General features: G+C 39.6%; 2 protein-coding genes across 6 annotated transcripts; both read right to left on the minus strand.

The window, feature by feature from the left end:
- Positions 1 to 7,409: 7,409 nt before the first annotated feature.
- Positions 7,410 to 12,573, minus strand: ISCA1 (iron-sulfur cluster assembly 1). 2 transcript variants are annotated; one of them, XM_027670787.1, is made up of 4 exons: positions 12,394 to 12,573; positions 10,248 to 10,301; positions 8,415 to 8,520; positions 7,410 to 7,952 (listed from the first exon to the last, which is right to left on the minus strand). In XM_027670787.1, exons 1-4 carry the CDS (start codon positions 12,472 to 12,474, stop codon positions 7,804 to 7,806), a joined length of 390 nt encoding a protein of 129 aa, XP_027526588.1. In that variant the 5' UTR covers positions 12,475 to 12,573; the 3' UTR covers positions 7,410 to 7,803. The 2 variants fall into 2 exon arrangements, with proteins under 2 accessions (XP_027526588.1, XP_027526587.1); XM_027670786.1 differs by lacking the exon at positions 12,394 to 12,573 and adding an exon at positions 11,171 to 11,287.
- A 3,499-nt stretch (positions 12,574 to 16,072) lies between these two features.
- On the minus strand, positions 16,073 to 54,999 carry TUT7 (terminal uridylyl transferase 7). Of its 4 annotated transcripts, none has more exons than XM_027670759.1 (29): positions 54,900 to 54,999; positions 52,460 to 52,986; positions 48,140 to 48,315; positions 47,497 to 47,613; positions 46,586 to 46,763; positions 45,993 to 46,081; positions 45,005 to 45,056; positions 43,178 to 43,247; positions 42,184 to 42,310; positions 41,318 to 41,437; positions 39,143 to 39,274; positions 38,195 to 38,375; positions 36,695 to 37,833; positions 36,417 to 36,567; positions 35,649 to 35,735; positions 35,222 to 35,322; positions 34,644 to 34,701; positions 33,821 to 33,924; positions 31,762 to 31,851; positions 31,560 to 31,673; positions 31,374 to 31,451; positions 29,991 to 30,168; positions 29,243 to 29,290; positions 29,034 to 29,125; positions 28,445 to 28,560; positions 24,400 to 24,719; positions 18,930 to 19,006; positions 18,716 to 18,779; positions 16,073 to 17,092 (listed from the first exon to the last, which is right to left on the minus strand). In XM_027670759.1, the coding sequence occupies exons 2-29, from the start codon at positions 52,953 to 52,955 to the stop codon at positions 17,025 to 17,027; spliced, it is 4,623 nt and encodes a 1,540-aa protein (XP_027526560.1). In that variant the 5' UTR covers positions 52,956 to 52,986; positions 54,900 to 54,999; the 3' UTR covers positions 16,073 to 17,024. The 4 variants fall into 4 exon arrangements, with proteins under 4 accessions (XP_027526560.1, XP_027526562.1, XP_027526561.1 ...); XM_027670761.1 differs by lacking the exon at positions 54,900 to 54,999 and adding an exon at positions 54,318 to 54,334; XM_027670760.1 differs by lacking the exon at positions 54,900 to 54,999 and adding an exon at positions 54,207 to 54,320.
- Between the last annotated feature and the right edge of the window lie 9,051 nt (positions 55,000 to 64,050).

Below are 64,050 nucleotides of genomic sequence, written 5' to 3' on the forward strand. Positions count from 1 at the left end.
AGGGAAGGGAAGGGAAGGGAAGGGAAGGGAAGGGAAGGGAATGTTGATAGGCAAGGGATCGGGAAGAGGGAGTAAGGAAGGAAAGAAGGAAAGAAATGAGTGAATGGTAATAAAGGAAAGGAAGGAGGAAATAAGAAAGGAAGAATCGATGAATGAAAGAAATATATGGAGAGAGAGAAAATAAAGAACGAAAGAAAGAGAGAGAAATTAAGAGAGTAAGAGAAGGAGAGTGCGAAATTAGGAGAGAATGACAGAAAGAAAGAGACAGAAGGGAAGGAAGAAAGAAAATAGAAGGAGAGAAAGAAAGAAAGAAAGAAAGAAAGAAAGAAAGAAAGAAAGAAAAAGAATGGAGTAGGCCTATTCCTACTTTCACAGAGGTGAATAGAGACATTTTTACTGATTACAAGGTCAAGAGGAAAAATAATTCACATACCATCACTATTTGACACTCATATTGCCAATGTCAGTCACTAAGCCAAAAACAGCTAGATGTCAACACTTAACCACTGCACACTCTCACAAGTGTGGGTTGCTGGAAAAGTAATAGGAAGACAGGCTTGAACTGACATTGCCTATGTTGCACCATTTTAAGTAAAAACCAGATCTTATTTCAGTATGTTTAATTCTGTCCCCATGTTAAAGCCTCCTTTGTCTTCAGGGTGTGGATTTTGTACTGTTGGCCTCTGAGGAACATCTTGGCAGAGACAGTGTGAGAACCAATTGAAACTGTCTGCCTGAATAGTTGTCAGCTTCTTAAGCAGCATAAGGAAGAGTGTGGTGTGGCAGTTTTCAGGTACAGACTCACCTACCCATAAGTATTGTAACACTAGAAAACATTTAGCCTCCACCAAACTGTTCCTGGAAAATTTGATATTATATCCGAGAATCCAGAAGTTAATTTTTCCCAAGTTATGCAGGAAGGCTACTCAGAGCCACAGTGTTTCATTTAGACTTGCATGCACACATGCACACACACACCCACACACACCCAGGATAATACATAAAGAATTGATACCAAGCTGTCCTAGTTAGAACAGCTGGGACCAGCTCATCACTGTGTGGGTGTAACCCAAAACTGTATATTCTATACCCTTCCATGCCATTTCCCAGAAACTGTTATCAGTAGACCATTTACACCATCTGCCCAGAGCACGGCTGACCCCTCAGGCTATAAGCTGGGTGTTAAGAGGCCTGCAAGATAGGAGGATGCTCCTGTCCTCACACCCATTGTGGAACTCCCTGCCCTGAGGGAGGTACTGGGCATTCCTGTCTGAACCTGAGGGTATATAATCTTGGTGTCTTGGGACTTCTGGTACCTCTCGTGAGATCCAGAGAAGGACCAGAACTTGGACTGGACTGCAACGACCACTCTCAACCAGACTGCAATCACCACTCTCGACCAGACTGAAACAGCGCTCCCACCCAGACTGCGATCACCAGCCTCGACCGGACTGCAACCAACACTCTCACCAACAGGTTTTCCCTCTCCTTTTACTTTTTGGACTCAGGGGGATGATGTGGGGCTCAGCACAGGGAGGGGGGACCCAATGAACACCACTCTGTTCATGCCTCAGGGTGCTGGGTTATACATCTGGGTTTTGTGGGTTAAAACCAATTGTTTGTTGGTGTAATTGTATTTATTGTATTATTTTTATTAAGTTATTATTCTGACTTATAATCTCTTTTGAGTTGGGTTCATTTCCCCTGCCGGTTTACCTTTAAACCAGCACATAAGCCCTAAAGTACTTTGAAGTAATGAAGGTGGGAAGAAATATCGAAAGTATTGCTTTGGCACATTCTCCCTTTGTTGTTCAAGTGGGATCAAAGATGTGCTGGTATGGTAGCCTCTCCACACAGAATGGACACAGTGTATCAAGCCATTAGCTGCAGCAGATCCACAAAAAGAGCCTGTTAATACATTTCAGAATAAATCTACTGCTAAAAAGCAATGTGTCATTAAGTTGAGAGCAGAAAATTGTATACATGAATCCAGATCCCACCAAAATCCAAGAGAAATTTCCCACTGAATTCAATGTCAGGAGCAACTAAAAACCTTCTAAGAATTAACTACGTCTGTGCACATGGATCTGAAAGCATTCCCAAACACCTGTCATGATTTTGTATATGTTTTCAATATTTCTTGCAGATTTTGTGGAAAAATTAATCTTTGGTGTAACTAAATGCAGCAGATTATTATTATTTGCCTACTTTTGCTTTGAAAAACATCTTTCTTTATGTCCTAAATATTCACGCTTCTATTATTTACAAATTATTTCAGAGTGTAATGTCTGAATTCTTATATCCAGGAGCTGGCTCTTAGAATTCAGGTTTTTCTTCTTTTATTTTTTGTTTAATTTTTGTTCTGTTGTTCCTGAAAAATCCTATTTGTAGTACTCCAAGACATCTATAAATAATTATCAGTACAGACTGCTTGCCATCAGAATTGTAGAAATCAGGGAAGTCTTGAATGTTCACTGGTGTCTCCTCTTTCCTGAAGTAGTGTATCTTGCATATATCTCTTCCCCTTCCCACTCCCCGAAATATTTGTCTTGGATCAAAAAACCTGGCAAAATCACATAAGGGAGTATAAGTTTTTGCCATGGGTCACACACCAGCATCTTTATGCCCTCCAGCAACAGATATTTTTTACTTTGATTTAGAGAACTGTTTTACATCTTCAGATATGAAGATATGTCTGGGATTCTCATTCCTGTTCTTGGTGATTCAGCATTGTGCATTTCAACATCTATTTGCGAACAACTGCTACTAACACTCATTAGAAAGAGAGCTGTGTTTGTTTGCATGCTGTAGCATCCCAGTTGTTAGATGTTACTGTTAACTGCATAGAATAGAAGAGAGAGATGTGTGCTTGCTCCAGAAAACATGGGTACTTTTGCTGCTCATTTTTCTTGTTTGTGAGAGACTGAAAAGAATATAGGAAAATTTTCACAATAATGGTGCAGTGATAAAAGTCACAGTTTGGTAGCCATTAAACTTCATACAATGCAAAAAAATCATCCTTGGAACAAAAATCTTACAATCTAAACACAGTATAAGAAGTAATCACAGGCCGGGTATGAAGATAAAAGCATTATCACATAAGAGATAATGAACTCTGTTCTCAACTCTCCCACAATAATGACAGAGTACATTCCCTTTGGATTGATATGTAATATTATGCTTATCTTCTATAATGTTTATAACAGACTGTAGAAATCAACTGCTCCACAAAAAAACACAACCGTCTAATTTTCCACATCATGCCTTGATTAATAGAATTGTCCAAAAGTAGTTTAAAAATGTAATTTGTCTGAACACTGTGTTATGACACTTGAATAAAACAGATCACTAGGAGGGAGAAAGTGAACCTAAGGAAGCTGTAACCTCTAACGAACCTAACCTAAAGAAATGTGTATACCTCTGCTGAGTTTATGTCCAGCACCCAACGCCAGCCAAATGCCAGTCAATCTCTTACTAGGAAGTTGTGAAGACAAGGAAGAATGGTGAAAAAACCCCAATTCTTGAAAAGTCAGAGCTCATCAAAAAGCTTCTCTATTTCTTTTTGCATCAGAAGCTTGGAAGTGGTTTGGCATTTTGGATTTCTGCAATCATTTGCCCGCTTTCAAGACCAGATAAAAAGCACAGAACAGAATGCAGGAAGGACAAACAGCAGAGCTGAACAATAGTTTCCACCAGTATAAGCAAAAGTGCTCCGATATTTGGGAAATCCAATAGGAAGCTTAGAACATGGGCATTGGAAAGGCGATTTGCCTTTTGAAAATTGTGGACTGGAAACTTGCTGCCAGCCAGTGTCAGTAGGTATCTGTTCCCATGAATGGTCTGGGACTCCTGGGTTCCCTGTGTGAGGAGCCTGGAGCGCACTGCTGCCAGCTAAGGCACACACAGGATGAGGAACAGCCCACTGAAAGGGATGTAAAAGGTGAGGGTGAAGATGCTGCTAAAACTGAGCAGTTATTCTTCCCTTGCTGTACCTCTCTTTGCGAAAAATGCCAGACATTGCAAACAAAAATTGCCATTCAAATGCTGTTCAAGCCCAAATTCATGTGGAATTCCATTAAGTACTTAAATTTTTGACACCATATGGAAGCAGCATACCTCTTATACGTTAGAAGTGGCAGTAAAATGCATGGCAGCTCATACTGCTCACTGGCAGATCACTCTATAGGTGAAAAGCTGTACTGGTCATGACAAAAAGTAATTTTAAAGTATTGTTTTATTTTAAAATTTGAGTACTCTTTTGAGGGTTCCTTTGGGATGAACAGAGGTGCACGCTCTGCCACATCAGACAACTATGGAATTCTTCTGTAAGAAAAAACTGCAAAATTTTAGCATCATAAAATTTGACTAATAAATGGGCAGGCAGCCAGTGTAAGCACAATAATGGTATGGCTGGAGATTTTTTCCACTACTAAAGGTGGTAATTTAAATAAATGGGAAGAATAGTAATTACAATAAAAAGAGAAAACTAAACCCAAAACCCAACAGTAGCAACCTACAGAATATAGGATTTAACTAAAAAAAAAGTTATGTTTCTTTTACATGAAAAAATCAGTCTCATTTCCTGCATCTTACTTGTTTTATAGTTCCTATTCTTTTTGTCCCATTACCTGTTGTGCAGATGACTTGCATATTGAACTGTTCAATGTTTTCATAAACAAGTCTTCTTGAGCCGTTCAAAAAGAGCTATAAAAACAGGGATACTGACCTCGTCATGCAAGCAAGTTGTTTCTGCAGGTTCTGTAAGAGCTCCAACAGAAAAGTAACTGTTGCCTTTCCAGGCTTCTGACCGGATGAAGGATTTGTCTCTCTCTCTCCAGCATCATGAGTATGCAATTGTATCAATGATCTTTCACATTTTTCCAGAATTTATTACTTCACCTTCTACTGTACAGAATCTTCAAGTAACAGGAAAAGGAAACCCAACTTTAGACATGGAAAGACCACACCTAAGAGAAAACCCCAAGTGTGTCATGAGCATCGTACACTATAGCATATTAGTGCCATGGTACAGCGCTTAAGTGGAATGGCCAGGAATGCCCTTTGACTCTCACACTCAGACTATCTCACCAGTTAAGAAAAAGTTTTATGTCAACAGTTACTTTGGTCAACATCATTATCCTGCATTAAAACATACCACAATGACTTTCAGGTACATAAAAGCCTTCAAAACATATTGATCTTGCCTGCCAGAATTTTTACCCCGAGAACGCTGTGTTGTGAAGTTTAATAGAAGTCTGTGCATTTACTCACCCTTCTGGGTATGTGTAAGTACCTCACATACGTAGTTAACTAATTTTTTCCCCCCATATGTTTCTATGCTTTTTCAATGGTGGAATATAATAGTATCTGGAAATGTTTAATATTTTTGAGAAATATTAACTCAGGTAACAATAGTATTGCATCTACTTTGTAATCCCAGCACACAAACCTGTTCTCTCCCCATGCTTTATTACTTTAAAAATTTGTTCAAGATAGGAATATTTCATGGTTATCAACAGGCAATATTTATTATAATTGTGGACTTTACATATATAGTTGCATAAAATTATAATAGACCAATCGACAAAATTATGTTCATATGCAACTGTAATTAGCACTTTAGCAGAAGTTTAACACATTGTGCATTAGTTGTCTTAGTAAGGTGACAACATAGATAATTATTTCATGGGAATATAAAAGTGCAAACTTTCACTCAGGGCATACACACAAACACATGAAAAGGATTGCTATACATGCCACAGGTTTAAAATAAACCTCAAACCAATCTTCCCCACCCCAAAACAAGTTAAATGAGTAAGTACCAGCACTCTTAGCAACCACCAGTGTTACCACATTTGAAGTCTTATTTCTAGCAAGAAGCAGAGAAATGCAATTTGAAGAAATGCCCTTAGATTGGAGTTTTAGGTGTAATGCAGCTATGTTATGCTTTTGTTTGGCAAGACTGAAAGACTTACAGCACTACAGAAGCACTTAGCCAGTATATTACTAGTAATGTCTGAATTACTACATAAAGTAACTGTGTAGAACACTTGACTATTGAAGGAAACAGTGTTTTATTTCAAAAGGTGACATACAACCAAAATTCAAGTATTTAGTGTTAGACTATAGGTAATTCTGACTTTCTGTTCTGGTGCACTACAGAAAGCAGATGAAGCATTATTTCATTTTTCAATTTTTATTCTTCCCTCTGGCCTGGGGAAAGTATAGAGGGAAGAACCAAACTATAGCTGCAATTCTACATCTACAGCAGTTGGTGCCAGGCATATGGGCACAACTGTCCAGATCAAGATGACCTCCAGATTGTCAACATGCAGCCTTAATAGTCTCAGTTCACTCCCATCTCAACACCTTCTTGTTCTTGACTGCAAGATCTCTGTTGCCTCCTACTTTTTATTTGCACCCGTTTCACCACCTGTTCCAATCAGTTGCCCAGGCAGATGTTATCTTTCATGCACAAGTGAGCAGCTTAGCTGCACAATGTCATCTTTGGATAATCAGGACATAGATGGGCAGAACAGTTCCTCTCTCATAACAGGTTTTGGGAACGTCTGGAGAGATATTTACACTTCGACCTCAGCACCAGCAAAGAAGCGCTGAAAACTGTATAAGCTTGATAAACACTTGTTTAAAAAAAACAAATTCTGATTAAGTACATTTAAATTCCTTTCAAGAAAAATGGCCTCTTGCACTATTTTAATTACTGTCTAGATTAAAACTATTATGAACTACTAATTTTTTAAAAATTATAAACACATTTTCTCCCGTTACCAAGTTAACCTCAAGACAAGAGTTAAACAGAAGTTACCATAAGCTTTGGCGAAAAAATCCTATACCTAGAGAGTTACAAAGAAGAGTTCAGACTGTAATAAAATTAGTAGCAGGCATGACTACAAAAGAAAAAAAAAGTAATGAGAAATCTAAAATTTGTCTGTCAAAAAAAGCATTCATAGCTTTTGGTGCACACACAGAGCACATCTTGTGAACATGGGGAATCAGAATGTGGAAGCTGTTTTACCAACTTTGCAATTTCATTGAGGAACGACAAACAACAGAAGTGTGAAAAACAAGGCCCACGTGTACCGTGGTTTAGTACTCCAGTGCCTAAATTTTTCATGTTTTGAAAATGACCAAGTACAGCAGAGACTGTGCCTTCAAGAAGGAAAGGAAAAGAACTAAATTTAGGCTAGCCCTCTTCAAAGCATTTCTACAAGCAGTGTAACCACTATATTAATACATGAACAACACTTCTATTTCCCTGGATTTAAGGGCAAATAAACCATCAGAAATGCACCCGTAAAAGGATGAAAGCATCAGAAAACTATAAAGCAAGCAAGGACTGCGTGCTTGTATACATAAATTTCTATAAACACACATACACAAATGCTTGGGTTTTTTTGTTCATTTGTTTTCTTCAAATCAAAGCAGAACACAGTGTATTCTCTCAAATGGGTTTTGGATGGGCAAGCATGAGTAGGATGGACAAAGAAAATGACAAAGGAAAAGAACAGTGAGATTTTATTTCCTTGGCAAGTGGAAGTACAGAGATGTTACTTGCAGCACTTACTGTTCTTACCTTTTAGATCCCAACTCATCACAAATTACAGAATAATTACATCAGTGGTGGAATTTACCACACAACTTACATTTTCAAAATTATTTATTTTTCTTAATAGTATCCCCACTTTATACAGGCTACGAACCTGAAGGAAACACATCTGCTTCCGAACATCATAATAGTACGTGTTTTGGGCTGTTCAAAGTCAAAGAAGTAGTCCTGAGATTTCAGATGTTAAAGCTTTCTCCACAGCCACATGTTCCTTTGATGTTTGGATTATTGAAAACAAATTCACTGGACAGCTTATCTTCTACATAGTCCATTTCAGTTCCTAGAAGTGTCAGCTGTGCCTTCTTCTCAATAAACACTCTAACCCCTTGAAGACAACAGAAAAAAAAAGGAATTACATACAGCAAAACCATCATTCACTTTGAAATTCTCTTTTGCCAGGTGATTAAAAAAAAAGGAGGTAAATAAGAAGACTACCAGTATAACTTGGTTTCCCTGGTCTAATTTCATCACTGTTTTCACTCTACCTACAGAAGTTTGGCAACAGTCTAGAACCGTTACTTGTGTGTGGACATGCATGACTGTATTGTGACGGGGGACAAAAAATAATGATACTGAGTAAAATAAGCTGTAGAACCTGTGAATAAATCTCAGTTTCAGTACACAATTCCCATGCATTACAAACAGTAAACCATTTCACACCCTTCTTAAAGTCTGTGAATCCAACAAGATGACCCAAAACTTTGAAAAAACAAATGTTCTTCTCTCAGAATGACTAGTTTTTGCCTCCACCACCACCAAATGTTTTTCTGCTGCACCAGAAACTCACCATCTTGAACTACTTCTTCATCAGAGTCTCCTTTTGATTTTGTATATTCTAACGTGTAAGAAAGTCCATTGCATCCCCTTGTACGAACACCGACTTTCACACCCACCTAAAAAAAAAAGACAACAAAAAGCCACCACCACATGCATGACTTCTCTTTTAAAACCTATTGTGGAACATCAAGTTAAAAAGTATGCAGAACAACAAAATGCTGACATTTATTATTCTTCACTGCCTTAATACAGAAGTGAATTACCTTAACAGATTAAGAGGTAACATGTTTTTCCTTTTACAAATTTGACTGCCAAGGTAAAAGAAAACATCAGACGCTGCTGTGGATCAAGCCTTAAAGGATGTTAAAGTTTTGAAATAACACATTGTTTGCATCCTTGTAGGTAACAGGTCTCACAAAGACAGTCAAATTTCAAAGACAGCATTTTTGTGACTTGAAGTTTACTCACATGCTAAATCAGGTACTATGTAAAGATTATTGATGGTAACATAATTATAAAGCTGTGAGACCAGATAAGGGCAGTTAATAGATTTTCACAGAACTCTTGTAATGACACCATCAGAAAATTTACTTCAAACTGAAGTTCTGAAAAAACTTACTTTGATTTTGTCATTACCTTTATTGCCAGTTTCACCTAAAAAGCAATCCCTTCAAGTATGTATATTTGCTTACTGTTTTAATTGACCTTAAAAGCTAACCTAGTCAATGTTTGTAACACAGCATTCAACAAGTCTGACAAAAAGAGCATATCTGTAAGGCAAGTGCTGAGAAAAGGTTTTAATGAAATCGAAAACTATTTGTGCACAGCAATCTTTCAGAAATATCTGTATCACCTTCCACACACCAATGCTTCATAACTGAAGAGGCAACTTTTATTATCTATCTCTGTAATCAATGTTATGATAAAAATGTATCAAAACATATCACCTGCCATCAAATGGGCTCTCAGACAAACTACATCTGATCCTTTCAGACTAAATACCTTTCTCTACAGGAACTGCTACCAGTAATGGGCTGGAAAATGTGAACACCACTCGTAGCAAGGGAATGACTGACCACGTCACTTGCAGGCCCAAGGCTTCCTTAGGATGGTTAAAAACATTAGAACAAATAGTCTAATGAGTTGCAGATGTGCAGGAAGCCAAACAAACAATGGGTCTTGTAGGAAAGAGAAAAGAGAAATAATTCTTCTTGTAACAGTAATAATTACAGTAAAGAAAATCTAATGCTTTTTTTTACAATGGCTATAAAGGAAGACTCTGTGTGTCTTTTGCCGAAGAAGAAAAGATGACAAGCTCAATTAGTTAGTCAATGAAAAATACATTGTCTGGCAGGTTTCCTAAGAATTAGATGTTTTCTAATGTGTATGAATATAACTTTATTATTGCATACTTCACAGTGAGAATTTCTAAAAGAAATTAAATTACTTCTTAATATCAACAGCTGAAGACCTCTTTCCCCTCTAGAAGTCACCACTATGCCATACTAAAAGGCTTCATTAAAATGTAGCTCAAAAATATCTGAAGCTTAAAACTTCTTCAGTTTTTTTAATCTCAACAGTAACGGTACAGTGAAGTGTCATTACAGTCCGTTATTTCCTGCATTTTATTTCATTCCTGCATTTCATTTTATAACAAAATGAAGCTTGACAGAGAAACATTCTTATGCATTCCCCTCCAAAAAAAAGATGTCAATATCACTACTGAACACCTCAGTGTTTATTTCAAACTTCTAAGTTAGCCAGAAATCGTTTGCAATCATGAGCTGAGCTGTGCTAATACCTTAGCACAATGTATAGACTGACCCAGTCTATCTGTACTTACATGCTCAGGTTTATCTTTCAGAAGCTCTTTTATCTTCTGGACAGCAGATGGGGTCTGAAAGACAGAACCACACACATAAATTTGAAATTTTCCTGTTTGTTTATTTGCCATGTTTGCATGTATTAAAGTGTGCAGTGTACTTAATTTCACTGTAAAAAAAATTTATTCCAACTCCATGTACTCAGATTTTCTTAGTTTACATTTGTCTTCTATCTGCAAAGTCCCCCTTCAGCATCAGCCACCTATCAGTATTGACTATTCTGTGTTCTACTTGAAACTGATGCCTGTTCTGAAGATACACACTCTACTGTAAAACAGATGTCTGTTGAAACTAATCCATATAGAACACAATAACTCTTCACTCGCCTCCTCACCCACCTCAAGAACCGCAGTGCTTAAAAGTAGGGGGTTTGGTTGTCAGAATCATAGAATGGTTTGGGTTGGAAGGGACCTTAAAGATCACCTTGTTCCAACCCACCTGCTGTGTGCAGGGAATCTTCCACTAGACCAGGCCACTCAATGCCCCATTCAATGTGGTCTTGAACATTGCCAGGGATGGAGCATTCACAGCTTCACTAGGCAATCTCTTCCAGTGCCTCAACACCCTCACAGGGAAGAATTTCTTCCATAAATCTAAATTTCCCTCTTTCAGTCTGAACTCACTACTCCTTGTATAGTTCCTAACAAAGAGTCCCTCTCTGGCTTCCCTGCAGGCCCCCTCTGGATACTGGAAGGTTGCCATGAGGTCTGCCTGTAACCTTCTCTTCTCCAGGCAGAACAGCCCCAACTTTCTGTGTTGGTAGGGGAGGTGCTCCGCTCCCGTTATCAACTTCGTGGCCTCCTCTGGACTTGCTCCAACAGTTCCATGTCTGTTTTGTGTTGGGGGCATTAGAGCTGAATGCAGTACTTAGGTGGGGTCTCACCAGAGCAGAGTAGAAGGGCAGAATCATCTCTTTCACCCTGCTGGCCACACTGCTTTTGATGAGCCCAGGATATGACTGACTTTCTGGTCTGCAAGTGCACATTGCTGGGTCATGTCCAGCTTCTCATCCACCAGCACCTGCAAAGCTTTTCAATTAGGCACAGGAGGGCTTATGGCCTACTTCTCTGTTCCCATTATCCTAGAGGGTGACTTTACAGCAGATAAAATTCACTGTTCATGCAGATCTAGTTGTTGCAGAAATTAAAGAATGCAACACAAACATTAAAATTTCCATTACACACCTACAAGTTTTTAAGACACTGAGAAAAGCAAAAGCATTAGTAAGATGAAGTTCTTACACTGAGCTGGCTTAAACATACAAAGCAAACCACAAACAGCCTTGCAGTAGAAAATTTTTTCTAATTACTGCTACCACTCTTCGTTTGTTATAGAACCACTACTGAAAAGGAACTACCTGCTCTGACAAACGACTGAACTGTGTGCACACGATCTGCCCCTGCTCCTGCAGGGAACTGACTATACTTTCCTCTGCACTGACCCCTCTCACGATCAATTAGGCTGGAAAAGACCTCTGAGATCATCGAGTCCAACCTATGACTGAACACCAACTTTTCAAGTGTAGCCTCCCCAGTACGACCGGTAGTACAGAGTGCACTTCCTTTATTATTAACAACAGATATAAAGCCTTCGTGTTAACAACCTCTTCGTCAGCTTTGGTAGGTAATGCATTTCCTTTTTTAAAAAATTTTAAATAAATGCACAAAATACACTTCCTGGGGTGCCTGTGCAACAAGGCCCCGTGCATGAAGGGCCGCTCTGGTGCTGCCCTGGGACTCTGCGGTTCCCCAGCCGGCGCGCGGGACCTTCTCCCAGCGGGATTAGCGAGGAGAAGCAGCCTCTGAACTCGGGAGGAGGAAGGACAGCCCCCTCAGGCCGCTCGCAGCGCTCTCCTCCGAGCATCGCCCGCCGCAGTCGCCCCGCGGGGGCTTCGGCCCCGCCGATCCCGGCCCGGCGCTGCCCGCCCAAGCGGGCACAGCCTGGCGGGGCGGCCCGGCCCCGTCCTCGTCCCGTCCCTGTCCCCACCCGCTGTCGCCAGGGGCGGCCGCCCTCCCCGGGCTGGGGGCAGGAGGCCGTGGCGCAGCTCTAGCACCCGTGAGGAGCCTCGGCTCCGGGTCCTGCCCGCTGCCCACCGGCGGCACTAACCAGGGTGAGGGCGGCGCGGGTCGCCTGGATCCTGCGCTTGCTGACGGCGCGCACCGTGGCGCGCACCACGGACGACGCCATGGCGCACCACTCTCGGCCATGAGCAGCGCCGCCCGCCCGCACTGACGCCACCGCGCACGGCACCGCCCCGCCGGACCCGGCTCTAACGAGCGGCGGCTCCGCCCGCGGCCCCGGGCGGGGCCCCGCAGGCGGCGGGGCTGCACGCAGCGATAAAAGGGCCTGGCGGGTCGGACGCGTTGCTCTTTAGAGTACACCCTTGGAGGGCGCAGCGGAAACAGCTGTTCGGGTGTCACGTGGAAAGGGAAGGTCTTTCTCGAATCCTTTAATGTTTTATTAGTCTGTCAGCGCCCCTGAAGGACTCACGGTAACTGGTTACGGAATAACAATCTTTATTGATATAGAACATTAAGGGGTTGGAATGGATCTTAAAGATAATCCAGCCCCCTGTTATGGGCAAGGACACCATCCACTAGACCAGGTTGCTGAAGGCCTTATCCAGCCTGGCTTTGAACACTGCCAGAGTGGAAACATCTGCAACCTGCCTGGGCAGCCTGTCCCAGTGTTTCACCAACTTCACAGTAAAGAATTTCTTCCTAATATCTAACCTAAATTTCCCCCCTTGTTCTATCGCTACAGTTCCTGACAAAGAGTCCCTCTCTGGCTTCCCTGTAAACTTCCTTTAGATACTGGAAGGTCACTCGGTTCTCCACACAGCCTTCTCTTCTCCAGGCTGAACAGCCCCGACTTTCTCAGCCTATCTTGGAAAGGGAGGTGCTCCAGTACTCTTACTAACTTCATTGCCCTTCTCTGGACTTGCTCCAACAATTCCATGCTCTTCTTAAGCTGGGGACACCAGAACTGTACACAGCACTCCAGGTGAGGTCTCACCAGAGAAGAGCAGAGCGGCAGGATCATCTCCCTCAACCTGCTGGCTATGCTGCTTTTGATGCAGCCCAGGATTCTAACAGGGCAAGTTTCACTGGTTGCTGGGGATATCTGACTGCAAAAACGTATTCAAAGCAATGTAGTAATTCAAAGCAACCTATTAACAAGCTCTAATCCCAAAGAAAAGCTAGCTGAAGATAGTAATTCAGTGTGCATAGAACACTGTTCTTACCTGATAGACAACCCCATGGGAGAGAAAAAAGGTTCAGCCTGTTGTCTGACCCCAGAAGTTACAATGGAGTCTTCCCTAATTTCCCCCTATTCTTAACTCACTTTTGTATTATTTCCTTATGTTTAGGTAGAGCTTGAGTGACTCCAATCATACATCTTACTCAGTGAGCAGTGGTCATACCCTGGCAGTGGATATCTCAGTTAGTACCTGAGATAACCTTGGGATGGGAAATGCATCAGTCCAAGGAAAATGATTTCACCATGGTTGCTGATTCAACAGTGGGATGTCTTCCTTTATCTCCCTTGGTTTCAGCTGCTGTGCAGCTTATAAGCTGGAAAGTACCACCAAATTCCCTCCTGTGCAAGGGAGCATGGCTTACAGTGTCTCCGTTCTGCTCCACACACTGTTTAGTCCTGATACTAGAGTTTTGAGGTGTAACAGGACTAGTACTGTTTGCAAGAGAATGTACCATGGAAAATTACCTATAGCTGAGCCAAGCAATTTAAAGAAACTAGGTAAGCAAAGTAAAGAAACAATAAAAGAATGGAACCAAAACAGCCAGGTGGGCAACACCCGTTGACTCTGTAACCAGAGTATTGTCTTAAAGATGTTCATAAGGCAGTCACTTAGAACTTTGGGGGCTCCAGACAGGAATGATCACCAAACCCCTGGTGAAGCCACTCAGAGATCTTATAAGGATATATATATATATATATACACTAATAAGTGTTGGGAAATGTCATGAATATGTAACAGGAATGCAGAGAACAAAAATTAATAATCACGTAATGCTGACATATCAGCTGTAGTGAAGATACCTCTGTGTGCACTTTGGGTTAGGATAAGGCAGTTTATTTAAAGCAAAAAGCAAAGCGTAAGCTTACGCACGCAAAAGCGAAGCGAAGCAAAAGATAGCAGGGTTTTTTCTCTGCTTCCCATCAGCAGCAATGGTTGGCCACTCTGGAGCAGCAGGGCTTCAGGACGCATGATGGTTCCTCAGCAGGCAGCCATTGGAGACAATGAATGCCTGCCTTCCTGCTCTGTGCCTTAGCTTTTATGTCTGAGCTGACGTCATAGGGTATGGAATATCCCTTTTTGTTAGTTTGGGTCAGCTGGCCTACTTGGGTCCCCTCCCAGGATCTTGCCCTCAATCAAGGAAGGAATGTTACAGTGCTGATGCTGTGCTCAGCAGTAGCCAAAACAATGGTGTGTTATCAATACCCTTCTAGCTACCAATGCAAAGCACAGCACTGTGAGGGCTACTGAGGGGAAATGAACTCCAGCTCAGCCAAACCCAATATAATCATTCACAGTCTACCATGCAGGCATAAAGGGACAGAGTATGCACATGGCTCAAAAGAGGTCTTCTAAAACTATTTGTTTATTAGTATTCATTACTACATTTTATTAGTATGAATTTAGTTGTAAACTATTATTACTGTTACTTTTAATATAATTCCTTTTCTAGAAACTTTTTACTAATGCAGTGTGTCTATGTGCAAAGTTGCTCCCTTGAGAACATACTCTCATAAGGCAAACAGGGTATCTTGTATGTCAATTGTTATGAAGAACTTACAGGTCTCCAATTTTAATTTTCAATCAATCTCCTATACTTTACAACTTAATCCAGCAGATATATATACTATGCCTCCTCAAGTGCGTTTCTTCTATGTCACACACCCTGTAAATTATGACTGTGGTATTTAAAAACTTTTTAAGCAAACAAAGGATTGCTTAATAGTTTAACGTCTGTAATATATATCCCAAGTTTGGGCATTTCACTTCAGGGCTATGAGATTAGTAACTATATAGAATTAGTAGTTGCATAAGGAAACAGCATCTTCAAATGAGAAGACTTGTGGATCTGCGGAATGAGTTTTTATCCAGATGCAAATTTAGAAATTTCACGTTGAAAATGTCACCACTGAACTACACAGTATCACAAAGAGAAAAGGGTGAGTATACATAAATCTGATTATGTTTTTCTTTTGAAAATAACTTCTTTGAGATTAAGCCATAGTCCCCTAGAGGTTTACACAATTCATTCTCATCAGCAAAACTGAAACTCTGAACAGAGGGTTAAATAAAGCACACAGAATTCATGTCAGCCTTTTTTATATATATATGAATGAAAAACTACAATAATTAATTTATTTTTGAGGGAAGAACTGGCTTTATTTCAGATGATGAAATATGCTATAGAAGACAAAGTTGGAATTATTTTCTCTTTGTTGCTGGCTAATATTTTGCTTGAAAATATGTTTAGAAAAGTACACAGAACAAATTCTTTGTGAAAGTAGCACATCTAGAAGTTCACAGATAGCTGACTTCAGATGGATGAAAACCAAAGCATGAGTAAGGATCCCAGTTCCTTAAGACCACTTTGGCAATTCTAGTTTTCAACTTTAATAAAAATAGATGGACCAGGAAAAAAAATTGAACATGATATTTCTAAAACAAGATAATTCTAATAACTCATCATTAATTCTACATTTATGTTAAGAACATTGAAAACTACAACCTAAGAAAAATTACAAGATCTTAAATCTGATTTTTTTTTAAAATTTATTTCAGATTCATAAATTAACAGTGGTTTCCATTTTAACATGTAATTTATTCTTTCCTGAACAAGATAAAATGGTACATTACCAGCTCTGGAAGGACTTCAAGTAAAGCTCAAGTTCATACTACTAATGAATGTAAATTCTTGACTGGTACAAGGATTCTCTTCCCATTCTATGAAAACGGGTGTGTGTTTTTCCCCATTTGTGAAATATAATACCTCTATTCCTTAAAATACTTCTATTCCTTTTTCTGTATCCCCAAGGCCTTGAAAAAGATTCTTAGCAGCAACAAAACAGGACAGACCTGTTTCTTAGTCTTTTTTTCTTCTTGAACACAAGCACAGCAGCAAATGAACTCCCATGAAGTCACAGAACACAAAAAAACCTCACAAAATCTCAGTGGCACTCCTTAGTCAGGGATTGTTTTACGTATGTTTACTAGTGTCTATGTTTTCAGTTCTCTACAGAAATTAAAGATAATGTACCAATCTACAAACATTTCAAACACTTACACAAGGATTCAGTAAACAATTAACATTAATAAATATAATTTGCTCCTTCAAAAAAATTAATTTTTGAAGAAAATATAATTTATTTGGCTTGCACACAATTTTAGTGCAGTTTAAGATGGTCAGGTGGAACAACAAAACCTTGAAAACAGTTCATTTTTAGTACCTGCCCTTTTCTAGATGATTTACCTAGTAAACAAATACAAAACATCATGGCTTTCTATTAAAATGTTTAAACAATCTATTTAAGAGCAGGGTTCCATATTAGTATCCACAGTTGCTTGTACTAGCAATCTAAAATAAAACTTAAGTTGAATGTTGTCTGTGCTGCTGTCCTGTGAATCCAGATGCTTTAGCCAAGGACATTTCTTTTAAATGAATGATGGGCCTGTATTGCAATTTACCAGTGCTTAATAACCCTCATGATTCCTGTTGGGTCCTCTTCTGTGAGGCTTTTCCCTGAGTCATGTATTTATTGGAAAGGCTGCCTAAGATTGGGAGGAAGAAAGCATCACACTTTAAAGGTATTGTTTTTTTCTTTCTTTCTTTTTTTAAAAAAGACAAGGCATAAACCAACTGAAAGAATCAGAAAGGAGAAAATTACTGTTAAGTCAAACTATAATGAAAGGACACACAGATCAATTTTAGATCATTACCTGCTGAAGGACAGTAAGAAATATTAAAATACAAAACTGAAAATCAGCATTTTTTTCAACTAAACACCTAATGACAGATCACTTTGTGTTAAAAATCCCCAAACATAGATTTGAAAAGGCCTTGCAGTGAAGACAAAAACCACTGTGTCTTGCCAACAAAACGGATAATTTGAGATAGTTAATTGCAGTAAAGTCCTTACAATCTTTGGAAAACTAATTAGGTCTCCCTTCAGCTGCCTGAGTAGAGATTTGTGTATTATAAACCCAAGTTGCTAAAAGGTTTGCAGAGTTGTCCTAGAAACTCAAAATAATTGAAGAAAACCTGTTGTTTTTAAAATCTTCATTGTACCTGTTAATAAGTATGTGAAATTACTGTAAGGAAGCTACATTTGTAATTGTGCATCTGAAGCAAAACATCTCTGATCCAGAAAGAATACATAAAGGCCTTTATAATACAATCTCACTACTACTTTTAAATGTAATTCTAACTTGTTTGCATTTTGGCAGCTCAGACCAAGGATGTGGTTTGATTGTCTCTCCTAAGTTATTTTATCATGTATAATTCTAGACAATTACTCTGAGGAAGATGCCCAAGAAAGCACTCCATGTTTTGTCCCTGAACAACTGAAGAACCCATCTGTGCCAAAACAGGAGAGAGATATTGATAAAATCCCACCATATCCTTCACAATGAAATAAGTGCACAGAATTTTTATGCCAAAGTTTTGCTTCCAGAACAAAACTTAAAAATTGTACGTTTCCAGCTGAAAAAAAAGGCTGTCTTCAATCTATCCAGACTGCCACTATGTTCAGCAAATTAGGCAGAGTTCCCATATGGAGTGATGGAGAATCATGTAATTATAGAATAGTTTGAGTTGGAAGGGACCTCTAAAGGTCATCTAGTCCAACTGCCCTACCATAAGCAGGGACATCTTTAACTAGATCAGGTTGCTCAGAGCCACACCCAACTTGACTTTGGATGTTCCCGGGGATGCGGCATCCACCACCTCTCTGGGCAACCTGTGCCAGTGTTTTACCACCCTCATTGTGAAGAACTTCTTCCTTTAATTTGATCTTAAAGTTGACTCTCAGTTTTAAACTGTTACCCCATGTCCTATCGCAACAGTTCCTGCTAAAAAGTTTGTCCCCACCTTTCTTACAGGCCCCTTTCCATAACTGAAAGGCCAAAATAAAGTTTTCCTGGAGCCTTCTCTTCTCCAGGCTGAACAACCCCAACCTACTCAGCCTGTCCATAAGAAAGGTGCTCCATCCCTCTAATCATTGTTGTGTCCCTCTTCCGGACTTGCTTCAACAGGTTGATGTCCTTCCTGTGCTGGGGACCCCAGAGCTGGATGCAGTGCTCCAGGTGGGTTCTCACCAGAGCGGAGCACTGGCCTCAACCTGCTGGCCACACTGCTTTTACACAGTTTCTAAACTGAAATGAAGAGATACAAACCTGACTGGGGACTCAAAAACACTTTTCCTTTTTGTTTCTTTTTTTCTTCATGTATAAGCACTCCCTATAAAAAACATACACACATCAACAAAATTGAAATATGTCATTCCATAACATAAAAGGTTTTCCCTGAAAGTCATTCTTAATTACTTTATATGGACTTTAAACTGTATAAAAAATAAAAGATCAAACAAAAGGGACACTTGGTGTTTACCTGATTTAATCTACCAGCATGTTTGACAGCACTGGGCAAAGAAGGGGATCCACACAACACTTCTGGTTTTGAGCCACCTGAAAAAGTCATAACAATGAGTTGCTAATTTGAAACTAGTTTCCATTTCAGATATTATAAGAGAAGAATATCAAAATATTTGCAATCTAGAATCACAGAAAATAGAAGGTAAGACAGTGTAAACTTCCTCAATTTTATAACATGGAAAACTGACATAGGTGACATGCATCTAAGTTAGGAACCCACTCAGAACCAGGGAACTTAGAATGAATGAAGATATGGTGATAAGTGAATTGTCCGTAGTCTTACAAAATGTAGCAGATCAAAGAGCAAAGTCTGGCCTCTCAGGTTCATTTGTTCATAGTACTTTGTTCAACTAGAGAAAACACTTCAGGCACTAAGCAAGCAAGAAAAGACAAAGCCCAACCTATAGCAATTCCTTTCAAATTCAAATATAGAAATTCCCAAAATTCATCATCATCATCATGGCGAGGCTTCGTGAACAAAGATTTGGGAAGGGCTCTACCCACATTTGTTACAAGCGCGCTGGTGGCTAAAAAGGCCAATACGAGATAGGCACGTCTGGTTGCAAAAGGCACAGCAGAAAGATTCCTTAGGTGGTATATTCTGAAGGGCACGATTCTTTCTGTGTTGTCTTTTCTCCTCTACAGTGATCCTGCGTGCTTTCTCAAAAGCATCAGCAGTGTTAAGATAGTGTGTCTCCAGACCTCCCGATTGGAGGCCAGAGTAGACCAGTTATGATGATCAATCTGGCCAAGGCTGAGATGTTGTTTCAAGGAGTCCTTGTATCTCCTCTTCGGGGCTCCTCCCATGCAGCAGCCGGTGGCAAGTTCACCATAAAGCAGGATCTTAGGGAGGCGGTGGTCCTTCATCCTTGAGACGTGCCCTGCCCATCGCAGCTGTGTTCTCAGCAACATGGCCTCAATACTTATAACTGCTGCTTGTTCTAGAACAGACGTATTAGTCACATAATTTGACCAGTGGATGTTTAGGATTGTACGGAGGCAGCGTTGATGGAAGCGTTCTAGGAGTCGCAGGTGGTGGCGGTAGATGACCCATGATTTGGATCCCTATAAAAGAGTAGATGGCACTATGGCTCTGTAAACACTGATCTTTGTGCTTTTCTTCAGGTGTTTATTTCGCCAAACTCTTTTATGGAGTTTTCCGAAGGCACTGTATGCCTTTGCTAACCTGTTGTCTATCTCTCCGTCGATCTTACTGTCCAAGGAGATGAGGTTACCTAGGTAATTAATTAAACTCCTGGACTGATTTGAGCTCTGATTCTCCAATGGTGATATGGGGATGATGGAAGACTTCCTGAGGTGCAGGTTGATAGAAGACTTCTGTCTTCTTTAAGCTGACTTCCAGCCCAAAGAGCTCAGCAGCATCTGCAAAGCAGGACGTTAAACGCTGCAGAGCTGCTTCTGTGTGGGCGACAAGGGCCGCGTCATCAGCATAAAGCAGCTCACGGTTTAAGGTCTTAGTGTGGGCCTTCAGTTGCCTTAGGTTGAAAAGGCTTCCGTCACTACGGTATGTAGATACTGTCCTGATCATCGAGCTCTGCCGTGGCCCTTTGGAGCATCAAGCTGAAAAAGACTGTGAATAGAGTTGGTGCAAGAACGCAGCCTTGTTTCACACCACTGGTTATTAGAAAGGGCTCAGAAAGTGTGTTGCCATATCTGACCTGGCCGTGCTGATCCTCATGGAGTGAGATGATCATTTTAAGGAACTTGGGGGGACAACCTAAGCGTTCCAAAATCTGCCATAGACCTTTTCTGCTCACAGTATCGAAAGCCTTGGTGAGGTCAACAAAGGCTACATAGAGTCCTATGTTCTGTTCCCTACACTTCTCTTACAGTTGTCTGAGAACAAATACCGTGTCTGTGGTACTCCTGTTGGCTCTGAAACCACATTGGCTTTCACGTAGAATTCTTTCTGCTATAGCAGGTATTAGTCTGTTCAAGAGTATTCTTGCCAGGATTTTGCCAGCAATGGAGAGCAGAGTAATACCATGGTAATTTGAACAGTCTGATTTAATTCCTTTCTTCTTATATAAGGTGATGATGACTGCATCTCGAAGGTCTGATGTAGTTCCCAACGGCACACTACAAACTCGTGAAATTTAGCATGCAGTGCAAGGCCCCCATGTTTCCAGACTTCACTTGGAATTCCATCAACCCCAGCTGCCTTGCCAATTTTCACCTGCTCTATGGCCTTAAGGGTTTCTCCTAAAGTGGGGGCAGTATCCAATTCATACTTCACCGGTTGTTGTGTGATGGACTGAATTGCTGAGTCTTGGATTACACGGTTGGTACTGAAAAGAGTCTGAAAGTGTTCAGACCATCTATTCAGAATGGAGGTTTTATCTGTCAGAAGTGTTTGACCATCAGTGCTGAGTAGAGGACTTTGGGCTTGGTATGTAGGCCCGTATGCTGTTTTCAGTGCTTCACAGAATCCTCTGTGACCACCCGTGTCTGTGCATAAGTTGTATTTTTTCAGCTAGATTGATCTACCACCACAGAGTTACTGTTGGAGCTTGCTGCGTGCAAGACGAAAGGCTGCTTTTCTTACGTGACAGGATGGCAGTGCAAGGTGTGCTTGGTGGGCGGTTCTCTTCTTCCTCAGCAATTCCTGGATCTCTTGATTGTTTTCATCAAACCAGTCCTTGTTCTTCTTGAGGGAGAACCCTAAGGATTCTTCAGAGGTCTGCAGGATGCTGTTTTTAATATGGTGCCAAAGTGTTTCAGGAGAGGAATCTGCAGAATCTATGGAATGGTTTTTGAGCCTAGTCTGAAGGTTTGCCTGGAATTTGTTTCTCACTGTGGCTGATTGGAGATTGTTAACTTGGAGTCTCCTCTTCGGGATACTGCCCCTTTTAGGTTTGAACTTAAGGTGGAAGCTAAGTTTACAGCGCACAAGTCGATGGTCTGTTTGGCATTCTGCAGTAGGCATCACGCGGGTATGATGGACATCGCAGACATCTCTCTGTCACACCAAGACATAATCAATGAGGTGCGAATGCTTAGATCTGGGGTGCATCCAGGTTGTCTTCAGACTATTTTTCTGCTGAAAGATAGTGTTAGTGATGGTGAGCTGTTACTCCGCACAGAATTCTAGCAGAAGTCGACCATTATCGGTGCAGTTTCCAACACCATGCTTGCCTAATATTCCTCTCCAGGCTTCAAAATTCTTTCCTACTCTGGTGTTGAAATCACCAAGGATAATGAACTTATCATCTGCAGGAACCTTTTGAGTAAGGCGGTGCAGGTCAGTGTAAAATTTATCTTTATCGGCAGGGTCCACTTGGAGTGTTGGGGCATAAATACTAAATAAAGAGGACAATGTGTTGCTTGTTGTGTAGTGGAAGGCGTAGGGAGATAATGCGATCAGAATGACCTGTCGGCAGATTTTTGAGTTTAGGAACAATAGAGTTTTTAATCATGAAGCCAACTCCTGAGAGATGCTTTTCGTTCTGGGTTTACCTGACCAAAAGAGTGTGTAACCAGCACCATGTTCTCTGAGGCTGCCTTCCTCATGGAGACGAACTTCAATCAGCGCAACAATGTCGATGTTGAGACGAGCCAGTTCATGGGCAATTAGGGCAGAACGATGCTCAGGACATCTGCTATCCGCAGAATCGAGCATGGTTCTGATGTTCCAGCATGCTAGAGTTAATTTGGGTGCACCTTTGGAGGCAGGTACATATGCCTTTGTCTTTTGATCTTTGTGTGACTGCATTTGTGGAAGATGGCCGTTTCGACCCTCGCCCGTCGCTACAGGGCTTTGCAAATGTGGGTAAGGCCTTCAAGCCTGCACAATGGATTTTTTAGGTGAGATGCAGTATGCACGGAACGGAACTCACCCTTTAATCCTAAGGTTCATCTGCCAGGGCTGAGCGAGCTTGGATGGTGGCAGCGAGGTCGTCAGGACATGGGTTTAATTAGAGTGACCTTCTCTTAGATGGATGGCCTTACAGGGCTAAGCGAGCTCCATCTGCCTGGGTTTAGAGTTGTCCTTCTCCTCTGTGTGCTCCGAGGCTCCCCCTCTCATCTCCCATGAGGGCACAGTCCGTGCCGGCGAAGCTCCCCCCCGCCCCTTTCCCTCTCAGGGGCCAGGGCCAGGCACACATGCCCAGAGCCGGGCGCGCGCACTACCGGGGCTGGCCGGTCGGCCCAAAATTCAGGTAACAGACAAAAACGCCTACTCCAGAATTTATTATTTTAGACATATATACTGTACAGCCTAAGCACAGTTCCCCTCTGATGAATGCTAAAAACCATTAACTACAAGTCAGGCATATTCCTCTCTACCTTAGCAAACTCAGTATCATGGCAAACAGAATGGCAGAAAGATAAGCTGAACAAGACAAGGTCAAAGACAAACAAACTCAGAAGTTAAATTTAAACTTGACATACACCTTCAAAAGGTCAGAGGCTGAATGAAGCATGGCTTCAATTTTTAAACATCTTTTCTGTCCATCCAATACTTCTAGTGGTCTATCAAACTAGGAATCCTTCTCAATACCTTCTCAGTTCTGAATATATTTGCAGCACTTTTCTCCCTCTTCCAGTATTTTAACACAGTCTTATGCCCTCTTTCACTAAATACATCTGATTATGAAGGGTCTCCTGACCTAAGCCAGACAGAATATTTTTGCTAGTAGAGAAAAGCTGGTTTGAAAAAATGTTTATACACAAGATTCCTATCTGTTCCTTTAAGAGGTCAAGTAATGAGTAATCCGTAATTCCAGCCTGAATTTAAACCTAACCACAAGTACTATATATTGTCTTAAGCCTCAGTTTTATCTTAGAAAGATATTCCTTCACAACACAGATGATCCAACTTATTTAAAGGATTACTTAGATACTGCTAAGCAAAAGTATTTCATTTTTTCATTCAGGTCTGTCAGTAAGGATCTGTAAGACGGACTGCTGTATCCCTCCAACTGGTGAATTGGCAGAAATATTCTTTATTTTATTTCATTCTCAGTATTCTATCTGAGCAATCTGTATACTTTCATACTGACTTCAGGTTCACATGGAATAATTCTGGTTTAGGTGATGTGAAGAGCTCTATAATGCTAGCTTTTGTTGCAATTATGATGTACTGGAATAGAAGCTGTAATCTGAAATGTTAGCAAGCTCATATATTGTGACAACACCGGAAGCAATTTCAACATACCTGATACTCATACCCTTTTCATTACAAATATCTTATCTGCTAAGGGAAACCATACCAGATCCTTTGGGATACGACAAATTTCTGAATGAAAGGTGAAGATGAGGGGAAAAGAGGTTAAATTAAAAAAAAAAAAAGATAGCATTTACATGATGCCTTTCAAGGTAAAAACCTTACCTGTTAGTCAATCCTCAAAAAATTACCAAAAACCTATAAGCGCTGTTTAAACTACTCAGCCTGATCTGTTTCATACCTGCAACTCCTTTATAGTGTGGGCATTCCTTTTTAATATGACCTTCTCTTCCACAGATAAAACAACGTTTTTCTCTTAAGTCTCTGTCTTCCAGGTGCTTCCATTTCTCTGCTGATTGCCTGGGAGTCTTCTCTCTTCCAGTTTCCACTACTACCCTTGCTAGTTTCCTCTTCTGAGGTGTACATACATGCAACTTCCCCTCCTTGACTGAGCTCTCCTTTTCTGTTGATTTATTATGCATTTCTTTGTCCTCTTTGCTTCTTTTCTCCTTGACTTCAGCATACCTCTGTGTACCTTCATAATCACGACGCCGTCTTAGTCTGCAGAAGCAGAGAAATGCTGCAGAGTTCACAGGCCTTACGTTCATACACAGAGTCAAAAAAAAACAGAATGAAAACCCATATGCTGTCCACAGACAACAGTAGTTCTTCAGTGGGTTAAATAAAATGAATTGATGTACCTTTCCCTTTGACTCTCTTACCAAACAGTGCTGCACTGATGTAACATATATTTAATAACTTAACTTTACAATTAGATAATACGGTCCTAAATTCTAATAATTATAACTCGAAAAGTATAAACACTACTGAAAATCTGGGTGCTCAAGTTGCAGACTGTCATGGTTTGAGATTGGCCCCCCTGAGAGTTGGGGGCTCAGAGGTGATTGGGTGACAGGGCAGTGTTCCCTGAAGGGCCAATCACCACTTGTCTTGTTCACTTCTGCTCAAAATTATATATACACAGCCACTGGAAGCTGTTGGCAATTTTTTCTGTTGGTGTCTGCTGCCAGAAGGCCAGGGGGTGGCTGGGCTCCTTCTTTCCCCCTCCGAGGGGGAAGGGGAGCCCTGCGGCCCCCAACTCTGCCTAGGCCAGAGTTAGAGGCAGCATTTGGAATGAGTGTTTGTGAGGGATGTGACTCACAGCACCTGAGGTAAGAGGAGAGAGGTGGGCTTTGCAGCCAAGCCCTCTTCCCCCCCCTTTTTGCAGTTAAGTTGTGGAGGGGGGCCTTTTCTTTCCCTCCACTGTATAGTGGAGAAGAGGCTCAGCACTGAAGCAGAGCCAAGTGGATGGGCTCATAATGAAACAGCTCGGCGCTCGGGAGAAGAATCCCAGGCAAAATTGGAGACGGACCAGAGAGAGAGGCCCAGAGGATGTCTTTGCCGTGATCTAAACAGAGGACAGCCGAAAACCCGGAGGACGAATGAAATTCCAGGATGCATACATTGATAAACTAACTACGTTACAGCAGCCTACGAACCGAGGTATGAGACTGAGGTATGACAGAGAGAATGACACAGCAGACCGAGAAGAAAGGACTCAAAGCTACTTTCTTGGACTTCGTGAGGAGAAAGACTGCAGCAAACAGCTGAAGGTTGGTAGGGAGTGTTCAGGGGCCCAGAACACTCCCACGAGAGAGAGACTGCATTACCTAGCAGCCTTGAAAGGCTCTTCCTGGACTAAAGTTAAAGGGAGGGGCTTAAAAGGACTGATAGAATGTAATATATATATATATAGTTGCTTTTAGTTTGTACAGTGTATTTATTTGTGTAAATAAATGTATATACTTCCCCCTTCCCCTATAGAAGCCTCTGGCCTGAAAGTTCTCTCTCTTGGGTGTTGGGATAAATTGTGGGGAGCCTGGAAATTGGATTTTGGATTTCTAATGTGGCTCAAACTGCCACACAGACAGTGGAAGAAAAGACACATGAAGCAAAATGCCAGCTAAGTGTAAAAAAACAGGGCTGTTGTTCTATTTTTTTCCTATTTGTACAATTTGATCAAAACTCAGTTCCTTCCTTCTGAACCTGTGCATATTCACTCTAAAAGTCTCTCCTATTGGGACAAGCTTCTAATGTTCTATGTAACTTAAAGATCTAGCAGTGGGGAAACAGCTACCACTGCCAGACTTGTTTCATCTAACATTTTTATACATGACCTAGAGAAGGAGACATCAGTGAAACCTCCAAGTCTGAAAATGTTACTAGGCTCCTCTGGTCATGAGATGCAGTGCTAATTGCAAGCAACTTGAAAATACTTCACAAAACAGAATGAACGGGCAAAAGGATGGCATGAGCTTCAAAAGAATGGCATGAACTTCAAGGTGAGCTTCTTTTTTTTTAATAAAAGCAAAAAGGAAGACCTGGGGCTGTTTAGTCTCACCTCTGCCTGGTAAGATCTAGGAGCAGATCCTCCTAGAACCTGTTGCTAAGGCACATGGAAAACAGAGAGGCAAATGGTGACAGCCAACACACCTTCACTAAGGGCAAATCATGCCTGACAAATTTGGTAGTGCTACAGAGTTGGTGGGTAAGGGAAGAGTGGCTGATATCATCTACCTGGACTTGTCCAAAGCATTTAGCACTGTCCCACACAACATCCTTGTCTCTAAAATGGAAAGACATGGACTTGACAGATGGACAACTCACTGGATAAGGAACTGGCTGGATAGCTGCACTCCAAGCATTGTGGTCAATAGCCTGGTGTCCATGTGAAGACTAGCTATGGGTGGTGTTCCTAAAGGTCTCCATTTGGACCAGTATTAATTAACATCTTTATTAGGGACATAGCAAGTTAATGGATGACTAAAAAGAAATTGGCTTCAAACAGATACAAGAAAGTATTACTTTACACATCAGTCAGAACTCTTATGGAACTGGTTGCCACAACAGACTGTTAAGGAAACCAGGACAATCAGGTTCAGGAAAAAAACCCAAACAAACAACTAAAAGGACAAAATTATAAACAAATCCAGTCCACAAATGAGCATTACCAGACCAGGGCATGTATATGCTCTAACATCTCTTATACAGCAACTGCAGATGCTGAGGGGAATAAGTAAGAAGAGACCACAGAAAATAGACAACTAGTTTGCACTCCGTAGACAGCACCCCTATTGCAATGAATGGACAGAGGACTCAAATGTATCAGTGGTTTTACCTGCTAAGGCATTTCTGTTCTTAGATGCATAATCCCACTTACTTTCCCTCTAATGTTTTGTTGAACATAGCTGAGTATGTGCAACGAACTGGTGTTTCACTTTAGAATGCAAAATTAAAAATCCATGTGAGACAGTAGTTTAGACATTTCACAATACCTTCAGCAATCTTTAATTTCAAACTATCATCAGCTACTGTACTTGAATTTGCTGAAGTTGAGTAAATGTCAAATTAATAGTCTCAACAATATAAGTTCACAATTCTCTAATATGGAGTAGAACAGTTACTTCACTCAACCCAATGTATTTTTTTTACTTAGTTATATAAAAGCACAGGTGATTTTTAGTTACAGCTTTTAACATAGATTTTAAACAATCGTTAGATTTTGCCATCCATCTTACAAGTGAGCATAAAGGCTTTTTCAAGATCATTCTTTTTAACTTTTATTTGTCAGTTTTCGCTATTTTATAGACATGAAGTCTTTAAAGAGGTTTGTCTAAACTGGAAAACAAAATGAAACGATCAGTTTCAAGTTTAGACATTTCATAACAGGAAGAGCAACAAAAGCCATATAGCCAATTTATTTGTTGCAAAAAGAAAATTGTTGAATATTTGACATGTGGTTGTTCAGGGTTAGGAAACATTCTCTTGGATGTAAAACAGAACATTGTTCTCATATGTGTGTGCTTACAAAAAATAATGCATTCTTGTCTTGCTTTTTGACATGAATTACAGGATTCTGTGAACATGATAAAATTGTGTCTTGCTGGGAGCAGCAGAGTTCTGGCAGTAGATGCTATTGAATAAAAAAAGTATAAAATGCATCCATGAATGCTTTTCACAGAACACAGTTATTGAACTCTGCTTTTCTCTTTGACTACTCCTTTCCTATATAATGAAGTGCAGAGTCAGCATTGCTACCTTAAGCTAAACAGTTTTGCAGCAATACCATCCACCACTGCCAAAATTGGTACTGATATATCTTAATTTCAGCAGTGAAGGAAATAATCTGCAGCATGTGCAAGTTTTGCTTTAGCATTACTATTCTAATCTTTCTTAAATAAACCTAAGGGAAAAAAGTTACACACAAACACCAATACTATACTCACTTTCGTCTCATGGGACAATCTTTCATGAAATGGCCAATTTTACCACAAGTTCTGCAGCATCTATCATTTGGTGCCAATTCTCCTTCTGTTAGTACCTCAGGATCAAAAAAGTACTCCTGTAGAAGAAATCATGCATTTAAAATGAAAATCCATACACTTGGGAATAAAGACAGATATGTAGAGTGTTAAAACAACAGTAAGAATGACAGAAAAGAATAAACTTGGTGTGTTCAGCTGAACCCTGAAAGACTTAGTAAGTTAACTGGCCACTGACCTCTTCTTTGACAGGCAGCCTACCAACCACCAGGTCTGCATGCTCTTTTATAAAACTGCAGTTTTAAGAAATGGTGTTTTTGATCTGGATTAAACTATGTAAATCTGTACAATGAAACTGTGACTTGACTAGCATTCTGCTTACCAACATATTTTACATGCAAATAACATTAAAACAGTATTCAGCAATAACTCCCATAAAGGTTTTTAGAGTACTGTGGAAATGTAAGAGAAATAGTTTAAAGTAACCATACTCCTGCTAACAGTAAGTTATATGCCAAAGAGCACACACATACTCCTCTTAGAAGGAACTTACCATTTTTGATGGGTACTCTTTAGGAAATATTTTTATAGGGGTACCAAACACCCTTCTGCCATTGATAAAAGCCTTCATTATAAAATTTGTCACTGGGGAAGAAAAAAAAAACAAACTGAAATACTCATCTAAATATCAAACCAGAAAGTAAAATGACATCTAAAACAAGATCTTCACTTTGTAACCGAAATTTTTAACAGAAGACTTACTTTTTCTTGACAATCCAGCTCCAAGATTGTGGTTCAAATCAAAGGGATCTGTAGAAAAAACATGACAGGCATTACTAAGTCCAGGGCAAGATCAGTAACGTATACATACATATGAACAACCTAAGGCAACTATTCCAGATGCAGAATTAAGACAGTGAAATCAATCTGTTCACAAATCTACTGGGAATAAATTAAGTCCATGGACAAAGGATCACAGCTGTCCAGCTGTGAACCAACTGAATTATTGTAAAAGAGTAAGCTGAATGTGCAAGGAAGAGAATAGAAATTCTTTCCATGAAAGTGAAATGGACCAGAAAATGGTTTACAGAACACTTCTAAAATGTGTCACTGCATTTTCTTGTCAGAGACCACAGTGTAATACTTAACAGTGTAATCATACACAGGGTTAAATGAGTAATGTAAATATGGCTCAGCTAAACTTAGTATTTTTGAGAAAACCTCAACTGCATTACAATTAATTGCTTTACCGAAGCATTTCCTTAAATCTATTTTTCTGTCAGTTACTGTCATAATGGAAAGTATGAAGTCTGCTATGCAACTTCTTTTCAGTAGGAAAAAACTCCTTAAGCACTACCAAAACTGAATTGCAATTTTGTGATGATTTCAAAACAGGAGCAAATAACTCATAATCTAGTAACAGCAAAATAAATAAGCCTTATGAGAAAACCAAAATTTTCAAGTGGGCATTAAAGAAATTCATATATTCACATACTTCATATGCTTTTACCTTCAATTACAATATATTTTGAGGTCCACTGCTTCTTGAAAGTTGTGAGCAGATTTTTTCTCCTAATGCAGATGACATGCTCTTTAAAATCAAATTCTTCTGTGTAGAACCGGAGAAGTCCCAGCCACAGTTGCCCAACAGATTCAGTGTTTTTGCCATAGTCTGGCCAAACAACTGACTGAAAATGATAGAAATATTTTTATGTCTAGTATTTACATTAAGCAGAATAATTTTCATAATTTCCAAACTCAAACGATATAAGTCTTATTTTATAAAGAAACACAACTGAGTTATACCAGAATACTTCCTTTTATAATTAGTATTAATAATCCGATATTGATTTGAAATGGTATATTTTTTAATTTATTAAAACCAAAAGTGGACAATGAATAAAACTTCTATCATTAGGTTTTGCCTGTATAAAAAAGAATTTATTAATTCACTTTATGTATCTATATTATAAAATAAAATTATTCAACAGGATTAACCAGCTATGACCAGATATACAGAGGGTATTTTTAAGAGTTATCTCCAATCAGTGACTAATCATCATGAACACCTTAAAATAATTTTTTGAGCTATCTTTTCAGATTTTGGAGATTATTTTTTCACAGATTAATTACAACCAACCATATTCTAAAAGTTTTACAGCACAGAACTGGGATTTCAAAGCAGAAGTTACTCTACTTCCACTCCTATATTTGTTGTTTTTTCAGTTGCGATAGTTTTCTTCTTTGTAGCTGGTGCAGTGCTGCATTTTGGATTTAGCATGAGAATAATATTGACAACATACTGATGTTTTAGTTGTTGCCAAGTAGTGCTTACTCTGAGTCAAGAATTTTCCAGTTTCCCATGCTCTGCCAGCCAGCAGGTGCACAAGAAGCTGGGAGGGAGCACAGCCAGGACAACTGATCCGAACTGGCCAAAGGGACATTCCGTACCACAGAACATCATGCTCAGTATATAAACTGGGAGGAACTGGCCAGGAAAGCCCCACGGTTGCTGGGGGATGGGCACTAGTCAGTGGGTGCTGAAAATTGTACTGTGCATCTCTTGTTTCTCTTTGGTTTTATTCCTCTCTTTTTTAATTACTATTATTATTAATAGTAGCAGTAGTAGTATTGTAAGTATTATGAGTATTTTATATTGTTTCAATTAACAAACTGTTCTTATTTCAATCCACAGGTTTTTTTTTCTTTTGAGTCTTCTTCCTAGTGGGAGAGGGTGGGGGAATGAGAGATTGGCTGTGTGGTACTTAGTTGCTAGCTGGGGTTAAACTACAATACTCAACCACTATATTTGGGAACAATGTCTTTAAAAGAAATTTCTTTTCATTTGCTCAGCTACAGGTAACAGCATTTCCAATTAGCCTGATTTACTTACCAATTCCTCTATTTTATCAAAGAAATATATGTTCCAGCCATCAACTAAAATTTCAGGCTTTTTTGGTTCTTTGTAGATCTGAAAGTATAATATTAAAACTCATTAGAAGAGCCCCTCATATTCAGCACTGACATTCTTCTGGTCAATACTATATACAGATATGCGTTTCTTTCCAATATACTGTACCTCTTGAAGAACAGGGATGACAGGTGGATTTCTCTGTTGAAGAAAATAAAGCACCATAAGAGTGTATGCATAAGATGACAGGCTACCTCGAGATGCATCTCCAATGTCACACATCTAGAAAAAGAAACATGATTTGTATCTTTCATGGTTATCACTCCTTGCTGCAGGCACTGCTGCTTTCAAAAGTCTGAAATATACTTACTTTTGTGAAGACTTTCATTGTGTAACACAGATATTTTACTCTAGGATCAATAGCTGCATAAGATGACAGAAGTCTTGTGTTATGCAAGGCCTACAAAAATAAGAAAGTCATATAGAAAACACCAGAGTTCTGAAGACATTAAGGAAATAAGCTGAAAACATGAAAAACAAAAACTCTTGTGTCCTCAAGAAATGCAGATGTGAAGCCCTGCAGAGTAGGAACATAGATTAAGAAAGAAAGCATTCCACCATGAAGTTATCACCTGCTCTGTTAAAAAGCCAATGAACTTCCTTAATCTCTGTGGATGTGGTACCAAGCAGCACTCACAGAACAGTATTTCAAAACAAGAAGTATTGATCTACTACTGCAGTTTAATATTTGGTAGAAGGTAACTTCTTCAACTAAGATTCAGTCCAGAAATGTGAGAGCTACCAATGGACCCATATGGATGCATAACTTCAAGAAAACTTTCAGACTTACTTAGTGGTTGAGGTGTATTCCTAAGACTGCTCTTGAATTCATACAAAACCTTCAGAAAGCTTAAGAATTGGCTTTGAGATTTAACTTTCCTTTGTTTCAAGGAACTGGCTTTCAAAATTTAGAGATACTGAAATAAACAAAACCTGGTTTTAAGATATCTGGTCAAAAATATGTTATAGTTCAGGCAAGCTGGGTTCAAAAACACTACTTCAGGTCTCAAGGCTAGGCAAGAGCCATGATGGGAAGTGGAGTGTAAAAAGCCTGAGGTTACGTTATTTTCTCTCATTTACAGAAAGACACTTAAACCACTATTTCTTACTCTTAGTGAAGAACTAACAGATTTTCTTAGAAAAGTGACAACTCCAAAGTCGCAACTGTGCAGCTGACTCCATTAATAGTCAAGTAAAAAAAAAAAGTTTTTTCTAAAATATAAAACTGCAATAGCTAATTGGAAACAGTCAATCACTTCAATCTCAAGAAGGGGAGAGGGGGCATCGTGAGGGGATCAGGGGGCACTGAGGGCATGAAGGGTCACCAGTGAAGATGTGGAATGACACTGAGCTCCTGGTCAGTGATGACACAGGGAGTGTGCAGCTCCCTGTGGGTTTGGGACAGGAATGTGGCACTGCATTGTACCAGGTGGATACACTGCAGCAAATCACATTTTCAGAAAAGGTCTCTGTTAACTCATAGCTCCAAGGATGCAGCTCAAGGGATGGCAGCATTGCGGTTGTTGTTGACAGATCAGTGGCACTGCCGGACAGCACCAGGCTGCGTCTTCTGCTCCACATTCAGTTTGATACTAATCTGGATGTAGTTGGTATGTGTCAAGAAAAACAATTCCTGGTGGTTGGTGAGAAAAGTGGCAACTTCCATCTTACTCACATTCCATCCAAACAAACCTTGCTAACTAAGATTTTGGTTGAATATTCTTCAAGTGAAAAGGCTTACTTAAACCTCTTTATTGTCAAAGATATTGCAGATGCAGATGTTTATCACATGTTTATTCTCACAAGCAATGGATGTTTCTGCATTATATGTCTCCCACTTGCTAAAACACAGGAAGCAATGAGATGATGGACATGACTACAGCAAAAAAATTACAAGGACAGATAAAGTCAACCTTCATTTCCACAGAGGAGAGTTACAGCCTCGGCTGTCAGGATTTTGTGATCAGCAACACAGTGAACAAGATCCATTTGATAACTGGGGGTTAAGGAGATCATGTGCTCTCCAAATGGGAGGTGGACACTACCAATGCCCTGGCGTCTCTTCAAAGTTTTGCTGATGCAAGTCTGGTCAAAAGTGCTGCAAAACTTCAAGTCCTTGACGATCTGCTGTTTGTTTTAGATACAGAGAACATCTTAAGCATGTGGGATGTTTATTCTCTTACTCTAATTTGGGATTGGCCTTGAATACACATCGAAGAATTTCTTCTAACTACAGAATCAGATTCTTCTCAAGTCATGTGGGAAGGGCTTGCCAACCTTAAACTGATTGTCACGACAATACCAGATAACAAAATAGATCTGCAGTTTTTTGCTATAAGACATAAAATAAGAAAAGGAGATAACCTTACCAGAGTATTATATAAACTGATGTCTACTTCAAGACCACTTCTGACATGGAAAAATTTGACAATGGGGACTTTTGCAGTTGTTATAGGCAAGACATTTCTTAAACCTAGGACAAAATGTTTTATTACTGAATGACTACAGTAAGGTCCTAACAGTATCAAATAACTTCTAACTGTAGTAAAAAGGCTACAGAATAAAATCTTAGTTGATACTAAACTTATGTTGGTCAGTTATGTTTTAATAGTGATTTTAGATATGTGTCAAACATGATCAATCTGCTAAATATAATTTATACATTTAGCCCTCTCAAAAAACCAAGATCAGTCTAAATAAGAGAGAATTTCTTTATAGAGAAATAAGCTTAAGAGAGAATTCACAGTTCACTCTAATTATACAAAATTAACTTGAGATCCACCAAAACGAGCACTAAAAAAGTCATGATTTCTTGTAGAAAAAACAGAATTCTCATTGCAAACTTGTATCAGAGTATCTTTGACTATCAACTTACTACTCACTGAACATACAAATACAACATAACTACTAACTTGAAGCCTCAAATTTTAAATTGTTTGTTCTTATGCATGAAGGTTATAAATATCTGTCCAGTTCAGATGTGGACCTATTACATTATAACCTGATAGACCCACATATGCAAAAAAAAAAATAAATCCAAATGTTCACAATATTTAATCTCATTCTTACTACTATTCCCTTCGATCTCATTATATCTTAAGGATTTTCATCTACAGTGCCCCAGAACATTCTCATTACATCAACTGAAGTCACATAAACAGAACCACTTATTTTAATTTTCCAGAAAGTTACCTGACTGTTTCTTGAGAACTTTTGCTAAATCTTCAATGATTCTGATGCAATCAAGTCCCTAAGACATTAAGAAAAAAAGTTGAAAGATTTATCCGCTCTATTTTAGCAAACCTTTTATTATGTGCCATGAAGCTTAAAGCTGTATAATTGAACGTTTCATGTTATACAAAATGTGTATATGTCTGAATACCAGAAATTGTTTCAAAATAGCATGTGTAAAATCAACAGTAGATAATCTATTAAAGTAAGCTTTTAAAAAACTGATATTAGGCATGAAGGGAGAGTGATGTGCCCTTCCACTGTTTACCATTTCTAGTTGTTTATGCTACAAAGCATGTTATTTATCCGCACAGATAAATCTAGAAGTGCAGAATTCAGAAGAAAACTGGCTACTGAAAGTTATTCTTAAACTCATGCTTAGATCAACAGCAAAAACCTTAAAAATAATCTGCCTTTGTGGCACCTTCTTCTCATATGAAAAGCTTTTATAAAATAATACATTTATTACACTAGATATACAATATAACAGTAAAATTTTGCATTTTTTAAATAACAAAACCAAAATATTTTCAAACTACCTCAGCTGTTTGCAGGCCATCTATGGTCATGCAGATATCAAGGTCACTTTGTTTGAAGCCAAAGCCATTTTTTGAGGAGCCAAACAAATCCAGCTTGGTTCCTGTAAGAAATGTGATGTATAAATCAAGTTAAAATAATTATTACAAAACTACTTTGATTGTTTTTTTCCTTAACTTGCCATTGTTCCTTCCTACTGTGTTCTAGATATGAATACATAAATCCCCCCAAATTTAAATGAAAGCCTTAAAAGACTTAGAACAGAAATTAATGTAATGAAGCATGGCAATGCTGATATAAACGCAGCATTTATATATTAAATGTTCAAAACTAAAGTGTTTATTATGCTGAAATGATATGTTTTCTTGGAAAACATTCAAGTATGAACAGTCAAAAGTATAAATATGAAGTTAGAACGGGCCTTTTTACCTGGGAAATCCTGTCTAATGAAGATTTCCAAGTTTTGTCTTATATGTTCCCGAGCTTGATCCTCTACTATATTTGGAGCAAAATCATCTTAAAAACAAAAGACAACAATTTAGGCATCTGTAGAAAGAGCAAACAGCAAAGATTCAAATGAAAATAGTGAGGGGTTTACAGTAGGGCAGGGGAGGGGAAAGAGAAGAAGCAAGAGAAGATTCACATATGAAGGAAAGAAAGCAAGGATGTAGGAGAAAAATACCTGTTCAAAGAAAAACATTAATTAGACAAATAATGCATTTTGTCTGGTCAGAAATGGCGAGAGAGAAAGGAGGAAAGTTGGGTCACTCTGAAAAGAACAAAAGTGGAGAAGTATTACAAAACTGTATTTTGACTGTTTTTTCCTAGAACACTAAAGTCTTTGTTTACTAAAAACCACAAGTTAAGTAACTAACAAAATTCAAAGCAGACAAATGTAAAAGCATCAGTCAAAAACCCCATCCAAAATCAGATTCTTAGAAATTAAATTTATTTGCCTATATGAGTAATCAGCCAGCCACTCAGTGGAAGACAAGTCTAAATGCTTTCTGTTTCTCTAGATACAAACTACTCAGTAGTCCTAACAAGCTGTTACAAATCTTAGAATTGTATCTAAGAGTTGGAGGCTGTGTAGCAAATAAACGGTCACCCTTTGTAATGCCATTAGCCTGTGGTTATTTCATTATTTTTTCTGATTCCTTTTTTATGACACAACAATATTCAAAGGAAAAAACTTACGGTAACATTGGACACAAACTTGATCTAGAATAACTGAAAATTTGGGTGTCAGTGCTGGCAATGGGTCAAGCTCAATTTTCTTGAAGTCTTCTGGACAATCACTCTTTAAATGACCTTCCCGTTTGCACAAGCTACATACTACTGTAGGAGACTGCATGAACAGAAAGCAAAGATTGGTTTTAAAAACTATAGTCCTTTAATGAATTTGAGCAACACTTTCATATTAACTTCTAATAGAACATAAGCAATATGTTTATGTTCTGATACAGCTTCCTTACCTTGCCCTTTGTAAAAGCTTGTTTACTGAATTCATAAAAAAATTCAGATTCTAAGCACTGCTCTGTTGCTGTGTTCTCTTCAAGATGGCTTTTCTTCTCATTAAGATCATCTTGACTCAAATTAACCCGCAGAGGTCCATCAACATTTTCTTTGAAATGTTTATTCTCATATTTACTTAGGATGGAAAAACCACCTTCTACCTCTGACAGTGCATCATCCTCTCCAGATCCAGTGTATGTGTTATCTAGTTCATCTCCAGCTCTTATGGTAACACTGCATTCTCTCTGAAGGCTTGGTGCTTCCTCCTCTTCCTCTTCATCATCTGAGTTAATAATCTGGGATATTTGACTCCATGCTGAACATACGAATTTTTTGGGGGATTCATCCAGTTCATCAGTACCTTCACTGCTATCCTCATCAATGTCAATCTTGTCATCCATTATACCACTGCACTCTAAGCCAAACCCATCATTCTCTGTAAGTGCAGCATATTGAAAACCTTTTAAGTCTGAAGTACTACATGTCTCTACATCATGCTCGTTCACTGTAACTAGGAGATCTCCACTGTCACTGTCTTCATCTATTCTCTGCTCAGCAGCCAAAATATTATTCCATTGTCTTTTTGGTTGTTCATGTTCTTCCTCTTCCTCCTCTTCTTCATCTTCATTTCCACTCTCTGTCTCTTCACAACTTGGTTTAAAATCCTCATTATCTTGAGAAATAATTTCCTCGATTATACAATTTGAGTCTTCATGGGTAATTCCCAAATGACTTATATCATCAGCCAATTCTTCTTCTGTGAAACTTTCTGAGCCATCACACAGTTTTGAAGGACCAATTTTATGTTCCTTGGGAGTGCATGTAGTCTCTGCTACACAATCTTCCACTACTGCTGTGTTTGTTCTACCATCCAAATTTTGCAAGTCAGAATCTTCATGGTTTATAGCATCTTTCCCATGGTTTGGCATTTGGGATTTCTCCTCACTGGCATTTGAAGAGGATCTTTTGCTCAATTTTGCACTTCTTTCATGAGGCAAGGCAAAATACTTGTAAGTTGCTCTCAGGCAGTGAAGAATATACTCATACATTAGCTGGCTGTTCAGAGTTCTCGCCACATTCCTTTTGACTGAATATGGGTCTAGTAAAAAGAAGAAGTGAGCCAGCAGTGAAGGAGTTCACTTTTTAAAAAAAGAATACACTTAAAGCCTTACAGAATTTGAATATACCACTGTTAAGTTACTCTTAAACATTGTGTAAGGACATATGATCTAGGAATTGTGCTGAAGACAATTTTTAAGTTCACTTAATTACTTTGGATAATGTCGAAAATAATACGCAAGAGAAATACTACTTAAATTGGTTCTTTTCAAAACATATTCTACTATATTGGAAAGCACAGGTCAATATTGAAAATTTCCAAGTTATAACACGCAATGTCAATAGCCAAGCCAGTACTCTACAAAATTAAAACAACAGTTCTTTGAAGTTTGTTGAGATACCTTCCACAGCAATGCGCTTTTTAGGCCAATCCTTTGATTCACGAGACACTGTTTCTTTGAGTCGTATGCTAATCACCAAATCAGCCATATTGAACTCCAAGGCATAGAAACGAAGCAGTTCAAGCCAGAGCTGACCAACAGGTGTTGAACACTGCTGACCTAAATGAAATACTATGGGAACCTGTCAATTACAGAAGAAAATCTTAAATAATATTTAGTGCACAGGTGTTCAATTGTTACACTGCCTTGTATTTCATCTGCAATATAGTATGACAGAATTTATCACTGCTACTATACTCCTGCAATTGCAATATAACTGCAATTAAAAAATTGGAAGCCATAGTATAAAATCAAATTATGAAACTCCAAAATTAAAGACTGCAGCAATGGTAAAGAATAGCATCAATGATAACAATTGCTTCTTTAAGTTTTTATGCCATAATTTTTAAATTTCCAAGAAAGTAGTATATCTCATCTAACTGGACAGAATGGATTATAAAGCTTATTTTTTAGCAAAGCCTAGGCTGTACTGTTAACTCTCATAACATGCAATCATATAGTGATACTGTTTCTTACAAAGTTGTTATAGTAGAAATAAGAAACAGTTCAAAGCAAAGAGGAAATATTTTCCATATGCTTAACCTACTTCTGAGATAGAACTGCTCCAACTGTATAAACTATTCTCCCATGACAGATTAAACCCCAGGGTCTTATCAAAGAGTTTGAAATAACATCTATTTGCCTGCCAGCTTCTTAGCCAATAGGTAAGGATATCGTATAGGTATATCCTTACCAATAGGTAAGGATAGCAAGGCAAGCAGTCATGCAATTGCTTAGTTCAGCTCGTGGTTTTGAAACATAAATACAAAACTAAAATAGAAGATGGTTCTTTTTTGTGAACAAAACCAATTGCTAGACTACTACAAAAATAAATTTAAAAGTTCCAACCTTGCCCCTTCTAGGAGAAGTTTCTTGTGGCAAATCAGAATCATCAGTAGGGTTATGCTCCCAAACCACAGCATCATTCTTGACTTCTTTCAGATGAAAATTAGTTAATTTGTTTAATGAGAATCCTCCAATCTAAAGAAAGAGAAAAAGAAACATAGAGCTAAACATCATACGAACTTTAAATCTTACCACCACTCCCTATGACAGTAAGCCAAATGAGAACAGAGCAAAGAAACAGACCTGTTACAGGTCTCGAATATGGCCCAATCTTTTTCTCTCTTCTCCACATACTTCTCTACAAAAAGCTCTATAGAGCTCGATGCTTTTGGAAGACTATGCACTCTGGAAATGTGGACAAATGTGAGGTGGATTGAGAACTGGCTGAATGGCAGATCCCAAGAGGTGTCACCCTGGTGGTGTCCCCAGGGTTCAACACTGAGTCCACTGTTATTTAACTTTTTCATCAGTGACTTAGATGGAAGGACAGATGCCTCCTCAGCAAGGTCACTGATGACACAAAGCTGGGAGGAGTGAGGGCTGTGCAGCCCTTCAGAAGGACCTCAACAGGTTGGAGAGATGGGCACGGAGGAACTGTCTGAAATTCAACAAAGGCAATTGCAGGGTCCTGACCTGGGGAGGAATAATAATCTCAGGCACCAGCACGGGCTGGGGACTGACCTGCTGGAAAGCAGCTCTTCGGGGAAGGACCTGCTGGACAACAAGCTGTCCACGAGCCCAGTGTGTCTGTGTGGCCAAGAAGGCCAATGGTATTGTGGGATGCAATAGGAAGAGCACTGCCAGCAGGTCGAGGGGGTGATTCTGCCCCTCTACTCATCCCTAGTGAGGCCACGATCGGAGTGCCAGACCCAGTTCTGGGTTCCTTAGGACGAGAGACACGGACCTCTTGGAGCAGGTCCAGCAGAGGGCTACAAAGTTGATTAAAGGACTAGATCGCCTCATGAAGAAAGGCTGAGAGAGTTGGGCCTGTTCAGCCTCAAGAAGAGACAGCTGAGAGGGGAATCTCATTAATGTATACAAGTATCTGCAGGGAGGGTGCAAGAGGATGCAGCCAGGCTCTTCTCAGTGGTGCCAATCAATAGGACAAGAGGCCACGGGCAGAAACGGAAGAACAGGAAGTTCTACCTGAACCTGAACATGGAGAAGAGCTTCTTTATTGTGTAAGTGACCGTGTAGTGGAACAGGTTGCCCAGAGAGGTTGTGTATTCTCTCTGGGGATATTCAAGAATTGTCTGGATGCAATCCTGTGCCATATGCTCTAGGATGATGCCACCTGAGCAGGGTGGTTGGATCAGATGACCCACTGTGGTCCCTTCCAACCTGACCCATTCTGTGATTCTGTATCATGCAACCTTGTCTTTGCACATTAGACAACCATAAACACGTATCTTTTACTTACATCACCATATACAACAGGACATTTTTACTCATCCAATTCTCTCACCCAGAGAGTGGAGACGCTTTGGAATGAGTCACTAATGTACTGAAGTAAATTCTTAACTACAAGGCTCACGTAATTGGTTACAGACACTGGAACACGCACACTTAACATAAAATGAGATTAAAGGAACAAAAATGGGTGCCATGAATACAACACCTAAATAGTATCCTGGAGAACTGGATTCTGGATTTGCATCCATAATACAACTCTAGATATTAAGAAGCATTTCAGTTTCTAAATCCAAGAAATACATGCTCTAAACTTCTAATCTGATCCCTTGGGCAGGTATCACACCAGCATGCTCCCCAAATATGGTCTATGTTTTGAAGAATTAGATGTCAAATTCCAAGATACTGTTTTGGGATGTAGCTATGTGGATTGAGTTCACAAGAGTCTGGAAAAAAGGCCAAAAAAAAAAGAAAAAATAAATTGTTGCAAAATGTATTATTCAATGTCCAGCTCTCCTTATTCACAAAAGGGGCAATAGAGCACTTAATTCAATGGCTAAGATTGTGAAATGCAATCTTACAGCCAGGCATACAAAGGTTAGGTGTAGTCTGGATGAATTCACGTTGTTAATTCCTGCAGAAATGGCTTGCTTACGGCTTGCTCAGAATAGCATGAAGCTGACAGATTACACAGATTACCAGAAGCGACTGGTCCTCTCATTCACACTATTCACACGCTATTCACACTATGTGTATAAATACACATACCCATGATCCCAAATAGACAGGTAGTAAAGGCTCTTTCCTCTGTTGTAGGAAGAAAATAACCATTAAAGCGAACACGTAAGGTGACAAGCCTCCTTCTTCAGGACGATCAACACAACACAACTGCAAAAACGAATTGTGCAGTCATTAGATTTTGAAGTGATACCATGAAAAATATTCTTTTAATTATAGTTCAGAAGCCACATTAAATATTGACAGAAATTCAGATATCTTTGAGCTTTTGATGGATGGAATTTGTTCTCAAGGCCTGTACATTTACTGCAGGTATGTTACTATTGTAACATTTTCAGTGTAAGAGCCATAGAATGCAGACTGTGCTATATGCTGTCTGGTTTGCCATTTTCAGAAAATGATGACCCCTTTTATGTAGATATAGTACAAGACAAAAGTTTTTCAGTTTTTTAAATTAAATAATGTTTCAATGGTGGGCACACAAAGTTTTAGAACACACTGTTTACTCACAAGATGGTTTTCATCTACAATGGAGAAAAGTAGTTTTTTCCTTTATATTTTTCATGATGGATTAAGTTTATGGGGAACTTGCAATTCCATTTCATATACATTTCTCTGATTAGTTTAGTAAAAAAGCAAGATTCCTACAGTCTGCATGTTACTGAATGAAGCTTAAAATTCCCCTTTTGAAATTTAGCAGAACATTATTGCAGACAAATCATAGTTACATAATTTACAAAATTTACAATTTATAAAAATCTATACCCTTATTCCAACTCTTTTTCCAAGAACTGTTTCAACAATTGTTTTCTCAACTATAACAACAGTCTTACCAGCATAACATAGAAGTTCATTCAATATTTATTCACAGATGGGGGAACACAAATTATTCTTACCTTTGCCCAGTATCTGAAGGCAGTCACTAAAGGTATGACAGCAGGTTCCAGCTTTCCAAGTGTAGCCAAATGGTTTGTTGTCAGACAAGCATTCTCATTCCCTGCACTCACTTTACAAATAAGGCCACTAAAACCCAAAAAGAAACAAAAGATCTTGGAGGTTTTGTAACAACACCAATAGGCCAGATAATATCTCACAGAACAGTGTAGCAGAAGGCTGTAAGGAAAGATTTGACAACCTCTCAAAGACTGTGTCTCTGCATGAAAAGCAGCATGCAATACTAATTTGATTTATGGTTAGGTTGAAGATATATGCATTATAATTTCCTGTACAAGTGTCTTAAAATACAATTCAAATTTAAGTACTTTTTTCTAATGATATTAATTTACTGAACTGAAAAAGTTACAATATTAATTTCCTTCATGAAACAAAAATATCTCCCCATACAACAACCACCAGAAAATGGTTTCTGTGCTGTTTACACAGCACATGAAATATTTTCAAACACTAAAAAATAAAGGTAGCAGCAAATAACAGGTAATATTTTTATCAGTAGCTGTTTATAGAATGTTTCATGAATCTTAAATTGATATCCATTAAATGGGCAAAATAAAATAACTTTCACTTGTTCTCAAAATACTAGCAAAGCTAAGCGAACTGATCTTGTCCTTACAGAAATCCATAACTTAATATGGTATGTACGCTACCTATAAGAAAGGAAAGTTTCTGCTTAAGCAATTATCCCAAATGGAAGGGTAAGGGCACATGCTGGAAGCCATAATGGTTGAAAGGATTGGGAAATACACAGCTGACAACAGAACAACCCTTACCCTCTTATTCTAGGCTAGGAATGACTTGCCCATGAGTGTTAGTTTGTGTTTCAAGATCCATGGAACTGTAATAATTTAGTACAGAAACGTCATTTATCAGATGTTGGTACACATAATTTACATTGCTATATACTATTAGAACACACAAAGTGACAACTGAGACCTTTGCTTTTCTCTGCACACCACCACTGGTACTCTAGCATGGAAATCTGCATCAACTTCCGTAAAAGATTCTAGATAGGAGAAAGAAAAAGAAGCCATGTTAAGCATGGTGTTGACAAAAAATATGTTGAACTGGATGGAACTAGAGAAGTACAGCTAGAATTTCAGCTCCTAATACAATGACTAATTTTGAGAAAACCAAAAAAGTATATCTGATGATTCACAAGAATGACTGTTTCACATGTGATGGGAAGAGTATGGTCTATACAATAAGCACTGTTAAGAAAATATTGAAGAAAAATGGAACTTTTCAAAATTCATATATACTCAGACACAGTAGCTGTAATTAAGGAAGTATATTTAGGTTAAGACCTGGTTTCAGTAATTTAGGCATACATACAGACAAATGACACCTGTGAAACAATGCTAGTGCGAAAAATAAAAATCCAGAGTGTTAAGTCAGTACTATATAGAAAGAATCAAAGTTTGTTTTCCCTGGTTATCTGACAATACTCTATATAAGTACAGAACTGGCTTGCCTACATGATGTAATGTCTTTTTGCTATGCTTTTAAAATCTTTTTTCCTCCTAGTCTTTATACAGTTTTCCAAATACAATTCAGTTTCATTTTAATCTAAACACTAAAAAAGTACAAATCCTACTGCAGTCTTTTCTCTGAGTAGTGTTTATTGCTTCCAACTGGACTCATTTTTTGATGCCTCACTGTTTCACTGGGCCAGGAAGAGAGAAAACTATGAAATAATTCTAGAAACTCAACTCAAAAATTCTGATATGACAAAGTTTTCTTGATGTTACCTAGCCAACTGGACACCTAATTTCTTTGAAAAGTATCTTGATTTTGCCACTGGAGTACCTCAAATACCTAATGTTCTATCCCTATATCTTCTCACTCATAGAAAAGGCTTTGCATAACATGTTAATGCAAATATTACTTGCATTTGAAACACATTAGAGATCTTAAATTCTTACAAGATCTCTCTAATGTGGCTGAAAAATTCTCCAAGAACATAATGGTCATTTGATCAGACAATAAAATGCACATACAATAACGGTGGGGGTGGCACTGAGAAAAATCTAGATCGGTAAATACATGCACGTTTAATATACATGTTTGGAACCATATGGTCTGACTACCCAACTCTGGGCATAAAGCAAGGCAAGAAAGCAGTGAAGCTTTTTGCAATCTGCACTTAAAAAGTACAGAGCTTTTTTCCGCATATTTTCATTTATTTTTGCCTGCATACGCTTGAGTTGCTTTGAGTAAGTGCACTCTTTTTAAAAGATTTTAAACTTCACTTCCCTGTATTAATGCATAGAGTTGCATTCATTACCCAAAAAAACCACCATGTCTGTATGCAGTCATTTGCACATGGACCTCACTGCACTAACAGGCATGTGCATGATTACAGGAAAAGAGACCACAATGTGAAAGTATGTTACCAATTCTGTTACATGTTAAAGAGCTTAGGCTACTTTCTGTACTATGCATGGCTAATAGAGCAGTCTGGGGAAAGAAAGGCAGCAGAGTCTACCTTATGTGTAAGGCCATCTTCACTTACAATGTAGAATAAAGCTTCCTACTAGGAATTTCTCACATCAGCACAACTAGCGGAAGTTCAACCCTTATAACACTGAATAGCAAATCAAAAGCAGTTCTGCCAATGTATTCTGTCCTGCAGTATTTTTCAGTCTCACATCTTTCTAACAAAGGGATAGCATGTGGCGTATCTGTTCAACAGAGACGAAATTCAACAATACTAAGCAGTAATAATTTAGTGGAATTGAGAAGGCAGCATTTTTTTCTTACCACTGCTCTGGAGACTTTCTTGCACAAGTAAGAGAACATCTGGTTGAGTCATCTGCCAATAAAAGGAATAAAGCTGTTCTCATAGCTGTCAAAAAGGTGATTTTCTACAATTCAAATTTAAAACATTATCTCTAGGTGTATTTGGCTACTATTAAGTTTATCAAAAGGAACAGGAACTTTTCTTATTTTGAAGGAAAAAAAATTCTGAGCAACTGTAAGTAAAGTTATTTTTACCTCTATCAAAGACCTGGTTTTGGGAAAAAACCACTATGAGAACTACTATTTCAATGCTTAAATATGACTGTATTCTGACATAGCAGATCTACATCAGGTCACAGACTGGAATCACAGCTTTTTAAAATCATATGCACTTTAAGAACTTGGATCATTCTTTGTTTCCTAAAGGAAATGCTGCATTCTAACAATGGCACTGTCAAATCAACTACAGCAGGAGTAAGTTTAAGTATGGAGTCAAGTCCTTAATTCCTTTTCAGTGCTCAAGCACAAAGATGCATAGAAACAAGTAGCATTACAAATCAAGACTTTAAATTACTCTACCTATAAAACACGTAATATGGTTTCATGGCTCAAATACAACCTAGTAGTCAAAACGTGTATATATGTGAATACATCAGTACAGTAACAAGATCAGTACAGAAACCAGACCACAGAAGTGCCATTTAATCCATATGTAAGAGAAAATAAATAATGATCTGTCTCATAGGACTGCTAGAGCACAGATGTTTTAAATGTTTTCAGTTTTTCAGAAGGAAGTTTCAACAAAACACGAAGTTGTATTATATTGCCTGATCACTACTGCTATATGAAGAAAGGAATGTTATCCCAAGACCAGACCTGCTTTATTTACTCACTGGGTTTTCAGAAAAAATGTTACTACCACACTGTAAGATATATTTAAACTATAATCTAAATAAGATACAAACATTCAAAACTACTTAGACATACTTAATAAAATAGCCTTACTTACATGGGCAGGAAACTGGGTATCTATGTTTATGTCTGAAGTTTTGAAACCAAATCTGCTATAGGAGGAGCCATACAATCTTAATGAACACTCTGCAACAAAAAGAATTATACTGCATTTACTCTATGCCTAATTCTAAGTCTGTAGCTATTTCACAGCATTGTCAATAGATCTTAAACCTACAACTGGTTTTGATAACCCCAGGAAAAGAAGGTGGTCTTCCAAAACCCCAGAATTGTTAGTAAATCCTGCCTTCCATGCTGCTGCTAGTAAAGGCTTATCATGAAGGTCAAATGCTCCCCATGTCCTTTTCATCTTCACTTTTTACTGCAGGTCTGTTTGGGTCATCAGCAATTACCACTGTAATTTAATTCTGAAACACGGTTGTATTGCCACATCATGTCATTCAACAGATTAGTAACTAAATACACTGTTTTAGAGTTTAGCTAGCCAAGATTTTTAATTCATTTTTTTTACAAGCTGTCTGGGTTTTGTGTTCTTTTAGCTGATTTCTTTTTTGTTTGTTCAGTTTTTGTTGTCATCGTTTTGTCTTTAAGTTGGCATATCTAACACTTAGAACAAATTGCAAATAATACCTGGCAATTTTTGACGCAGTAAGTTTTCCATCATTGTTTTAATGTTGAGCCTTTCTTCTAGATCTTCATTATTTAAGCCAAACTCCTGCACTACATTTTCAATAGCAACACCAATAGCTTGTATCTGGGAAGGCGTTGGAGGAGGCAGAGCGGTCAGCACCTGTTCTTCTTGCTTTTCCTTTCGAGATAATAAGACTGATGTTTTAATGGTTTCCTTGAGTTGCTTAATGTACTAGAATGAACACCAACACCTCATCCCAAGTAACACCACCAGAGGTTTTCCAGATAATGTAGGTAATCAGAAGCAATAAAGAATCTGATACTCCAGGAGCCTTCAGTAATGTGTAGAGTTATATATACACGCATTTGGTATGTTAAAAAAAAATCACTAATTCTTTCATCACCTATGAGGTGTGAAAAGGTAGGAGTTAAAAGAGGAAGAAACAGAAAACCTGCATAGGACATATTATTGTCCACTTCAAGTGGAGAAAGTAAAAGGAACAGAAGATATTTCATTAGAAAAAATAGTAAAATTGACATTGTGCTGGAAATTATTTTGATGCTTATGTTCAAACAAACCCAAATTCCTTCGAATATAAACAAGTTCTTAATCAATGAGTTCTTAATTTTTATAGTATTTCAAATTGAAATATTCACTCTGACATATAGGTTATAATTTCTAATTCTGCCATACCGACTACATTTGCTATTGCTACTGCTCATTCCAAACTCCAGGTCCTAAAGTTTAATCTTTTTACCAGTATCACCAAGTAATAGTTTTTAAAAAGATTAAAACATAGCAAAAAATAAACGAGGAATGATTTTAAAAGCAGTGCAGTTTCATTGTCATTAGCAGGGTAAGGAAGGTATCATAAATATGCATTTTATACTTTTTCTTGTCCTTAACTCACCTTCAGGCTTTTCTTGTGTCTTTTCTCTTTAATATGCTTATGAGCAAAAGCCACTGATTCAATCAAAACATCACACAATTTGCAGGTATATTTTGCTGATGGGTAGCTTCGAGGTTGCTAAAATAAAGATAATAAAAAAACCCCAAAATATACAAAGATATTACCTTCATTCAATACCCTTTCTAAGCTGAATGACTAACTCTGAAATCCAGAACCACTCTAACTTCCCTAACTCCATATTTACAGTCAAAAAGTTTGCATATCAAATATAATGCCAGAATAATGATGCTACTGTGTCAATCACCCTGTCTTTTACAGTAGAAAATACCCAATGCCCATGAAAGAAAGAACATATTAACTAAACAAACAACTGCTCCGGCATTTTAATTAACATCTAGTGTTATTTCATGAACTAAAGGAGCATCTAGTAAATTGTTGTCAAAGACTTATTGTAGTAAAAACCCCAAAAGGATAACCTGCCTTCGCTTGACAATTCATTAACAGAAACAATTTTTATTTTACTAAAATTCTGTAACTAAACTTTCTATCTCCAATCAGAGAAATTGCTCAAAGCATACTCTCTATATTGTATTTACAGAATAAAAAATATAGGAAAGGTCTATACAAGTAAAGACAGTGGCACCTTCTTCAGCCTATAAATGCAGTCTCGCTTCAATCGTTCTTCAGCTTGGTGCAGCCCGAGAAGTTCTTTTGCTGAGAGCCCAGATTCGTCTATGACTGGATCATCCAATTCATCTTGATCACACTCATCTTTTCTAGTTCTTCTTGATCTTCTTGGTTTTCTAAGCTTCTTCATTTCTTATAAAGAGTTATGAGAGCAAATATATCAAATAACTGCAGAGTACCACACAGCATTTTTTAATTTATTTTTCCTTAATTACCATTCTATTTATGTGCAAATCAAAGAAGGTACAATTCATCTATCCTGTATGGTTTTATAATCTCTTCTGTGCACGTCTGATACTAATAAGAGTGTATATTAGTTTCAAAATCTACAGTACCTTTGTTACGAACTACAAAAAACCCTACTGATTTGTCCCATTGAAAACAATGACCTTATTTAGATACCTCTGTTAAAGCTGGCAAAAAATCAGTGCAATAGATTTCGCTGCCTAGCTGAAATGTACCTGTATGTCATTATAATGATAGGGCAGAATATATCCAAAGATTTCAGGATGCCTGGTCAGGTTTTGGTAGAAGAATAAGTTAGACCCATTGGCCACTACAAGTATCACAGATTGAATAATTTGTAAAGGCTAACAGCACTATGATATAGCACTGCCATGGCTTACATGACATATAACAACTTATTAACATATGGTTATTACTAGTGATAATGTCACTTGCCTTTCAATTAAACCAGTATATGCATTAATATTGCCTTCACATTATTAAATAGACAACTGAAAACAATAAGAAGCCCTGTTGGCCACTGAAATGAGTCAAGAATAGACTTGCTAAGTATTTGCACACATTGCTTAATAAAGCTGCAAAACATGCTTAGAAAGCTTGTTATGTTTACAGCAAAAGTTCTTGAACAAATGAATGTAAATATCACATCTACTTTTAAGCAGCTTTTGTCATCATTTTGAAGCAGAAATTGCTATTGGTCCAAAGCATACCTGTAAAAATCATCTCAGGATGACACATAGGTCAGATTTTCACACTGGCTTCAGATCTTACCTTTCACTTGTACAGCTATACAGGATATCCAGATACATGGAATTTCTACAGTTCCATTCTCCTAAGAAAGTTTATGTAACTTCCTTAGACTCTCAAACCTTTATTATAACATGAAGTTTTAAATTGTAATAATTAAAAAAAAAACAATAAAACTCCCAGATAAAACCCAACTGCTCTACAAAATACATTTAAAAAGTTTCTTTTCTGTGACCAAAATTTTTGTTTGTAATAACTGGCAAAAGAGAAACAACATGGTTGTGTATTTTCAGTTATTTGATTCAGTTCACTAAGCAGCATGCATGTGCTAGCAGTGTAAACAGGAACAGGACAAGAATGGTAATATAACTTCTTTCAGCAGCAGTACAAGTTTAAGCAGGAATAAACAGAACTAAGGCTCAATAGGTTGCAGGGGCAGTACTCCAAAGGAACCTCCAAGGAGCAGAACAGAAGTCTGAGCTTCTGAACTTTACACAACCCTTCCATTTTTGCATTGACTCTCCTGCTCAAATTTCTAAGACCTGCCACAGCTGTTTGACTATGTTTTTAACTGATCAGTGTAGACAGAAACGGAAAAAAAAGGTGTATTACATTAATGTCTTTACAGGAAAGACTGTGACAACTACCTACTTATCAATTATTTCTGTAACTGCTAATTAACTTTAAAAAAATTTAAAAGTAAATAAATACTTCTAATATTTGGTAGTTACAACAGTGACAACCTAATTATAGGCTAATGATTAAATAAAGTACTAAAGGCAAGTTAAAGATAAAGCTCCAGCAAAAAAAATCAGTGCCTCAGAGATGTTGTAAACTCCTTACTTACGAGCTACAGTAAAAAGACATGAAGGTAATGGAAAAGGACAACTGCACAAAATATTTCAAGTAAAAGAAAATGGTAAAAGAAACATTTTTAATAATTCTTTGCTAGTTGACATAGAAGTAGAGCTTCTGAAGGGACCTCAAGAGGTGAGCTATGCTAAGCCTCTGTTTCACAGTACGATGAAAGGAACCTTGTCAATCCTGAACAATGCTCAGTTCTTAAAGGCCTCCAGGTACCTTTTTTCTAGCTTTACCATTGGAAACTTTCCCTTTATTCCTCATCTGAATCTTTCTTGCTCAATTTTGGGCCCACTGCTTTGTGTCTCATCTATTGGAAAGAAACAAGACAGATTACTACATCAGATTTTTACTACCTTCCTACACAGCAGAATCATGCCTCCCTACCCTATCATTTTGCAGAAAGATTGGGCATTGTTCACAGTTTTGAGTAGTTTCTGTTTTCTGTATGTTTTGACAATCTTCTTGCCCTTCTTTTAACTGTTTCCATTTTGTTCATACAACTGGGGTGCTAAAACTGGACACAGTACTGCAACTGAGTTGACAAAAAGTTTTTAGAAAAAGGGGTACTTGAGGCTGTATTTTTCATGCCTCACAACACTGTGACACTTTAGTTGTTATCATCTTCCGATTCACTATGATTTCAGATTCTTCTCTGGAAAAAGTATTGCTTTATAATAACTTTTCCTCCTTTATTTGTACAGTTGATATACCTACTTTAACAATGGCATTTATATGTCCTTTGTATTTCATCCTATATGTAGGTCATTTCTCCAATTCTGCAAAGTTATTTCAATTAACCTTCCTGCTTTTCTGCATTCCATTCCTACCAGCTCCACAGCATATTCAATTTTAACAGCACACAATCAATAAGCATGCAGTCTTCATTCATCAATAGAGTAGTATAATAAACATTGAGTAGGACAGAATCCTCACTCACTAGATGTTCACTCACTACTTATAATTTTGACAAAATCTTTAGTATTTTCTGAGTATAGTTATCTAATTAGCTCTGCTAGTCTCTTACATTAATTTAATCCAGAGAATTTTCCTCTAGTTTACTTACAGAACTGTCACATAGGAATATCTAAAGTAGTACAATATAGTACCAGCATATATCTACCAACTGCTTTTCCCATGTCCACAGGGGACCGATCATTACTTTATAGAAACAACTTGGGACTTGACATCCCTTTTTCTTAACAAATCCACACTTACTACTACTTATCTCTGTTACTTTTCAAATACTTACAATAGATTACTTTATTCATTCCAAAACAGACTCTCAAGATTACAGCTGCATACTAGTTTTTTCAATCCTACTTCTAAGAGACACTTGCCCTTTCCTTACATTAGTAGCTCACTTCCCCGAGTAAGTTCTCAAGTATGATTGTCAGTGCTTCCAAAAATGTATTTCAGTGAGTTCCTGAAGTTTCACAGAAAAAAGTTCATTAGATCCAGTAAATTTGAGAATAAACTTGTGAAAGCATTCTAATTTTGCTCTCTCCTCATACAAAGTTGAACTGTGTGCAGTTTACTTCTAACAATGAGATACTGGGCACCTGCTCACAGTTTATCTTTTTAGTGACAGTTAATATCAACAGAAAGGACATTTAATTCCTGGACTTCCTGGTATCAACCAGCAACAGCTTTTCCTCTGAGCAGGGGGGTCAGATCAGTGCTGTCTTTGGCTCCCAGTCTTAACTAAAACAATACAGATTTCTTGTCAATAGGTGTTCTATGTTAGCAGCACCTCATCTGTGCCTTAATCTTTCTTATTTTATCTAATCTTAGCCTCTTCTTTAGAGCTTCCTCTTTCTGCTTTACTCACATTCAACGAAGATATTAGAGTACTGATCACCTTGTACTCCCTTAGCCTGTCCTTCCTTACATTTCAATGCTTTGGGCTTGTACTCTCGTTATTGGTACCAACTGTGCACAGGAAAGTTCAATATGTATGGAGAATTAGATTTGTGTTATTGCTGTATTAAGCCCTCACAATACTGACAAGGCACTGTTCTCAATCTTAATTAAGACACACTGTTACAGACCTCATAAGTAGCTCCAAAATCTGTATCGACTGTATCAACTTAATTGGAACATCCCTTACCAGCCCTGACGACTCAATTAAATTGTACAGGGAAAACTGCAAACAGGAACACCACAGATGCTGCAATCTACTCACTCCTACCACTTACAAACCAGTTTACAAGGACAACACAATTTATAAAGCAAGTTCTGTACTATCTGCTGTAACAATTTGTATAAAATGCTGCAGTAGAGTGCAGTCAATAGTTTGCAATATATGACAAAACAATTTTTTGCTTTAACAGTGAATTCTTGAAATTTTACTTTTCAGTAACACATGTAGGAAGCTACTTCACTGGATAGCTATGTAAAAACAAATAAACATATTGATTACCAGAAGTTCCTTTCTGCACATCTGGCACATCTTCACTCATTAAGTCTTCCTGAAGTTGTGGTCTTACATTTCTTTTTCCGGCACCTTCCACCTCATGAAAAGAGCCCTTTCTTGTCCTGCCATGCACAGGAACCCAGGAAACAGATCGGTACTCTCTCCAGGTGTCGAAAGTACATCGGTGGTCATCAGATACCCATTTCTTCATTTGGTCTCTTTGGGTGTCATTTAACTTTGACCCTTGACTGGAAGTTGTGTTTTTAAGTGAGTTTGGGCTACTCAAAACACTACGTGGCCCTCGCCTCGGACTGCTTCCATAATGACCTGGTGTTCCCTTTCTCTTTTGCAGGGTGGTATCTATTTTATTGCTATGGCCATTTCCATATTCATCCATGGCTCGGTAGTCTTTCTGTAAGGGACTCCCTTTTAATTCTTCTTGATGCAAAATGTCCTGTTCCTTATTTTGTTTGGCAAAGCAAGGTTTTGCAGCATCTCCCATGGTTATTGCTGTTCAATTTAGTGATTTTCACCTAGAAATCAAAAAGTTAAAAGCTGTATTTTAAAAACAATCAAGCAATAAACACTGGCTCTTATTTGTTACAGAAATCTCAACAATCTAAGCCCTGGCTCTGAAATAAGGCAAGCAAGTCTTGGCAGAAACAAACAAAAGGCAGTCCAAAACTCAGCTAGGTTTCTTCTCTTAAAATGTCTAAGACCTATAGGTTGTTCATAAAATGCAGAGGCAGCCTATGGCTTTTCCAGCATTAAGGTCTAGATGCCTTTAAAAGACATAGTTAATTTTACGAGTGTACAGAGTTTCAGCTCAGTACAGGAAAGCTTTGAAAGAATGACTGAAGGAATTTTGTGGCATGTTGATAATGTAGGAGATGACAACTAGGATGGCCCCAAAGCCATTCTACATAACTGTTCACCTTGAAACTGTTCACCCTGTTAAGAATGAAAATTGTGATGATCAGAAGAGACAGAGATGAAGAAGTTGAGTTGCAATCTAGCTGTCCAGCAAATATGATACAATTATTTAGAAACAATGCACTCCCTGTGGACTCCGCACATTTTACCCAGACCATCAATGTGAGGTCTCACAGCACTCAGTATTTAAGTACTTGTGTTCATATTATTTTAGCATTGCCTAAAACATCTGAGCTACTGATTAGCTTGTGTACCTCCACCCCCTTCCCCAGCGACATCCCTGTTCTTACTGTGAAACATTTCCAGGGAGCTGTAACTCCTATGTTGGCATAAATCCACATGGACTGTGAAAGGGGGAACTACTGGAAGAGAGTGCATAAACCACATAAGCAGCAGTGGTCTCATCAACACCGAATATTATATGATTTACAACCAAATAAAAAAGTTTTTCTCTCTCAAAATACGTGCAGGTGCTTAAGGATGCAGATAAAGCTGCAGAGCATTTTCAAGAAGCACTTAAGCAGCAGGAGATGTCCTTCTGTTGCCTTTAATATTGAAGTAGGATACCTGATTTTCTTACTTTTTTTTTAAGTTCTGCAGGCCACAAAGGAACTCTTAGGCATCTCAGTGTCTGCTTTCTATAGGCCTGAGGCTTTCAGTTCTATCCCTCTCTTAAGCAGTTTTTTTGCTCCTACACAATAAACAAAACAAGTAGGATTCCTGTCCTAAAGATCACAATTCTTAGGCAGTTATGTTCAACCGTGAAAATGCAGCTACTACGGCTACTACGGCTAAGTGCTGAAAGAAAAGTTTCAAATGCAAGAAGTGTACTTGCTTCCTATTTTAGGAAAGAAACTGCTGTCAAATCCGAATTTCAGAGCAACCTAAAACCAGCTTGTTTTAGAGTCATCCCCAGAAACAACGCCCACACACTGCCGCCAGGATGGATGACGACACTTCCCTGTACTGTAACGAAGCAAAAAGTCAAAGTTTGCGCTCGCCTCCGGCTCCCAACCACGACTGAAGGTGTGAGCCTGGCGACAGCAGGGGGAAGGGGGGCTGCCCTAGAGGGTCAGCGGCATCACAGATGGGCCCGACAAGGCTCCTGCGGGGCTAGAAGCACCAGGCAGCGCCGGTCAAGCTGCCAGCGGGACGCAGGCGGATGTGTTACGATACCGGCGCACGAAACACGCTACGTGGGCCAGGGTTCCCTTGCTCTCACGCCGCAGCTCCCGATTCCCTTCTCCCCGTCTTCACATCGGCTGACGAAGGCCCCCAGCCCCCTCCTGCCCGCCCCGACCCCGGTGCAGGGGCTGTGGCGACACACAACCCGGCCCTGCCGCCTCAGCCGGACAGAGCCCGCGGGCGGAGGGGCCGCAGCAGAGACGGGCCGGCCAGGGAGGGAGGGAGAGAGGCGCAGGGGCGGGCAAGGAGGACAGAACGCAGGGGGACACCGCCTGCCGTCAGGAAAGGCCTCGCCCCGCCCGCCGACCGCTGAGAGAAGGGCACTCACCGCCCGCTACCGCTGGCCCGCCCGCCACCCGGCGCCCGCCATTGTGCCGCGGCGGAAGCGGCGCTGGGCCCTCGGCGCGCCCGATCTGCGCGAGTCTTCCGGCTGCGCGGGCCCGCCCTCCGGCCCGGCGGGGCGGGACAGGGATGGGGAGGGGAGGGAAGGGGAGGAGAGAGGGAGGAGGCGGGGAGCACCGATGGAGAGGGTTCCCCTGGGAGTGGGCGCGGGAAACTCGTACCAACAGCTGGGTAAACGCCCAACTTCGTTTTCTGCGGGACCCAACTCCAGCCACAGACTCACAGAATAAATTAGTTTGGAGAAGACCTCTGAGGTGATCGAGTCCAACTTGTGACAGAACACCAACTTGTCAACTAGAACATGGCACTAAGTGCCATGTCTAGTCTTTCCTTAAACACTTCCGGGGCGGTGACTCCACCACCTCCCTGGGCAGCCCATTCCAATGACCAGGAATTCTTTCTGTGAAGAAATTTCTCTTGATGTACAACCTAAACCTTCCCTGCAGCTTAAAACTGTGTCCTTTTTTTCTACTGCTAGTTGCCTGGGAGAAGAGGCTGATACTCACTTGGCTACAGCCTCCTTTCAGGTAGTTGTAGAGAGAGATAAGGTCACCCCTGAACCTCCTCTTCTCCAGACTAAACAACCCCATCTACCTCAGCTGCTCCTCATAGGACTTGTGCTCCAGACCCTTTACCAGCTTCATTGCCCTTCTCTAGACTCCCTCCAGCATAGCAATGTTCTTGAAGTGAATGGCCCAGAACTGGACACAGTACTCAAGATGTGGCCTCACCAGTGCCAAGTACAGGAGGAGGATCACTTCTTGGGTGTTGAAGAGGTGCATCGTGTGCATTTCAGTCATCTCCCAGGAAATGCAATGGAAAATAAATGGATTGGCACAGCAGTCACAAAACTAGTACAATATAATCAAGAACTGCCTAATAGTTTCTGAATGTGATGTTGTTGTCTCTTCCATGGGAGAACTGAAAACATTGCTGCACCACTAGGTACTGAAACCAACCCAGTCATACAGCATGTGTGTCTCATCAAACAAGACCTCTGGTCTTGTCAGCAGCTAATGTTCAGAGCAAACTACCCATGAGAAACATAAATACAAATTACAGGAATTGGGAAAACCCAGAGCAGGTGGGGAAATGGACACATGCCTGGTTTCTTGTAGGAAAAAAAAAATTCTACTGCCTGTTGCACTAAGTTACCCTTCTCACTGGGTTAAGTGACCTGTGCATTTTGTGAATATTGCTTGCATTTGCTCAGCCTCTTCCTCCTACAATTTCATCCTGTTTCTGCATGTCCTCTTCATTACCTAATTACTGCCTGGTTTAGGAAGGTCTCTTCCTGCTGCTCTGTTGCATTCATCTTTATGGAAAAGAGGTGCTCTTAGCAAACCTCATGAGAATTCACCTTCCCATTCCAATTCAGACTTCACTAGCAAAATGTGCATATGTATTGACTTGCAAAAACAACCCCCAAAACTCACAAAGAGTATTGAAGCAGGTATGTTTATTGCAGCGGCTTGATGCATGGGGAGTAATCTCGCCAAACATGCATGCATACTCCCTTTGTTCAGCCCCTTTTAAGAGATACCTTACATATGCATTAGTCATGTTACATATACGTTAGCTTGTTACATATGCATTAACTGTGTCAGCAAATTCCTGAAAATTGGGAGGGGAAATCACTAACATATAGCACACCTCCAACTCCACCTCAGAACGCCCCTTGGGGATCTTCATTTGGGGGTCTTCTGAATGAAGTAAGCAGTCTTCCTCTGCCCTAAACTTTTCACCTTTGCTAAGAACTGCTGAGCTGGCATTGTCCAATTACCTCAAAACTGGTATCATCTCTAGGAACCCCTCTTTATCAGTCTTCAAGATCCCTCTTCTTAAGCCTCAAAGCTCCTTATCGAAATTCCAAGGTTTTCTGCTCCTGCTAGAGTTCTCATTATAAAGTTAACTATATACTGTCTGTGAGTTAACACAAGCAAGCAAGACAATTTAACAGTATTATATCTAAAATTAACTCTAGTAAGTATCTAAGGCTACAATCTTTTATCACCATTCTATATTTTGATCATCCCTTATCAGTATACAGGTTTTGAGGGGAGGTAAATAGCAGAGATTTCCCAAAATAATTTATGACACATTTCCATAAAAGAGTTTATAGCCTGGTGCTTTGTATTAACACTTGCAAGATACTTTTGCCTTCCCCTCCATTACCCTTTACTGGTAAGACAATTTCTGGGGAGGGTCTGGCATGGAAGAATACCTTAACTTACCAAAACAATTACTGTGAGCAGATGTGACTGGGGGACTGGCATGATTTAATCTCAGCCAGCAACAAAGCCCCGTGCAGCCGCTCGCTCGCTGCTTCACCAGCAGGATCAGGGGAAGAATCATAAGGGTACAAGCCAGAGAACTCGTGGGTTGAGATAAAGACAGTTTAATAGGGAAAGCAAATGCCACACACATAAGCAAAGAAAAACAAAGAATTAATTCACTGCTTCTCATGGGTGGGTTCAGCCATCACCAGGAGAGCAGGATCCTATCATGAGTAACAGTTACTTGGGAAGACAAACACCATCAGTCCAAACGTCCCCTTCTTCCTCCTTTCCTCCAGCTTTATATACTGAGCAAGATTTCATAAGGTCTGGAATATCCTTTTGGTTGACTGGGTTCACCTGTTCTGGCTGTCTTCTCTCAACCTCCTATGTACCCGCAGCCCCCTCGCCAGTGAGGCAGTAAGAAAAGCAGTAAAGGCCTTGGCTCTGTGTAAGCCCTGCTCATCAATAACAAAAATATTTCTATGTTATCAATCCTATGTTCAGCACAAATCCAAAACACAGCCCCATACTAGTCACTGTGAAGAAAGTTAACTCTACCCCAGCCAAAACATTTCTGAGCCCTGTCTTGCCTCTTTTTTCCATAAAATTGTTGAGTGATTGGAGGCTGAGAATGTTTCATGTCATATTAACTATGGTGAGTGAAACAGTTTTTGGTTTTATGGAAGCTCCTCACTAGTGCACATATAGAAGACTGTCTAAAGTTTCTGTAATTTTTATTAAACTAAAATTCCTGTAGTTTTTATAAAACTTACAGATTCTTGTTTAGATTTCAATTAGATGGATTATTGTATACTCAAATATTATCATTTTCTATGATCAGACAAAAGAAGAGGAAGTGAGCTAAGAGTGTCATATGTCCTAAACACACTTGGTGCTTGGAAAACCCAGATTTTGATCAACTGAGATTTTTTTCTAAATAGGTAGCATGAAGATGCAATTAGTCAGTTTTTATGAGAAAAAGTAAACTTAATATACTGATTACAAATATACTGAAATGGGAAAGGTAGCTAGCAAATCTTCCTACATTTGTCTGTAATAAAAGAAAACAAGAGAGAGAAACTGAAAAATAGTAAAAGACTACAACTCACTAAGTCAAGATGCATCAGCCAGATGCATATAAATTATAAGACTGAGCTTAAAGAACAAATCACGGTATTGGGCATCACAGAATCATATTTTATTTTTAAGAGATGTAGTCTCTTGAACTTTTTGAGTGCTGATCTTGAATCTGCTGCAGACTTTTTGGTCTAGCTTTGAGCATTCCCAGTTTCTCCAGTTTGAACTCTTTTAGTTCGAACATGTATTTTGTATATCTTCTAAATATCTTTTGGTGTGTTTTATTGTTGTCATACAAAAGATACTGTTTTCCTTTACAAAAGCTTGTCCACCAAGAAATAAAAGATTGCGTTTTTCTGTCATTTTGTAAGATAAACTGGGGCACTTCAGGATCCAAAGTGGATGGATCCTGCCATACTTGTGCTAATGGGGCAGGATTGCCCAGGCACAGAAATGGTAGGAAGCAGAGATAGACTGCCTGTTTTGGCTATGACTCAAACATCTCTTGGAGCCCCACAGATACCTGCTGTCTTTGTCATCTCAACATTTCACTGTTATAACACTCTCCAGCTTGAAAAACTATTAGAAATACAGAAAATGTTGCTGTTTGTCTTCATTAGTGAAAGATTGCATCACTTGCAGATAAATCAGAAAACTTGTCTGCCAGATATTTTACAGTGGTATTTTCTGAAGACAGTGGATCTGATCATTTACATGTGAAAATAACCTGACCCACTGTGGTGTCCCCTCCTAACTTTTTGTGTATACCTCCGGACTACTTGCTGGTGGGCTGACGTGAGAAGCAGAAATGGCCTTGTTGCCGTATAAGTGCTACTCAGCAGTAATTAAAACATCTCTGTATTATCAACACTGTTTCCAGCATGAATCCAAAACATCACCCCTGTAAAAGCTACCATGAGGAAATCTAACTCTTTCCCAGCCCAAACCAGTACGTTCCCCACCCATTATTCCATATAATTTATGTCATATTCTGGTCACACCCTATCTCAATACATCCCATTTCCCCATAATATGTTTGTGAAATGTCCATAAATATCCACAAAATGCTCACTTTGTTCACTTGGTCTTTGACTTTGGGCTCCGTTATTGTTGTCACTCAGGATGGAAGAGATGGTGTGTTGCATAGAGTTGTTTGGCACAAAAACCAGCTCAGGTTAGGTCACTGCTGCACTTGCAACCAGTGCTTCTTATGAGGGCCTTCCTTCATTGGTTTAGGTAATTTTTGCTGTAGGACTTTTTGTAGCATCCAACTCAAATAATAGTTTACAACAATTTAAAAGTATATCCATTACATTCTCCAGCCCTGGTCCCTTTGGACTAGGCTGTATGTTTTAACATGACAATGAATTCCTCCTCTTCCATCTAGCTTTGCTACAAGCAAGAGGTTCATGCTATAATACCTTCAATATATGGCAGCCACAAAACTTACTTTTCAAAGTCCAAAATAGTAATCTGGGCAGTGGCATGGGTCACAGGTTATGTTTCTAACCATCCAGTAGTCACTTCCAGAACTGTAAACACACAATGCTTCATATGTCAATTTCATGGTAGTGTGATATAATCAATCTGCCAGGCTTCCCTGCATGTATGTTTCAGCAATCATCTTTTATACCAAAAAAGGCTTCAGCCACTTGGCTTATTTAATTATGGCACACATTCATGGATAATCTGTACAATGGATAATCAGTGAGCCCATTTGTATATTTCTTCTCGATCCTACATGTTCTGATATATCATGGGCCCGTTGAGATATAAATAGCTCACCCTTAAATTTCCAGTCCAGATCCATCAGAACCACTTCCATTCTAGCAGCCTGATCCACTTGCTCATTATTTTGGTGTTCTTCAGTGGCAGACGCTTGAGTATGTGAGCATCTATGTGATATGCTTTTACAACAAGGTTTACCACATGAGCAGCAATATCTCCTTGCAATTCAACAGCCCAGATGGGTTTACTTCTGCTCTGCCATCTGCTTTGCTTTCATTGCTGTAGCAACTCTCAGAGCATTTGCCATGATCCATGGGTGTCGCTGTTGGAACAGACGTGACACAGAAAGTCAGCAGAAAGTTTATTAGAGAGAAAAAGAAGCAGCAGCAGCCCGGAGCTGCAGTTTACAGCTCCTTAAATACAGCTCTTTAGGCACACGTATTTTACAGAGATAGGTCAATTCAGATACACAAACTATAATTTTCACAGCTGATAAGTGGACCTTTTCAGTCTTGCTTTCCCACAGTCTCTCTGCACATCTGTTCTTGTTTTCTTCTCATGTTTACCTTTTACCCAGCTACTTTGTTCAAAAGAAGTCCCTGTTCTCATGGGACAGTGTCCTTGTTCTCACGGGACAGCTTTCTCCTGATGTTTTTCTCCTCTCTCAGAGTGCATCAACATGTTGTCAGGACCAAGGCCTCCATTCTCAGTTCTCGGTCACCTTTTCATTCTTTGTTAAGGCCTCAATCCAGCCGAGATTCCCCACAATTCCCCCTCTCTGTATTTGAAGCAATTGCTTCAGGGCACCATACACCCTCTCCACAATAGCCTGTCCTGTAGGAGAATGTGAAATAGCCGTAACATGAGTGACCCTCCACAAGGCAAAGAAAACTTGGACAGATTTACAGACACAAGATGGCTCATTGTCCATCTACACCTAAGTGGGTACTCCAAATGCAGCAAAAGCACGACGGAAGTGTACAATGACATCATGGCTTTTTTGTCTAATATGTACATTAGCAACCAACACATGGGAAAACATGTTAATGGACACATGGGCATGCTTTAAATTACCAAATTCAGTGACATGAGTGTCATCCGATTGCCAAATCTGTAAGGCTGTAAGGCCTCGAGGGTTAGTACTAAAATAGACAGGAGTATAGGCATTATGACAATTTGGACAAGAGGCAACAATTGAGCGAGCAATAGAATGAATCAAGCCAACTCAACGTCTGAAGGCTTCTGCGCCCTCTGTAAAGAAACCTGGCAAGGAGGTACGAGTACAAACATGTAGCACAAAATAAGGAACAAGTCTCTGCAAGAGAGTTCTTCAGAGCTCAAACAAACCTGAAAAATAACACCTGGAGATGGATAATACAATACCGCTTAATCGAGTCGCTGTAACAAATTAACAACATATGCAGAATCTGTAATAACATTTAAAGGTTGATTAGGAAATAACTGAAAAGCAAGGGTTACAGCTCGATGTTCCACAATTTGAGGAGAACTTGATGAACAATTTAATGCTGCCATCCAAATTCTGTTTTCCACACTACCGCAGCTTTACCTGTCTTTCTCGAGTGTTTGTAAAGACTGTAAGACCATCTAGGGGCCTTTTTTTTTTTTTTTTTAATTTAAGAAGGGGATGTAAAAGGTGAATGATAAAAAATTTGGCCATGGAACCCAGCTAAAGCAGCTCGCACTTCATGTATGTTTTTCAGACACCACTCAAAATAATGAGATTGTACAGGTACAGCAGTGCGAGCTGGATTTCTGCCAGCAGTTAACAAGGTACTTAACCCATGTTGCCTTCGTATAATCCTAAACATCCACTAGTCAGATTATGTGAGCAATACATCTGGTGTAGAACAAGCAGCAGTCACAAGTATCGAGGCCATTTTGCTGAGAACATAGCTGCACTGGGCAGGGCACGTCCAAAGGATGTCTCTCCAAGATCATGCTTTACAATGAATATTGCCACCAGCTGCCACATGGGAGGGGCCCGAAGAGAATATATAAGGACTCCTTAAAACAACATTTCAGCTCTGGCCACACTGATCAACATAACTGGTCTCCTCTGGCCTCCACCCAGGAGGCCTGGAGACACACTATCTACAACACTGCTGATGCCTTGGAGAAGGCACGCAGGATGGCCCTGACAGTCTGCAGGGCCCCCCCACAACAGACTGACCAAGCAAAGCAGCAACATCAACAACCCTTAATTCAAAGCCAAGATGAAACGCAGCATCCCACGACAAGGATGGACAATAACACTCCACTAAGAAAAAAAAATCAGAGAGTTCATATACCATCCAGAATAAGGACTCACTATGGTTCAACAGAGTCATGTTACACATCTTCTTAAAATCTCAACACCGACAGAAAGTATTTTTAAGTCTACACAGTTACACATTCATGCAACTTCTCTCTTTCACACAGTCCCTTTCCAGTCACATCATAGGTGGCCACCTCAGACACTCGTCACTCACACACACATTCCAAGTAGTCGTTGGCTGTGCACTTCTCATCAGTTTCGTAATTCAAAGGGAATTTATGGCACAGCTGCCAACAGCAATCTGCAAGTCCTGCATAACTCTCTATGCAAAAGACAAGTACAACAAGAAAGGACAGGATATCATCTTGGAAATTTTCAACTTTTTTCATAGAGCAAGGACACCATATTTGTCACAAAGGGAACAGAACTACTTCTGCAGGGGGCAGGACTACCCCCTTTGTCCCATTGTCCCATCTGCAAATTTTCTACCTGCACTTTGGCCCCGGGGAAAACAGTGGAATTTCGTGTAAGAGATGTGAAATGGCGAACTATGGGAGGTTTCTGACAACCTTCTGCAATATGCAAAAAGTTAAGCACGTATGTTGTCTTGTTTAATCTTGCTTCAGGGTACTTTGGCTTGTGGGAGAATGAGGAATGCCCATAACATGCGTAACACCCCACTGCTGTAAAAACAGTGCAATCCTATTTGATTTGTAAGCTGGGGCATTGTCAGTTTTGTCTTGTCTTCCCCTTTTTCCGCTTTTTGCCCTCCCTGCGTCACCCACCTCTCTTGAACACGCAGCCCCCCCCCCCACAAAACAAAAGCGTTGCCTCGCCAAGGGAGTCCGCACCAGCACTGCCGGATGAAGGAGGGGGAGGAGGGGGAGCAGAGGCCAGGTTCACCTGGAGAAAATCAACAGGAGGAGCTAAACCGCCATTGCCCTCCCCATGTTGCAGCCTAGCCATGTGGTCTGCTAAGAAAAAAAAACCCAGTACAGAGGAGGGGGAGAAACAGCTGCAAATAGACACGTTTCGGGGGGGGGTTGGTGTAAACAGGGGAGAAGACAGACAGCCCCCCCTCGACTGCAACCCCTGAAGCCGCCGCCACCGCCACCAGCTCACTGCTCCCCTGGGGGTCAGCGCTGCTGCAGGCACACCGTGAGGGAGAGGAGGGTTACCAGGGGAAATACCTACTGCAAGGATAGAATCACTGAAGAAGGGGAGGGGAACGCCCCCGTCACACCTCTTGGGACCATGGCTGTCGGCAGTGCGGGGGATAAGGTCGCCCCCCCACCGCTGTCCAGGAAGCCGCCGGCGTGCGTGCGCACCGCTCCGAGTCGGGGCCGCCACAGCGATCCTGCCGGCCCCTGACCACGTGCCGTCCGGGGCTGCTCCGCTCATAGCCGGCGCCTAGGACCGCAGATTGTCACCAGTCCGCTGGCACCCAGGGCCGCAATTGTTGCTGCTAGCGTGGGCACAGACGGACTCAGCAGCTCCAGGGCCGGACCTGGTGCCACTCTGCAGGCACCTGGAGCAGGCGGACCCGACACGGCTGCACAGGCACCTGGTGCCATGGCATATGAAGCCCGCACTGGGAACACAGCTGCAAGCATGCTGCGCAGCCCCGCAGCACCGCTCAGACGAGAAGCAGAAAGCTCCTTAAGGTGGAAATGTGGGAAATAAAGAATCGGTTTTATTACAAGCAAATGAATTTAGCA

This window comes from Neopelma chrysocephalum, unplaced genomic scaffold, assembly GCF_003984885.1.
Source record: "Neopelma chrysocephalum unplaced genomic scaffold, ASM398488v2 Primary Assembly neopelma1_96936, whole genome shotgun sequence".
In the NCBI taxonomy this organism is placed as follows: Eukaryota; Metazoa; Chordata; class Aves; order Passeriformes; family Pipridae; genus Neopelma; species Neopelma chrysocephalum.

Bases quoted from the DNA above. Each gene is read 5' to 3' on its own strand.
- TUT7 (XM_027670759.1), bottom strand. From the start codon at position 52,955: ATGGGAGATGCTGCAAAACCTTGCTTTGCCAAACAAAATAAGGAACAG. The intron at 47,614-48,139 runs GTGCCACTGTCT...TCTTTATTTTAG, and splicing joins GCATTTATAGGCTGAAGAAG to CAACCTCGAAGCTACCCATC. The intron at 37,834-38,194 runs GTATCTCAACAA...TCTTTTTACTAG, and splicing joins AAAGCGCATTGCTGTGGAAG to ACCCATATTCAGTCAAAAGG.
- ISCA1 (XM_027670786.1), bottom strand. From the start codon at position 11,272: ATGTGCACTTGCAGACCAGAAAGTCAGTCATATCCTGGGCTCATCAAA. The intron at 10,302-11,170 runs GTGAGACCCCAC...TCTGTCTTTCAG, and splicing joins TGCCCTTCTACTCTGCTCTG to ACCCCATCTGCTGTCCAGAA. The intron at 8,521-10,247 runs GTAAGTACAGAT...TTTTTTTTTTAG, and splicing joins TGAAAGATAAACCTGAGCAT to GTGGGTGTGAAAGTCGGTGT.